The sequence below is a fragment of the Euprymna scolopes genome, chromosome 19, assembly GCF_053919585.1.
Source record: "Euprymna scolopes isolate OS-2025 chromosome 19, ASM5391958v1, whole genome shotgun sequence".
Classification (NCBI taxonomy): domain Eukaryota; kingdom Metazoa; phylum Mollusca; class Cephalopoda; order Sepiida; family Sepiolidae; genus Euprymna; species Euprymna scolopes.
Genome location: NC_136500.1, coordinates 120,268,092 through 120,340,180, shown reverse-complemented (window position 1 = coordinate 120,340,180; position 72,089 = coordinate 120,268,092). Strand labels below are relative to the sequence as shown.

At 37.2% G+C, this 72,089-nt stretch overlaps 1 long non-coding RNA gene across 1 annotated transcript; it reads left to right on the top strand.

Moving 5' to 3' along the window:
- Positions 1–57,376: 57,376 nt before the first annotated feature.
- LOC145239923 (uncharacterized) lies at positions 57,377–70,588 on the top strand. Its single transcript, XR_013862412.1, has 2 exons — positions 57,377–57,643; positions 70,348–70,588. It is a non-coding gene; the product is annotated as an uncharacterized LOC145239923 (long non-coding RNA).
- The last annotated feature ends 1,501 nt before the right edge of the window (positions 70,589–72,089 follow it).

Genomic DNA, 72,089 nt, shown 5'->3' with positions numbered 1-72,089 from the left:
ATATGTACATGTGTGGACGTGCGCGCGTATGTTTGTGTGCGCGCATGTATATGACAAGTAATATAGCTTGAAATGTGAACGCATGCTTTTGTGTGAGACTAGGAAAGGCTCCCACACTGCTCTTATCTTGGATGTTATGATTTTTAAAGCTTCATATATTTTATTTTTAAATAAATGGAATACGAAATAAAAATTTACAATAGAAGTACCCAGAAAGGCTTAAGAATTGATAAATATAATCTAAACTTGATAGGAAAACAATTCGACTCATTTAAGTAACCCACCAGCCATTTTTACACAAGGAACAAAATAATGATTTCACCGTGTTACGATGACCTTACGTCCTTTGATCTCTAGCAGTTAGTTCTTTCTTTAAATAATTTCACGTTTAAATCGTGTTTTTCATTTTTTTTCATTTTTATTCTTTTATATTTTAATATATTTTATTTATTCATTAATTTGACACACAAAACAAAAGTTGTATCAATTTACTATAGAAATCATAACAAACAAAACAAAGTTTCTGTTTTGAACACAAATGAAAAAAAAAAAAAAAAAAAAAAAAAAAACGACACTTTTCTCGTAAGTTAATTCCCTGACTGACAGGTACGTTTCTTTTTTAAACACTTTTAAAACCTATCATTCAGCAACTTAAAAATAATCTTTAATATTAAAATAAGTTTATTTTTATCGTAATTCCAAAATGATAGGCACCGCCACAAATGGCCGAAAAATCAAGTTGTTGTTGTTTTTTAAAACGAAATTACATTTATTAAAATCCATTATTTCTGAGTAACTTTTTTTTTCCAGAAAGATAAAACCCTGAATTTTACCATATAGAAAACAGAATAATGTAAAACTTTTTCTACTACTTTTAATAAATTTTGAATTTTCCCAAAAAATTAACAATTGACATTTTTTGTCTTGCACAAAAAACGTACATAAATATTTAAAAAAAAGAGGTTTTTGAACTAATTAATTTATTTATTTGTTGTCTAACTAAGATTTAGGAATATTTTCTAAGAGAATATGCAAAAATATTATAATATAAGTACCTGGATTTCAAATAATTCCACTTTAGCAGCATCAGAATTTTCAGCCGAGTCGCCATAAGAAACAGTTGTTTGAATAGATACCTATCTGTCTATCAGATTATAACAATATGAAAACGTAATTTAAACCCGTAAATTTTATTTCAATAAAACGAACAAAGACCAAATTTTAATATCATAAAAGCTTTAATAGAGAAATAAACAATTTTATTTATTTTTCCTTGGATTTCTTCATTTAACATTTCACGGAATGTCGAACAAAACACTAGTTGAATCTTACGATATATTTTTTAAATGGCAAAATATATAACTTACCTGGTTAATTAGTAAGATATGCTTTCTTTTAATCTTCCTGTATGAGAATTTATTCATATTTATGTATTATAATCCATGTATTTTTTAAATGGAAGGATTTTTCCAACACATATCGCGACAACGCGTGTCTTTCAAGAAAGTTTTAAGAAACCGGATGTTAAGATTGTCACTTTATTATCTACGGAAGCCTATAAGTGTAAAAAAAAACACTAATTCAGAAACGTTAGTAATCTCGATATGGGATTATATTCCTTCAAATTTTCCACTTTTAAAGGTTTTCGGAGGCGCTGAAAACGGAAATAACCATTTATATATACGGCAAACGAAACTAGTAGTTTCCAAGATACCAAATTTTACAAATGGTCACAAAGTGGGGGGTCACTTTTCTATAATGATGTGACGTCAAATGGGCATCCACTTTATGGCCACATTGCAATGAACAGATTTGGCCGTAATTTTAAAGGAATTTTCGATACCAAAGGGAGATAACTTATCGTCCTTTTTTTTAATGTTGGCGCGTTTACGCTATCGTACATGAAAACTGGGATCTTTTATTTTTGGATTTACACGGATTACGGAATGACGTGGATATGAAATGTAAATTTTTTTTTTAATATCTTAAAGAAATACCTGAATTTTTTATTTATTATACTATAAATCTGCATTATATGATATCGTCTTTTTTTATATTGAAAAAAAGGAAACCAGGAATTAAATATAAAAATATACACTGACCGAAAAATATTGACCAGAAAATTCTAAACAAAAATTAAGCTTCCACATAAAAAAAAAAAAAAACACGTGGTTATCGAATAAAGAAGGATTTACATTTTGGACTTTACCGGTAAATTTACAGATAAGTGATATTTTTTTGTTGTTTTAAATTTGAGTATTTTATTTATTGATGTTTTATCTTCAATTTGTGATATAGAAAACGTGTCAACCAAAATTAATTATTAAAATTCTCATAGACATTTCAAAATGGGGGGGTGAATTTATAAAACAACGTTTGTCTAAAATATTATATTCAGTTTATCGGAAAGAGCATAAAGTTTTACATTCACCCTGAAAAAAACGTAACAATTGAACGAATAGGAAAATTTTGATAGATTTTTAAAGTTTAAAAATTGAAAAATATTCATCTCATAAAAATCAATTGATTTCACTACATAACAAAATAGCTGCCTGAGCGCACGCACGCACTTTGTAAACACTGTTTTTTTTTAAAATGAAAAATAATATTTCTATTATTTTTTAAACAACTTAAATAGTTTATTTTGGAAGTATATTCTATAAAGAAAATAAATAACCCACTTTAGAAAGAGAAATTACGAGTTTTCTATATTTTATTCGCAGTTTTCTGTTAGGGGTGTCAAAAATTCCCCCAAAATTCTGATACACCTAGGCAACCAGTTACTTCGCGTCGATCTAGAGTCTAGATCGACACTGTTTACGTTTGCATTTGATAAAAAGCAAACTATGGAAGACCAAACAGGCCAAAAAAAAACTTACTTTTCAGTGACGAAAATTTCAATGTATTATTAAGCTGAGGCTGGCCAGTACCAGATGGGTGACCATTTGTATGAGTTTGGTTTTTAATGTGTATGTGTGGGGGGGCCAGGCTCCCCAAAATGGGGGGGGACAATTTTAAGTAGAATAAAAAAAAAATATTTCAGAGCGTTTGGTCCACCGTAGTCGAAAGGCGGCAAACTTGATCAAAAAAAATGATGCTATTTTTAACACAAAGGGCACAATATTTATCGAATTTTTTTTTGTATCGATTCTTCAAAACATGCCCTGTTTAATAATGGTCATGCATTATTCGGCTCGCTAAAAAAAAATTGTTAATTTATTTATCAAAGATTTTAAAATGGCTTTTTTCGTATAAATATTTAAAAAAAAATTTTTTGTTTTGCTTAACGTAAATTAATTATTTTACTTAACATATTCACCGAATTTCACACTTCAAAACTCAAAAGCGGGATAATTAAACACAATCGAAGTTCTGATATTCAGACGTCAAAATAAGGTATGCAAACATTTTTTTTTTTAATCTATAATTCTGTCCCTTACAACAACACAATATGTTGTGTTCAGTTTCAGATGATTATTTCAAGCATATTTGTTTCCACTTCAAAACATGGGGGTTTTGTAAGCAAAAAAATATATATATAAATATCGTTTATGAAAATAAGTACACTGTTATGAAGTTCATTCTTCTCTTAATAATGGCTGAAAATTTCGTATTGATCGGATAATTACCTGATTTTTGGTAGATTTTTAAAAAGACGGTCCGTCAAAAAGTACTGACCTGCCCCCCCCCAGTTTTGGCGGTACCTAAAATGAAAGGTTAGTTCTTTTTACGATTTAAAAATCCAATTGAATAACTTTTAAAACAATCTGAAACAGAAAAACAGTTCGTTTTTTGCATCTCAAAAATAGTGATTATTTAAAAAAACATCTTAAATATTAAAAAAAAAAGAAAAAAGTTTATTTTTATTGCAATCCAAATTTTTTTTTGGTTCCGTCATGCTTTATAATGTGGCGAATATTCCTTGTGCTGTGCTGGGGCTGGGCTTGAGACAGAGAGAAAGTTGCAACATTGGCTTTTATAAAGAATGGTGCATCTTCTCCAAGTGATGTTATTTGAGTTAACAACACAAAGCTCAATACTTCATCTGGAGGCACTAATGTGCGTACAAGCCCGAATGCCAGTGCCCAATAAACAACAACACCCCTATGCGGTATTCTGTCGTTTTAAATACGAAGCAGGAGGAGAGGGGCATAACGTGAAATCACGTTCACACGTGATTCACGCGTGCCCAAGAATTAGAAGATGGCACAGCAGACGCCCAGAGAGGCAGACGCTTACATAATTTCTCACACATTCCCGTCTCAAGACACACCTTTACTAAAGTTATAGTTTTCAGTAGTAAATAAAAACCGCAAGAATTTATTTTTGCTATTTTATATAAATAAAGCATCGTAATTTGTAACAATAATAATAATAATAATAAAAATACAGGAACATTACAAACAAGCCCCTAAAGTCCATATTAATGAATTCGTTATAACTCGAAGAAAAATGAATTTCACGAACTAATTTCTGAATAAAGCATTGTTTATTTAATATTTTCACATACAAAAAATTTATAATAGCAAAAATATTTCTACTTTTTTTTTAAATTACAGATTTCACATAATTTTTATATGCAAGATTTTTAAAATTTCCTTGCTCGCAAGAATGTAAAACTTTCGGCATAACATAATTTTTATATAATCTCGAACAATAATTAAAAACAAAAAAAAAATTAAAAACAGGAACATAAAAAATAATTAAATTAAAAAATGAGAAAAATTGATACAAACGTTCAGGATAGGAATGTATGGATGCACGTTTGGGGGGGGATCTGACACCCCTACCTCCTTTTACTATCGTGACTGGCTGAAATTTTCGGCCTCCACATAATCGTATTTGCATTTTTTTTTTTTTTTTTTTTTAGCGTGTTGCGTTTTTGGTGAACGGTGAATTATTTGCTTTTTGAGGTCTAATTAATTATTTTTTTTATTTTTTGCACAAAAAAGGTGTTTCTTCTTTTTATTATTTGATTCAATATCTTAGAACTTTATTTTAAATTATCTTTGAAATAGACCCAGAAAACTAATATTTATACTTTGAAAGATTTTTACAGTGAATTTATTTAACTTCAAAATTGTGCTGAATTGATTAGCTCGCCGTAAAAACATTTTTTTTTTTTCAGGTGTACAAATATTTTTTTCTTTAGGAAATTAACTTTAGTCTCTAATCTTTTAAATACAATCAAAAGTAGTCAGAAATCTACACAAAACTTATGATAAATTGTCTTTTAAAACTAGGTCCCCTATATTTGCCCGGCCATTTTTTTGCCCGTACCTAGCAATATAATTTTTTATGTTTCAAAGCGGTGACCTAAATTCATCGTTTTTTTAACAGTTAATTTTCTATTTAAATAATTTCACGTTTAAATTATTAAGAATGAACAAAGATAATATAAACTTATAGGAAAACAATTCGACATGCTTCAATAATGAACCAACGTTTTTACACGAGGAACGAAATACTGATTACACCGTGTTAAGATGATCTAAATGCATTGTTCTTAAGCAGTTGATTTTCTCTTTAAATAGTTTCACTTTTAAATCGTGTTTTTTCATGGTTTGATGTTGATTCTTTTATATTTTTATATATTTCATTTCTTAATGAATTCGACACACGGTAAATTTACTAAAGAAATCTTAACAAACAAAACAAATTTTCTGTTTTTAACACAAGAAAAAACACGAATTCATCTTGATTTTTTCCCCCCGTAGTGAACTCCTGGAATGAAAGGTTAGTTTTTTCATATTTTTTACGCTTACAAAACTACACAATCACTAACTTTTAAATTATTCTTAAAAATTTAGATAAGTGTATTGATTCCATCATACTTTATAACTAACGTGAATAAAAAAAAAATGGATCCTTAATTAAAAAAGAAAATCACCTTAAATATATTATTTAATCTGATAAATAGGCTCATTTAGTAATAAAAAAAAATATTAAAATTATGTGACTTCTGACAAAATAATGATGTTTACCATAATGACAATAATTTATTTGGGTTTGTATTACTGTACACATAGATTCGAAAAAGTTGTCAAAACAAATATATAACAAATAAATGTTATCAAAGGCAAGATAAGTTACTTTTCTACCAAACTGGATATAATTTTTGTGTTTTTATTCAATTTAACATGTTTATTCAGCTCAAAAAGCATACAGTGTTTACCGATGTATTGGAAAAATCAAAATGGCGGCCGACTCTCTCTTTAACACGGTAAGTTCGGGAAAAGGTGTTATAAATAATAAACTAGACAAAATACTATTAAAAAACCACCGAATATATGTCAAGTTATGTCACGGTAACATATATTGAGCAAATGTCTAACAGTATTTTGTCTAGCTTATTATTTATTACACCTTTTTCCGAACTTACCGTGTTAAAGAGAGAGTCGGCCGCCATTTTAAATTTTCCAATACATCGGTAACCACTGTATGCTTTTCGAGCTGAATAAACATCTTAAATTGAATAAAAACACGAAAATTATATCCAGTTTGGTAGAAAAGTAATTTATCTTGCCTTTGATAACATTTATTTGTTATATATTTGTTTTTTGACAACTGTTTCGAATCTATGTGTGCAGTAATACAAACCCATTTATTTCAAAGTTTGTCAAATTGTTAAACAACTGAACACAAAACTGGGTTTTTTGATATTTAATTGTTTTAAAATTTAATTTTTTTTTATCGTTTTATTGTCTGTCTTGCCTATTTTGTCGCTCGAGAATTTTGTTAGCTATTTGAATGTTCATCAGTTTCTTTTATAAAGTTTACATAAAATGAGCACCCATTTAATGACCATCATCAATTAGAAGAAACTTAAATGTAGAAAAAAATATTACCTCCTAAAAATTAAAATTTTTTTTTTTTAATATTGCCTTTAAAAAATATTCGTAAAGAAGAAACTGTAGAAAAAAAATGGAGGCTACTTACGGATGGGTGTCGCTGTCCGTCGGGGGGGAATTAACCATGCTCTAGTCCAGCACCTTACAGATGCTAAACTTCTGACCGACCATCAATATGAATTTAGACAAGCCCGTTCCACGGCAGACATCCTCACTGTAATCTCTGAACGCATATACCATTCACTGGACAAAGTGGGAGAGGGCAGAGCGGTAGCTTTAGATATATCTAAGGCTTTTGACAGGGTATGGCATGAGGGTCTCCCCAGGAAGATTAGATCTTACGGTATCACTGGTAGAATACTTAACATAATTAAATCCTTCTTAGATAAGAGAAAAATCCAGGTTGTCCTCGACGGTCGTACATCTAAACAATATGATATAAATGTGGGAGTGCCCCAGGGATCTATCCTTGGACCTCTGCTGTTCCTGATATTCATAAATGACCTCCCCGACAAAATTGCCTCTGAGATGGTTATATATGCTGATGACACCACACTCTATAGCAGGCACGACAGGAAACAAATGAACATATATCTAAAGTAATGGCAGAAACACTAGAGGATGACCTCCAATCAGCAGTGGAATGGGGACAAAAATGGATGGTAACGTTCAATGCCACCAAGACAAAACTGGTTTCATTCAATAATTACAAGAAACCTTCTCTACCACCTATAGCAATGGCCAACAACTCTTTATCTGAGAGTACGTCTCTCAAGCTCCTTGGCCTAACGTTCACAGGAAACATGAGTTGGAACAATTACATCGAGGGCATTGCCAGGGCCGCTGCGAGGAAGGTGGGCTCTCTCTACCGTGCTAGAAAACTTCTAACACCCGAAAGTATCCTGTACCTCTATAAGGCCACTATTCGCCCATGTATGGAGTATTGCTGTCATATTTGGGCCGGTGCATCGGCTACTAACCTCTCGCTCCTTGACAGGGTTCAAAAGAGAGTCGCAAATCTGATAGGCCCTAAACTGGCATCTAAACTTCAGCCTCTGTCCCATCGTCGAAACGTTGCATCCCTCTGCCTGTTCTACAAGTATTATAATGGTGAATGCTCTGAAGAACTGCAAGCACTTGTGAACACGACGTGAACACCCTCGACAGACCCGACAAGCTGCAAAATCCCACCCCCACACTGTAGAGATCCCTAGATGTAAAAGATCTTTCTACTCCAGTAGTTTCTTCCCCAGAACTGCTAGACTTTGGAATTCCATTCCAGGTCACTGCTTCCCCAACTGTACTGACATGCATAAGTTCAGATGCAACGTGAACCAACATCTTGCTGCCCTAATCCCTACATAGTACCCCAGTAGATGTTTCCCCTGATAGTAGCCCCCTACACCAAAGTGGCAATGTGCCTTGTTTGGGGTGAAAATGTAATTAAAAAAAAAAATTTAAAAAATGAGCAGATCTGTCTCACCGCCTTAATAGACTAAGGGAGTGGTGGAAGGCTTGTTCCTATTGGTTATAAAAGGCAACCTACAACCATTCCCATAAATTCTTCTTCTTCTTCTCTTGTCACTTCGCTGAGTAAGTTTACGCGAGCGAGGCTAGAGTTTTGATTCCTTTTTCTTTTGATCTGTTACTTGTCCCCATTGGTTAGGGGCGCAGAGAGCATTCTTTGCAACCCCTGACAACAGTGAACTACCGGATCCTGGACTTTTTTCAACATCTTGCAAAGAATGTCCAATAACCCTTTCCTCCCCATTGACACAATGGATGCCACTAGGGATAAGATATTATCAGAAAAGGAAAATTTGTCACACAGGATTCTGCGTCGCATATCTGCCTGTTCTGGACGCATGGGCTCTCTGGCATACTCCACCTTTAGGGGGCAAATTCTGGCTGATGTCGAGGAGTTGGAGGTATGCGTGGGTCAGTTGGACCGCCTGGATGGAAGGACCCCTGATGAGAGCGAGGACGATTGGTTGAGGCAGAAGGTGGAATACCTTAATGCCGTGGAGGATCTAGACAATTTCCACAAGTCATCTCTGCCTGGTCCCAGTGATGGATCTGTTCCCCAGTTGTTTGGAGCATCTTCTGCGTTGGGTAGGACTGCCGCCTCCTTCGTTATCAAGCCTCCTCAGCTCCAAATCACGGGGCCCACCTTCAGTGGGCAGGAGGTGGCAGCTGATCCCCTAAGCTTTTGGAATTTTCTTACTCGTTTTGAGAACTGTGTATTTGATATGGCGAGCGATGCAGACAAACTCAACTTTCTGAAATGTTGTCTCTCTAGCGAGGCCCTACGGCTTGTCAAACATTTCAGCTGCACTAACTCGAATTATACTCGAGCCTTATCTATTCTTAAGCGTGAATATTTGGATCTCGACAGTACCGTGGACCATATCTTTGAGGACATCCTGAACTTCTCACCAAAAAGGAATGCTCCCCTCTCGGAATTGGTGGATTTTATCTCCAGGACAGCTTCCATGCTTGAGGAATTGGAAAACTTTTTTTCTTGTGATTTTTCTGTGGACACTTCTAGCGGGGCTAGGCTCATGAGCAAAATACTCTTCAGAAAGTTCCCTGATGACCTGAAGGGGGAATTGATGGCACTCGCAGATAGAAGAGTACCACCTCTATTAGCTCTATTTGGGCTCACTGGTGAAGCTATTAAGCAGATGCAAATCAAGGGGCGTTCTAATTCATCGCTGCCACCACCAAATGTTACAGGCCACTGTGCGACACAGAAACCCAATCAATGGATTTCTGCTACTTCATCATTTGGGGCGGATGTTATAGGCGCTGATTCAGCCGGTTACTCTGGCTCCCTTCCACCCATCTTGTCTGTTACCTTCTCGTACTGAGGGAGTGAAGTTTCTGTGAATTGCGTTTTGGATACAGGCAGTGGGCGGACATATCTGTCTTCTCGTATACTGGGATATCTGTGTCCGGATGAGCCCGTTGGAGCCCAGTGTCAACTTAAGCTGTCTACCTTTCTTGGGGAGTGTCTACAACAATTTACGGAGGTAGTATTGGAGACCGACTTGGGCGCAGGAGACATGGTGAGGTGTCCAGTTTTGGTGTCTGGCACTCTCGATTTATCAATTCGGTTGCGGAATTTATCATCGATGTTGCGCACCTTCAGAAACATGGGCTGTTCACTGGCCAGCCAGTTCGAGGAGGGAACCGATTTAATAACTATCGAGGGTGTGATTGGCCTGGACCTGATTCAGCACCTAGACCCCTTTAAACTGGTTCTGTGTTTGGGGGGTTAGGCCTTCTCAGTCCCGTCTGGATTAGTCCCGTTCGGAGATTTCGACTCCTTCATTTCGGATAATATACCCTCTCGTGATACGACTCATCTGTCCTTTAATACTATAATGGAGCATACTCCGCAGGTCGAGGCCTCCCATCTGTGTTTTGTGTTGGAGGCTCGACCTACCTACTTTGACCCCTTTGAGGATTGCTTTCCTGACATTGCTGTCCAAAGAGGACTGGAACAGATAGTGAGCCTGGAGTCCTTAGGAATACCTGACCAAGAGGGGTTCTCTGAATATGATCATGAATTAATACAACGGTTTGAGGAGACTGTGGAACTACGCGATGGTAAATACTATGTGGAGCTCCCCTGGCATCCGGATAGATTAGAAAAGGTGCCCTCCAACCACGCAGCATCATTGCGCATCCTGGACCGAGTAGCCTCGAACTTAACAAAGAAAAACCGATATGCCGAATATTTGGAGGTATTCAGGCAACTGTAGAGAGAGGGTATCATTGAGGAAATTTTTGTCTCCCCTCAGGAGTTTGATCAATACATTTGGATACCGCATAGACCTGTTTTTAAGACGGATCCAACGACGACAACTAAAATTAGACCAGTTTTCAACTGCAGTTTGAAGACTGGAGGCAGACTGTCACTAAACGAAGCGACTTATTTGGGTGTCAACCTCACTGGGAACATTTTAAAACTGCTGTTGGCCTTTAGAACAAACCATTACATTCTGTTAGCAGACATCCGTTTTGCATTTCTGACGATTCATCTTAAATCGGAGGCTGACAAGAACCAGTTTTGCTTCTTTCTGAAGGAAGGAAGTTTCCTGCGTTGTTTCCGGTATACCACCCTTATTTTTGGTTTTACCTCCAGCCCGTTTATATTGGGATGTATCTTGAAGTTGCACGCGGCCAAATACCCACTGGATGCCTGCCGCCAGATGATGGCGGAAAAGTTTTATGTGGACAATCTTGTCGCTTCTGTGGCTGACCGGAATGATCTGTTTTCATTGTACTCCCTTGTTCGGGAACGCTTACAGGAGGGAGGTTTCATCATTCAGTCTTGCAATACCAATTGCGAGACCCTCCGTGCCAGAATGGAGAAGGACAGCACGTTGAGCACCTATGGAGGGGCATGGGAAAGGTGTATTCGAACTATAAAAAACTGCCTGTATAAAGTTGTTGGAAGAGAAAATTTGAACTATTTCTCTTTACTTACCATCATTTCCGGCATACAGAGGTCGGTCAACAACCGACCTCTTACTTACATATCGTCGGCTGACAAGGATGTGACTGCTATTACGCCCAATATGTTCCTCAGACCTAATAAGTGCCCTGGATTATTATTCAGGTTGGATGAAGAGGCTCCTTCGGTTCCTCTCGGCCGATCCGAGCTGATACGTACTCTGCAGCTTAGAGACCAATGCCTGAGTAGATTCAACGAACTCTGGTACAAGGAATACCTTCTGGAGTTGGGAAGAAAGGCCCCTGTGCCATCTCGCCCCCCAATCGGGAGATCGGGTTCGGAAGGATGATGTCGTTCTCATAAAAAGCCCTCTGAAGCCCAGGCGCTTTTGGGCGTTAGGTGCTGCTACCGAGCTCGTCCAAGGCAACGACAACGTCGTTAGAGCGGCTCGAGTCAAAAGGACTAATGGTCTGGTAGAAGTACATTCTCTAAAACACCTGTATCCCCTCGAAATCTCCTTGAACTCCCGCTGTCCTGTTGATGCTTCTCTGGAGGAAGAGCCTGATTCGCCATTGGTAGCTGAGGCTGAAACCTGGTTGTGCCCTAGCTGCAATCATCCTCAACAGAACCTAGCCATGATCGCCTGTGATGCGTGCGACAGGTGGTAACACTTCAGATGTGTGGGAATCGACAAAGAACCTCCAGAAAGACAAAAGTGGTACTGCCCTGAGTGTGAGCCCCAGAGAAGGCGTAGAGGCAGGCCGAGTCTGCTTCCTGCATAATGAATCATGCCTTGGACCCCATTTTCCCCCCTTTTTTTTCTTTTTCTTTTTTTTTTCCTTTTGTTGGGAGTGTGTAGAAAAAAAATGGAGGCTACTTACGGATGGGTGTCGCTGTCCGTCGGGGGGAATGAACCAGCATGAGCAGATCTGTCTCACCGCCTAAATAGACTAAGGGAGTGGTGGGAGGCTTGTTCCTATTGGTTATAAAAGACAACCTACAACCATTCCCATTACTACTTCTTCTTCTTCTCTTGTCACTTCGCTGAGTGAGTTTACGCGAGCGAGGCTAGAGTTTTGATTCCTTTTTCTTTTGATCTGTTACTTGTCCCCATTGGTTAGGGGCGCAGAGAGCATTCTTTGCAACCCCTGACGACAGTGAACTATCAGATCCTGGACTTTTTCTAAACAAAAAATATGTAAAGATTTTAGAATGGGAGATTACATTCCTATATAAATTTAACGTACAATGAAGATTCGCTTCATGGTCAGTTACCGGTCAATGAGACATGTTATCAATGTTCGCAGCTTCACATTTTTGGGCGGTGGTACGAGGTGGATCATTTTGATTTTTTTTTTTTATTATGCTTTTGTGGTAGGGGTTGGAGTCCATGTGCTGTTAACTATTCTGTACTTTCACCTAACAATTTAATAAATGAAAGATACCATAAAAATATAATTGGGCATAACAAAACTTTGCAAAAAGTGTCACCATGACATATATTAGATTTATTTCTGTGAGTATTTGATTTAATTTTCGATTCATGAGCGATTATCAGAACTCCTAAAATGACTAACTCGTCAGCCAATTCTTCTTTTTCTAACGGTATAGTCAGCAGTATTTTTCAAAGTAAATAAAAACGTCAATATAAGTTTAAACAAAAGAAAAACTTATCTAGGTTGGAAGAAATTAATTTATATTGCTCTCATACTTATAAAGCTGTTTAAGCATTTTCTTAAGGAGAATTGCTTCCCAACACCCTGCAAAAACTCACCAGTATGCCTTGTATTTAAGAATTCAGGTGATCGGTCATCTTCCTCTTAGGACAGACCTATAAGTCTCCTGTGCGTCTGGAGTAAGTTGCTGAAATCTGTGTTAAATAGAGAAGTAGTCAACCACCTCAGTAAGAATAAACTTCTTAATAACATACAATATGGTTTTCGTTCTGCTAGATTTACATCAGATGTGCTAATGGTTATATCTCATAGGATTAGCAAATCTCTTGATCGAGACTTCCTTTCTAGGGCAGCTGTTCTTGACATAGCAAAGGCATTTGAGAGAGTATGGCATAATGGTCTATGTCACAAGATCTCCAGTTACAGTATTGCTAGAAATGTTTTCTTAATTATTAAATCATTTCTCTCTGATGAGTTCATCAGAGTAGTGGTTGATGGGCAGAAATCAGAAGCTCATAATTTTAATCCTGGAGGCTCTCCGGGGTTCATTCTGGGCCAAACACTTTTCCTAATCTACGTCAATTATCTTCCAAATGATATCCTTAGATCATTCATAGAAATTTATGCTGATGACACTATCATCTATGGCAGTACATCAAAGACCGTAAACGACCAAGTTCTCTCTGATTCTCTCTCCTCTGATCTTGAGCATGTGGTACAATGGGGGAAGAGTTGGCTGGTTACTTTTAATGAATCTAAAACCAAGCCTTTTATCTTTACATCATCAACGCTCTGATCCCCATCTGGCATCAATTAAAATGAATGGCTCTCATCTTTGGAAGGCCCCATGTTTTGACAAGTTCCTTGAGCTTGCCCATTACTCCTGATCTTAAATGGAACACATACATCAAATCTATTGCCAAGGTCGCTGCGAAAATGGTGAGATCCTTCTATCGATCGAGTAGATACCTCACTGCTGATGCAATTCTTTACCTATCTAAGAGCCACGTAATCCAAGGATGGAGTAATGTTGCCACATCTAGGAAGGAGCTGCTAGAAAACACCTTATTCTGTCTTGATGGAGTTCAAAATAGACTTTGTAGTCTAGTGGGGGATGCCCTTTTCTCTTCCTCGCAACCGCTTTCTCACAGAAGAGACATTGCGACCTTTTCTCTGTTTTATCTTTATTTTCATGGCAAGTACTCGTCTGAGCTCCAATCTGGAGTCCTACCTCGCTAAACTTCCATAAGAAACACTCGTCTAACTGAAAACACTATCAATAATTTCCCCCACTCTATCTGTACCTAAACCGAAATGTAGAGTCCATGAACAAAGCTTTTTTTCTTACAACTGCACACCTGTGAAACTCTCTTCCATTTGCTTGCTTTCTGGCTGACTATAATATGGTCATTTTCAAGTCCAATGTAAACAAATTCTTGATGATGCGTAACTTTAAGTAATCCAATTTACCAAATTTCCACCAACATTGACTATGACATTGTCCCATTGACCACTGTATGCTTATTAACCCTTATCCTTGATTGACATCTAGGCCTTGATAAAGAGTGATTTCTTTGTAAAAAAAACATTAGTCAAACATCTGTATATAAAATTTCAAATGTAAAATTTTCACTGACTTCAAATAATATAATTTCAAACTTTTCTTAAACTTGAAAAAATATATTAACTATTGTGTAAAAACAACTTTAAAAAAATAGCAACTGTTACAGAACTGGGTCACAAATTTAAATCCAACATGTTTCAGCACTTTGTAAGAACATATTCTAGGGAACTTATAAAAGTCTATAAAGTTTCTCCTGTGAACAACTTGTGCTCTAGTTCTGATTAAATAACTTCATACCTCTTAATCTGCTCTTTATAAACCACACACAAAATTGATACTGCAAGCTCAGAAATGTTAGGTAAGCCTATCTAATCCAATGCTTATCTAACAGGGTTGGTTGGTTGTTTTTGTTTTACGGCATATCAACCCTTTTTGGGTTATTTAATGCTGAATCCAAAGATTTTGAAGAAAAAATGTTTTAATAGAATATATTTGTTGTTTTCACGTCGATTTCTATTTAACCCATAGTTGGGACCCTAACAGGTACTACAACTCTGGGTCAGAGTAGACCTGGGAGCAATGGTAAGTAAAGGGTGGCTCCACACTTCCCAAAGCCCACAAGCTGGGGCCTCACCACTGGATATAGTTTAAGGTCATATCCGGGACCCCCATTGAGGGACTTTTACCCTCTGAGGGGAGGCAGTCGGCGTATTCTAATGCCTCTACCGACAGGGCCTATCTAACAGGGAAGTACAACTGCGCAATATATATTGTCTGATTATTCCGTGAAGATGAATTAGTATTGATACAACACATAAACATTTTAAGGGTCAATCGATTTGGCAGGTGAGTTGTTACACACTCCTTACACATAATATAACTCATCCAAGGTACTATTGGTCTATTTTCTAAACAACGCTTACATCATTACCAATTTTATGACGTCATACCATCTTGTCTGAACATCATAAACCACATGCAAAATGGATAGTGGCAGCTGAAAATGAGAACTAGGCTTTGTCAACCAGCACATTAGCTAACTTTTCCGTCACCGACATCTGGTATTTTAAATGTAACATTATATCAATTTATAACTTCATTTCAATTTGCACATTTTTTCTATTATTCTGTAAAAGAGCTCTTAAAAACTCAAAACTAATTTTATGACGTCATAGCATCTGGCCTGAACACCATAAACCACATGCAAAATGGATAGTGGTAGCTGAAAAATAAAAACAAAGTTTTGCCAATCTGCACAATAGCTAATTTTATTGCAACCGACGTATGGTCCCTCATATATGACTTCTTTGCAATTTTCGCAATTTTTTACTATTCTGTAAAACATAACTTTTAAAAATGCTTAAAATTTGTGATTCAAGTTTAATTCCAACAAATTTCATCATTTCATTAAGACATGAGTTGTTAAACACATACAGTTCTTATTTACATAACCTCAATTTAATGGCCGGGTAAAGTTTGCTATAGAAACAGTAAAGTGGATAATTAAGTTCAATATGGATACTCAGTGTTCGTTGAATTAGCATATCTTTTAATATGGCACTTACTCATCCTCTGCTAATTTTATTACTTAATATCATCTCAGCACTATATAATCAATATGCAGAATTGATTGCGGCAGATAAAACATTGGGTGAAAAAAACAGCAAAACCTTCGACGGTAAAGTGAGCAACCCTTTATATTAGTTAAGCTGGTTGTAAGAACAAATTCACTACAATCAGCAGTGCCTGCCGCTCTGTCTACACAAACCATGGTCGACAATTGATGCACATTAAATATCGGCGAGATACAGAAACAAAGATTTTGTGCTCGATTGACTTGTTGATCTAGTGTTAATCTTCATTACTTCACTGTTCAGGTACTTCGTTATAATACATCATCATATTCCAGTACCTTTCTATTCAAAGCTGTAGACTTGCATGAGTTTTTTGCTTGTCTTTTCTAATTTTTACTTAACAATGAAAGAAAGAAGTAGTTCATGAAGAAAACATTTGTAATTCTCTCCTTGTTACCTGTTCTCCTTACTATATAAACATGAAAAATTAAATGTTATGTAAACAAACATATCACATCACAACTCACAGGAAATCCCTCTGCTGATATGGCCTATAATCAATAGTATCTCGTTATGTTTCAGTTGCAATGTGTGTTGTTTTTGAACGCCAATCAGTATCTTTTGTTTATTAAATTTTTACATGAAATTATAGAATAGTTAAGGATACTTACCTCTTATTCTCTCTCAAGAAAACTAAAACAGATACAACCCCGCCTCTCTGCCACAATAAATTGTAACCATATTGTTTATCATGTTAAATGCATAAAATTTAAACGACATGCAAAATTGATAAATAAAGCAGATAAAGCATTGGGTGTACCAACCCTCAAAACCGTCGACGGTAAAGGGAGCAACTCTTTGAAGTCGTTAAAAAGATGATTGTAAAGACAATGTCAACACACTCAGCAGTGTATGCTGATCTGTCTACACAAATTACAGCTTACAACTGATGCACATTAATTTTTGGCAAGAAGACAAAAACGAAGAGTTTTAGCTCATTTTACTGATTAATGTTGCTCTTCATCAATTCACTGTTCAGGTACCTCATTATAATACATCATCATGTTCCAGTACCTTTCTCTTTAAAGCTGTCAAAGTGGAGCCCTATTTTGTCTTTTTTTTTTATTACTTATAACTATTCACTATAAAATCTCTAAAACTATATTCCTTAAAAACCGAAAAAAATAATTAACTTTCTAAATATAATACTATTTTTAGAGATTTATGATTAAATGTGTTGATCTTACATGTGATTAAGTTTTAAAAAATATATATGTTAAGCTTAATTAGAGATAAACAGATATTTTTCTTCATTGGCTTGGAATAATAGGATTGACACATTGAGAAATACACAAGAATAAATAGAAAATGTAATTGTCCCAAGCAAAGAAAATATCAATCTATATGTAGTGGTTGTATTGTTATAAAATGTTTAGTTAAAAATCAAAATATTATAATCAGGTTAAATGTTTGTTATATGTCAATAATAATTTCAATATTTTGTCTTACTAATTGTAGTGAACTAGAAAAAAAAAGAAATTTAAAAAAAGATATATAGGACACGGCTGTTCCTTCCAACAGGTCGAGCTCTTCAACGTCCAAAAATAATTCACTGTCACAAAAAGAATTCACCGTCACAAAAAGAATTCACCGTCACTTCTTCCAACCGTCGTTTCACTCTCTGCGCTCTTCACCCCGCTTAAAAAAGTACCGTTTATATGCTGCCCATTTCTCCACTTATGCAAATTGACTATCAACCAGAGCCATCTAGTTTTCCATTTCTCCAAACAGCCAATTTGCAAAGGGGGACAACTCAAACCACACAGAGCCATCTAGTTTTCCATTTCTCCAAACAGCCAATTTGCAAAGGGGGACAACTCAAACCACACAGAGCCATCTAGTTTTCCATTTCTCCAAACAGCCAATTTGCAAAGGGAGACAACTCAAACCACACTAATATTTAAATGTAAAACATTAAACACGCTTATAAGTTAAACATCTATGATTACAAATAATTTCAACGTTTGGCTGAATTATGAGTGAACAAAGGTTTTAAGATGAAACATTCAATTTTTTAATTTTTTGCCTTACAAGCATCAACAGATGTGAATAATTGGATTTTGATGTTTGTTAAACTGATCAGGAGTATGTAGGTTGAGAGGGTACAATATATTTCTATCATTAAAACAATGATAAATATTACATTAAGATTTTCACACACACACATATACAACGTTCAGTTCGATTACACCAGGAAACATCAAGATTCTCCCAAAATCTTATTCTTCATTCTCACGATGGCGATGGTAGCGACAGCCAGGGTAGGGGTGGTATCTCTTGGTTAGTTTTTCTCTGATGGTGGTCTGGATTAATCTGCTCAATTCGGCCCGGGTATTCACTCTTATACTAAGGTAACGGGTGGGTCTGGTGCTCTGCTAAACCAATCAGGGTTTGATACGCTCCTGGGAAATCCCCAGATCCATTTTGCATAAATCGTCAGTAATTTATGAATCTGAGACAAAAATTAAATCTTCCTCACATGCCCTGAAGGTGACCCCTTATCACGTCTGAGCAGGTGTCCCCCAGGCCAACAAGTGCATGATCTCGATTCTACATTATTCGGACATTTCCTGTCATTGTTTTAAACAATAAAAATATATGTCTGTTTTTTTTTACAAAGCACAATAAACTCGTCTCTTTTTATAGGTCATCTGCCGCTATCCAGGATTCAATTAATGTTTAACGGACAATCTCAGCATATCAACCTGGCCTTACTCAGGGTTTTAGGGATTTTTAACCTCTCTAATGGGGAGCAGTATCGCTCCTCAAGACAGTCACGTCATAAGCTAATGGTTAATGAACATTTTACATGTAAATTTGCCCATATCTGTATGCGATATACATGCATGTAAGCAAAGATATTATTCACTATGAACAACCCTTGGTGCATGAATATTATTTCCTAAGAATGTCAGTGCTATGTGACAAGTAGTTTAAGAGTTTACCTGTTAGATATTTACACACACACATACGTCTACTGTTTTATTTATATAGAAGTGCTCATCTTACATGTGATTAAGTTTTAAAAATATGTTAAGCTGAATTAGAGATGGACAGATATTTTTCTTCATTGGTTTGGAATAATAGGATTGACACATTGAGAAAAAACACGAGAATAAATAGAAAATGTAATCGTCCCAAGCAAAGAAAATATCAATCTATATGTGGTAGTTGTATTGTTATAAAATGTTTAGTTAAAAACCAAAATAATATAATTAGGTTAAATGTTTGTTATATGCTAATAATAATTTAAATATTTTGTCTTACTAATATTTAAATGTAAAACATAAAACTCGCTTATAAGTTAAATGTCTATGATTACAAATAATTTTAACGTTTGGATGAATTAACAATGAACAAATATTTTAAGATAAAACATTCCAACCCTAATTTTAATTTTTTTTTTGCCTCAAACCATAAAAGCATCAACAGAGGAGAATAATTGGATTTTTATGTTTGTCTGATTGATCGGGCATATGTACATTCAGAGGATGCAATATATTTCTCTCATTAAAACAATGATAAATATTACATTAAGATTTTCAAACACACACACGCACGCGCGTGCATGTGAACATTTTCCTTAAAACAGAATACGTTTATAATGTATATATTCAATAAGTATGTCTTAAAATTGCAACGCTTTATTAAACTCAATGAAAATAATTGAATGAAATAATTTGTTGAATGCTAGTAATAATACTTATTTTAGTCAAAATAAAAATACCTACTAACAATATTAATTCTGTAATGTTAGATAAGGAACCAAATTCACAGATTTCGAGAGCTTTTTTTGGTATACAAATATGTATTATCAGACATTAATTAAAAAAAACAATATTGCGATAATCGATTATTAAAATTGCTGATATCATTTGGATAATAAAATATGGGAATTATAATGATGCATTCAAAAGCGTTGGATGAAATAATTTGTTGAACGAAAAAACTGTCGATTTCTAAAAATAAAAGTAAATAAATAAGAACCTTATTCTGTTGCATTAAATTCGCTATTATTATTATATGTAATGTGTTGTGAGTTTAGAGCGCTAGTGCGCATGCGCACCAGATGTTTACAAATAGAACGAAATTGGCGCCTTTTCCCAGCTTAGTCGTTCGTTACCGACCATGTTGTTGTACCTGCTGAATTTTATGTTGAATAAAACCTTTCTAATATCTTAAAAGGTCTTTATTTTTCATTACAATTTATTCAACATAAAATTAAAAATTAACAGCAACAATGGATGCTATACTGAGACCTGGTAAATTCGAAGGATCGTCAGATACAACCGCTGACGAATGGAATCATTGGTATCGTACCCTCATCAACTGCATCGACTTTCTCACAGTCGCTCATCCTCAAAATCCTCCGAATAAGTTAAGTATTCTGATTAATTTCATCTCACCGAAGGTTTATTCTCTTATATCTCACTGTTCAACATTCGAGAGGGCTATTATTAGCATCCTTCAAGCAACCTATGTAAAACCGGTAAATTCTGTGTTTGCTCGTCACCTTTTCGCCACTAGGAAACAAAATCAAGGTGAATCTATTGATCAGTTTCTCCTAAAACTAAAGTATCTTTCTAAGGATTGTAAATTTGAAGATGTTACTGCCTCTCAACATGCGGAGCTAGCGATACGTGACGCATTTATCACAGGTCTCACTTCCTCAACTATTAAGCAGAGATTACTTGAAAGCTTTGAAATTAACCTAGATCATGCCGTAGCAACTGCACGAAGTCTAGAAATGGCCCAACATAATGCAGCAGCTTATGACACATCAATTGTAGCAAAGGCATCTATTCATGCAGATTAATCTGAAAATAACTCTAGTTTGGAACTAACTAATGAATGTGCTGCTGTTTCCAGAAATAATCAGGCGACTCACTTCGCCAGATGGCAATTCTGTGGACGAGAAAATCATTCTCGAAATATTTGCCCAGCTCGGAATGCTGACTGCCTTAAATGTGGAAAGAGGGGCCACTTCTCTAAAGTCTGCCGATCTAAAATAAAACAAACAACTTATAATACCAGGACTAGTTCTGCATATATTGCCCTCACTGCGTCATCCCAATGCACTCCATGCACACAATATTCTGTAGTAAATGCAACAATTAATAGTACCTGTTTGAAAGCTATGGTAGACAGTGGAAGCACTCATAACTTTATACGAATGAACATCGTGAGATCACTCGGCCTTAGTATATTACCTTCTAATGATACGGTAAGCATGGCTTCCTCGAATCTCACGAGCAAAACCTTAGGACACTGCGTTGCGTCCATTGCTGTTAATGGACAAATTTACACTAATATGCGTCTATCTATCCTTCCCAACTTGTGTGCTCCAATTATACTAGGACAAGAGTTTATGCAATTGCATAACCAGATGGAATTCCGTTATAACAGAAAGATACCATCTTTACAGATTTGTAACGTCACTCAGATGAAAATCGAGCCACCGTCTCTTTTTGATAATTTAGCAACCCATCGCAACAAAAAGCAGAAACTACTCAGCATCGGACTGCGAATTTATCTAGAATGAGATACAAAAATTATTAAAAGAAGTTATCATAATCAAATCGAATTCCCCATGGAGAGCCCAAGTACTAGTAACTAGAAATGAAAGACATAAGCGCCGCATGGTCGTTAACTATTCTGCAACTATAAATCGGTTTATACTTTTGGATGCTTTTCCGCTTCCCAAAATTTCGGATATCATACGCCAACTATCACAGTACAAAATTTTTAATAAGTTGGACCTGAAGTCTGCATATTATCAATGTCCTATACGTAGAGACGAGAGAATTTACACAACATTTGAAGCTGACGGAGGACTATACGAGTTTTCTAGCTTACCTTTTGGGCTAACGAACTCAGTAGCTGTGTTTCAACATATTATGCATAATCTGATTCAAGAACCTGAACTCCAAGGTACATTTGCCTACATTGATGACATTGTCATCGGAGGAAAAACTAATAAAGAATTAAACAAAAATATGAAAGCTTTTAGAAAGGTTATCAACCGTCTTAACTTGCAACTAAACCCTGTAAAATGTGAATATGGTATAACCAAACTAAAGTTTCGAGGGCACTTATTGGAAAATGGAACAATCAGTCCTGATCCAGACAGACTTACACCACTAAAAAAATTACCGATTCCGAACTGCAGTAAGTCACTCAGGCGGGCTCTAGGTCTCTTCTCATACTATTCACCATGGATAGAGAATTTCTCAGATCGGATTTCACCTTTATTAAACATTACGTCCTTTCCTATCACTGAGAAACTCAAAAATCAATTTCAAGCCATGAAAGATGAAATTTGCAAGGCTTCGGTTGCATCCATTGAGGATGAAGTTCCTTTTACGATAGAAACTGATGCATCTGCGACAGCATTAGCAGCCTGTCTTTCCCAGAATGGACGTCCAGTAGCATATTTTTCCAGAACCCTAACGCAGTCAGAGCGTCAACATTCAGCAGTGGAACGTGAATCGGCAGCCATTGTAGAATCTGTGTGTAAATGGCGTGACCTCTTACTCGGTCGACACTTTACCATCATTACTGACCAACATCCTCAATGGCTGCAACCGAAGCCTTGCAAATTTCATCTTTCATGGCTTGAAATTGATTTTTGAGTTTCTCAGTGATAGGAAAGGACGTAATGTTTAATAAAGGTGAAATCCGATCTGAGAAATTCTCCATCCATAGTGATCGAGGAAGTCAGTTTATTTCATGTGAACTAAAAGAGTTTCTCTGGCAACATGGAGTTGTGATTACCCACTCAACTCCATACCACCCAATCGGCAATGGACAATGCGAGAGAGTAAATGGCACAATTTGGAAAACGATCAAACTTGCACTCAAAACCAGGCAATTGGACGAACGTCACTGGCATGAAGTACTCGACATAGCTTTGCACTCTATTCGATCGCTACTTTGTACAGCAACTAACTCAACCCCACACAAGAGAATGTTTAATTTTTCCAGAAGGTCGGGCACCGGATATACCTTACCCGAGTGGCTGGAAGGAGGACCGGCCCTCCTTAGTTAGTTTGTCCGCCAACACAAGTCAGATGCCCTAGTGGAACCAGTAGATATAATATCTGCAACTCCCAATTTTGCAAGAATTCGTTTCCCTGACAGCCGTCAGTCAACAATCTCAACAGAAGATCTAGCCCCCACTTCTGTCACTGACCCCTCCTCTACAAACTTGAAATCTCCTGTCTCCCCTGATCATGGTACGTCACCAGATTCTACTACTCCATCAAACATCCGCGAACCAGAGTTGATTGATCAACTTGAGACCCCAAAGAATAATACCTCACCAAATGGAGAATCTTTCTCTTCAGTCGACAAAACAAAGTGTTTAGAAATAGAAGAGCAGCAGCAACAGTCTGACTCAAAGAACGGCGTTTTCAAATTTCTTCCAGAAGCAACAAAAAGGGGAAGGAAGATCACCTGCAACCCAAAATATAAATAAAATGTGGTGGAGAGTGTTGTGAGTTTAGAGCGCTAGTGCGCATGCGCACCAGATGTTTACAAATAAAACGAAATTGGCGCCTTTTCCCAGCTTAGTCGTTCGTTACCGACCATGTACCTGCTGAATTTTATGTTGAATAAAACCTTTCTAATATCTTAAAAGGTCTTTATTTTTCATTACATAATATTATGAAAATATCCGTTTTAATATCAAATACATTATCAATAAGCGGCTATATTTCCACACATATGACTTAAAACGAAAGCTATTTTAAAAGACCATATTAGTATCCATTGCTAAGTAACTAGATTATATATTGATGTGTATTATTAACTTTAATTTACTGAGTATGTAAATTCACTTTTCCTGTATTATAAACTTATATTTCTATTGTTAGCAATATATTTTTATTAATTTCGGTAGCAACTATGGTAGTTGTATGCTTATTGTTCCTACAAATTCTTAATATATTATTTCACTTTATTAATTTCATAATTCCATTATCTATTACAAAATACTATGAATATTATTTAACATTTAAACAATATGAATGTGAATTAAGTGTTTATTTCTGTGATTTTGAAATGTTTTATAAAGTTATGTTTCTTGTTTTGTTGGTACAATTAAAATTAACAATGATATTAAAATATTACATTTCATTTTTATTTGTTTGCAGATGTTCCTGCTTGAATGTTTTTAATGAATATTAAGGCTCAATCCTTCTCCTTTTTTTTCCTTGTGTGGCAAACAACAAAAACGGCAGCACACAACTTTATTAGACATATATGTGTGAAGAGATATTTTATCTGGAAAATAGTGATAAGAACATCACACATATTTAAATTTGTAAATTTTTGTTTAATGTTTTTATAAATCATAAGATATCGAATTTAACATTTCAGAAAATCTGCTAATTTACAAAAGAGAATATTTTAACTTTTACACTACGAAATATCTCTTATCAAATAAAGAAAAAGTGATAAACAATTGAAATTTATTAAGCATACAATCTAACTTCCATCAACAACTCCAGATTAAAACTGAACAAGTCAGGACAAAATGTCATATTGTTTATAACCTGGTAGTGATAATCTTGCGCCAAGAGCAATGTGATTTAAATATGAATAAACATATGAGCGAAAAGCCATATTCTTGTGAAGTGTGTGGATATTCTTGTTTAAAAAAATCAAAATTAGTGATACATATGAGAACTCACACTGGGAAAAAGACACAATCTTGTGAAGTGTGTGGATATTCTTTTTCTGAAAAATCCACATTGGTGACACATATGAGAACTCACACTGGGGAAAAGCCACATACTTGTGAAGTGTGTGGATATTCTTGTTCTCAAAAGTCAAACTTAGTTAGACATAGAAGAATTCACACAAGGGAAAAGCCACATTCTTGTGAAGAGTGTGGATATTCTTTTACTGAAAAATCAAACTTAGTGAGACATAGGAGAATTCACACTTGGGAAAAACCACATTCTTGTGAAGTATGTGCATATTCTTGTTCTCAAAAGTCAAATTTATTGACACATATGAGATCTCACACTGGGGAAAAGCCACATTCTTGTGAAGTGTGTGGATATTCTTGTTCTCAAAAATCAAATTTCCTGACACATATGAGAACTCACACTGGGGAAAAGCCACATACTTGTGAAGTGTGTGGATATTCTTGTTCTCAAAAAGCACATTTAGTGGTACATATGAGAACTCACACTGGGGAAAAGCCACATTCTTGTGAAGTGTGTGGATATTCTTGTTCTACAAAATCCACATTAGTGACACATATGAGAACTCACACTGGGGAAAAGCCATATTTTTGTGAAGTGTGCGGACATTCTTTTTCTGATAAATCCACATTAGTGACACATATGAGAACTCACACTGGGGAAAAGCCGCATTTTTGTGAAATGTGCGGACATTCTTTTTCTAGAAAATCAACATTAGTGAGACATATGAGAACTCACACTGGGGAAAGAGCCCTCGAATATAAAGTTAAATCATAATCAAGTGTTATCTCCAGGATTAGTAACATGAGAATTCACACTCAAACGCTTCATGAAATAATATATAGAAATCAGTGTCTACCAAGACTATATTTGCCCAGGGGAGAAGGAGATCTGGGACTCTCCAATCTCAATCATCAACATAGGGCAACTATTGTGAGCACCGGTCAGTATCTGAGAAGCTCCCAGAATCACACTCTCTCAATAGTATATGAACACCAATAGACAAGAGCCAGAAGAACAACATCAGTCACCCAGCTGGCCAAGCACTTTGGTCAGGGCTGTCTCTCAGATGAGGATGAAACACCAACCAAGTGTGCCACAGAAATAGCAAGAAAGAGCCGGCAGAAATATACTGAGACCTTCCAAAGGATAAATCTTAAAGAATGGGACCAACGTCAGCATTATTTTGGGGGCGGGGAACTCTCTCAGGAATACATAGATAGAGAAGGTTCCTTGGACTGGCTCAAAAAGGGAGTCTTCCACCTCGATCAGGAAAGGGTCATAATGGTTGCTCCAGACCAGGGATTGATGACCAATGCATTAAACAAGATGGCATGTATCAGTAATGACAATAAATGAAGGTTCTGCCATACAGAATTGGAAAGTGTTAGTCATCTGATATCAAGTTGCCAAGTTCTTTTAGGGGATGGCTACTATACAGTGAGATATGATGGAGTATGTAAGTCCCTCCAGTGGACCATCTGTAAAAAATTAAACATCCAGTGTAGCAGCATGTCCTGGGAACATCAACCTGAAAGAACAGTTGGAAATGACCTATATACCATACATTACAACCATGTAATCTTTAAAGCCACTTACCTTGAAAATGCTGCTGTGAAATCTGACATAGTTACATGGAATACGTCAGAGAGTGTTTCAACCTTGATTGAAGTGAGTGTTCCTAATGATGGCGGACTGAACAGAGCTGAAAGAGAGAAACAGAACAAATACCAAGGTCTCATGTTGATATGAAAAGAAACTTGAATCTTAAAGAGATATCAATCATACCAGTTATCATAGGTGCCACAGGGCTTATGAAGAAGAACCTGAAGTCCAACCTACCTAATATTCCTGGTGAACCAAATGCAAAAGATATCCAGACAATTGCACTTAAGGGAACAAAAGGATACTAAAAAGAGCTCTCGGTTGGTTTCAATAAAATGCAGGACAATGTTGACAGCTGGTTTGGCTGCCCATTACAATCTTCAATGAACGAAAATTAATAATAGAGGAAAACCCACATTATTGTGAGTAGTGCTGATATTCTTGTTCTCAAAAATTAAAATTAGTGATACATATGAGAACTCACATTGGGGAAAAGCCACATTCTTGCCTAGTGTGTAGATATTCTTGTTCTCAAAAATCACATTTAGTGACACATATGAGAAATCACTCGGACACTATCCTCGAGTCTCTAAGGTCTTTCTGTAAAGGGGTGTTCCAGAACAACCTGATATGAGAATACTTTTCCCTAAAGTAAACCCTGACCAAATATTCAAATTCACATAGTATTCGCTGCCCAAGGATGATCTCCTCACTATGGCTAACCAACATTAGCTTTTACTAGGAATGGTACACCTTCTCCAAGTGATGTTAACTCAAGTAACTGCACAAAGCTTGGTACTTGTCCTGGAATCCAGTAAGACAAAAGAACCAAAACAAAAGATATACTACAACGTATGAAAATGGTTAATTGGGGAGAGGAAAAGTATGTTTCCAATTTCTTAACTCAGTGTTTCAGAGATAAAGAAGTTTATTCGAACATTCGAATATCTATACATCTCATATAAAGTTGAAGTGTTAGCCCCAGGTAGTAGGCCCCGTATTTCTGAGAACTTTGGCTGAAGTAAGACAAAAAATGGAGAAAAGCCACATACTTGTGAAGTGTGTGGATATTCTGGTTCTGAAAAATTAACGTTAGTAATACATGTGAGAGAACTTGAATGCCTACTAGACACTGTCCTCGAGTGTCTAAGGTCTCTCTGTACAGCGGTTTATCAGAAAAACCTGGCATGAGGATACTTTTTTCATAGAAGTAAACCCTGACCAAATATTCAAAATCACATAGTATTCGCAGCCCAAATAAGCTCTCCTCACTACCACTACCCCACAGCTTTTCCGAGGAATGGTGCACCTTCTCCAAGTGATATTACCTCAAGTGATACCATGGAACTGGATACTCCACCAGACAAGAAATTCTTGTCCTGGAATCCAGTAAGACCAAGAGACCAACATGAAAGATATACAACGTATAAAACTGGTTAATTAGGGAGAGGAAAATTATGTTCTCAATTTCTTTACTAACTCAGTGCTTGAGAGATAAAGAACTTAAATGGAACATTCGAATATTTATGTATCTCATATAGACTTCAAGTGATAGCCCCAGGTCGTGGGCCCCTTGATTTCTGAGAACTTCAACTGAAGTAAAATAAAACAAAAAAAAGGGAAAAGCTAAATTCTTTTGAGGTGAGCGGCTATTCAACATCAAAAATCAGGCTTAGTCACCCATATGAGAACTCACACTGGGGAAAATTCTTGTCCTGGAATCCGGTAAGACCAAGAGACTTAAATGAAAGATAACGTATAAAAACGGTTAACTGGGGAGAGGAAAATTATGTTCTCAATTTCTTTACTAACTCAGTGCTTTAATGGAACATTCGAATATCTATGTATCTCATATAGACTTCAAGTGTTAGCCCCAGGTCCTGGGCCCCTTGATTTCTAAGAACTTCGACTGAAGTAAAATAAAAAAAGTGAAAAGTCACATTGTTGCAAAGTGTGTAATTATTCTGGTTCTGACAAATCTAATTTACTGAAACACATGAGAACCCACTCAGTTAAACCAGATATAGTGATTTGGGACAGAGCAAACAAAAAAGCGACCGTAATAGAGGTCAGTGTACCCAATGATACAGGGCTTAACAGAGCTGAGAGGGAAAAGATAAAGTATCAAGGACTTATGTATGATATGCAACGAAATTGGAAATTAAAAGACGTTTCAATTATACCAGTCATCATAGGAGCAACTGGGCTTATGAAAAAGAACTTTAAAAAGTACATAGCAAGCATACCCGGTGAACCAAGTGCAAGTGAAATACAAACGATTGCACTGAAAGGGACGGCTAGAATCCTGAAAAGATCTCTTGGTTGGACTCACTAAAATAGGGGTAAATGTCAGACATCTGGTTGGATGTCCCATCCCCTAGAAGAAAAAGTTTAAGAAAAATGAAAAAAAAAAAAGTGAGACAACACACACAACAATTGCTGGTTCTGCCACACAAATGTAGAGAGTTTGAACCACCTGACATCCAGTTGTAAAGTCCTGTTGGCTACTATACAATGGAGTGTGTAAATAATTCCACTGAAAAATTTGTAAAACCTTGAATATCAAATGTAGTTGCAAGGGTTGGGAACATGTACCAGAAGGAACAGTTGGAGATATATCATATATTATCCACTATGACTACGAAATATATCTGCATACCTAGAAAACGAGGATATTTAGCCAGACATATCGATATGGGATAAAAGGAAGAAAGTAGCAACCCAAGTTGGAATACGTGTCTCGTATAATACTGGCGTTAACAGAGCTGAGAGAAAGAAAATAACAAAATACCAAGAAGTTTTGTCCGACATAAAAGAAATTGAAATCTTAAGACGATCTCAAGCATTCCAGTCATTATAGAAACAACCAGGCTACTGAACAGGAATTTCAAAAAACTATCTGGCGAATATATCTGGTGAGAAATACAAACAATTGCACTTTAAGGGACGGTTAGAATCTTTAAAAGATCTCACAGTTGGAGTTACTAAACTAATGGGAGAATGTTTGGCATCTGGTAGAAGGCTCCACTTCCAACAGAAACAATGTGATAAGAAAATTAGATAAAAAAAACACATCCTTGTGAAATGTGTGCCTATTATTTTTTTCTAAATAATGAAATGTTAGTGAGACATATGAGAACTTAACACTGGAAAATTCATAGTTTAGAACAATTTGTGAATATTCTTCTATTTTTAAGTCATTGATGCACATGAAAAAAACACAAAATTAGTAAAAATATATTGTTGCAAAATATGCTTATCGTCTTATTCTAAGAATTTGCATTTATTTATATGAGAACTTCAAACTAGACAACATTACATTGAACACACTTGAAAGGACTCATGCTTGATGCAACAATTCCAAATGAATATGGTCATAATAAAGAGAAAAAGAGAATAATATAATATTAGTAAATAAATAATCACAAACACTATAATTGGGTGCAACTGAGAGAAAAGTCTCAGACATGAAATAAAGCTATATAATAATATATATTTGTGTTATAGTGTTTCTATTCAGAAAAAAATGTATTTCTTGTAAGGTAAAAACCACCAAGAGAGCAAAGGTCAATGGGATAAGGTATGTTTCCCTTTTGTGTGATGTGCAATGCAAAGATGTCTGTTCGTCATGTTAAAAGAACTGTCTTGCATACGGTATTTGTTACGGTTGTAAACAGTGTTGATATGTGTATCCACCCGCACATGGAAAACCACAGAGGCTGTATACTAACAAAACAGAAAAGAAAACATTATACATACATTAATAGATAAATTTACATGAACATCGTTACATAGAGGCAATACAACCTGACACGTACATATGCACGTTATGTATATGTATATATATGCAGCAGTATACTACAACGCATGCTCTTACCTGTCACATTAGAGAGCACTTTTCTTAGATGAAATTGAAATGAGAACAAGGGAAGTGATTCAGGTTGCTTCAAACATTATTTCAGATATTAATAACTGAAATAATGATTAATGAATTCTATCTACATATGTTAACGTCAAGATGTTTAAAGTAAAATTATTTCTTTAATTAATATTAATATGTGGTGGTTAAATATATTTTCATTTTTATTTCAATATAATACATAAACGAACTAATCAATTGTGAATTGTCTCCCCTGACTTTTTGCATGATAAACTTGTTTGCAAATATAAAAAAAAATATTTGAATAGACAATGAACCCAGTTACATAGACGCTGTATACTAACAAAACAGAAAAGAAGACATTATACATACATTGAGAGATAAATTTACATGAACATCGTTACATAGAGGCAATACAACCTGACACATAGATATGCACGTTATGTATATATGCAACAGTATACTACAGCGCATGCTCTTAGCTGTCCCATGGCCTACTAATATGTACAGTCGAACATGTCACATTAGAGACCACCTTTCTTGGAGGTCATTGAAATAAGAACAAGACAGAAGATTAGGGTCACTTTAAGCATTATTTCAGATATAATAACTGGAATAATGCTTAATTCTGTGAAACCATATCCAGTTCCACTAAACAACCATGTTACTTTATATTATGCCTATAGCAACAATGCGAAATTCTGGCAAACCTAATCCAGTTCAACTACACAAAAATATAACTTTATATTAAGCATATAAAAACAAGGACACATTCTCTGAAGCCTAATCCACTTCCACTACACAAGCATACAGCAACAATGCCACATTCTGTGAAACCATATCCAGTTCCACTAAACAAAAATGTGACTTCATATTATGCATATAGCAACAATACGAATGTTCTGTGAAGCCTAATCCAGTTCCACTACACAAACATGTGACTTTATATTAAGCATATAGCAGTATTGTCACATTCTGTGAAACCTAATTCAGTTCTGCTACTCAGCAATATGAGTTTATATTAAGAATATACCAAAAATGCAACATTCTGTAAAACCTACTCAAATTCCACTACACAACATAATTACTTTATATTAAGCAAATAGCACCAATGCCACATTCTATGAAGCCTAATCAAGTTCCACTACACAACAACGTTGGTTTATATTAAATATATAGCAACGATGCCACCTTCTGTTAAACCTAATCTAGTTCCACTGCACAAAAATGTGACTTTATATTAAGCATATAGCAAGAATGACACAGTCTGTGAAGAATAATCTATTTCCACTGCACAACCACGTTACTTTTTATTAAGCATATAGCAAGAATGACACAGTCTTTGAAACCAAATCCACTTCCACTACACAAGCATGTGACTTCATAATAAGCATATAGCAATAATGCCACAATATGTAAAGCCTAATCCAGTTCCTCTACACAACCAGGTGACTTTATATTAAGTATATAGCAACAATGACACATTTTTTGAAACCTAATCCACTTCCACTACACAAACATTTAACTTTATAATAAGCATATAGCAACAATGTCATATATGAAGCCTAATCCATTCGTGTACACAAACATGTGACTTTCTATTGAGAAAATAGCAACAATGCCACATGCTGTAAAACCTAATCCAGTTCAAATACACATCCATGTGACTTTATATTAAGCATAAAGCAACAATGCCACATTATGTGAAGAATAATCTATTTCCACTACACAACCACATGACTTTTTATTAAGCATATAGCAAAAATGCCACATTCTTTCAAACCTTATCGATTCCACTACACAGTAATGTGATTTTATATGAATCAAATAACAATGCCACATTTTGTGCAACCTAATCCAATTCAACTACACAACCACTTAACTTTATATTAAGCAAATAGCAATAATGACACATTCTGAGAAACCAAATCCAGTACCACTACACAAAAATGTGACATTATATTAAGCATATAGCAACAATGCCTCATTCTATGAAGACCAATCCAGTTTCACTACACAACCACGTGACTTTATATATATATAGCAGATAGCAAAAATGCAACATTCTGTTAAACCTAATCAAGTTTCACTAAACAAAAATGTGACTTTTTATTAAGCATATAGCAAAAATGCAACATTCTGTTAAACCTAATCAAGTTTCACTAAACAAAAATGTGACTTTTTATTAAGCATATAGAAACAATGCCACATTCTGTGAAGCCTAATCCACTTCCAATACACAACAAAGTGACTGTATATAAAGTATATAGTACTAAAGCCATATTCTATTAAGCCTTATCCAATTCAACTACAAAACTCTGTGGCACCTTATCCAGTACCACTACGGAAAAATGTGACTTTGTATTAAACATAAAATAATGATGCCACAATCAATTACACTATTATACAAACATAGCAACAATGCTACATTCTGTGACACCTTATCCAGTTCCACTACACTACCTCGTGACTTTATATTAAGCATAAAGCAATAATACAACATTGTTTTGAGCCTATATCAGTTCCTCTGCACAAGAATGTGACCTTATATTAAGCATATAGAAACGGGGCAACATTCTGTAAAACCTAATACAGTTCCACAACACAACCATGTGACTATATAATAAGCATATAGCAACAATGACACATTGTTTGAAACCTAATCCAGTTCCACAACACACCCATGTTACTTTTTATCAAGCATATAGCAACAATGCCACATTCTGTGAAACCTAATCCACTACACAACCACCTGACTTTATAAAAAGCACATAATGCTACATTTTGTGAAGCTTAATCTAGTTCGACTAGACAACCATGTGACATATTATCAAGCACATAACAACAATACGACAATCTAGGAAGCTTAATCCAGTTCAACTACACAACCCTGTGACATTATATTAAGCATATAGCAACAATGCCACACTCTGTGAAACCTAATCCAGTTCAACTACTCAACTATGTGACTTTATATTAATTATATAATAACAATGCCCCATTCTATGAAGCCTAATCCAGTTGCAGTACACCAGGTTTCTTAATATAAACTTACAAAGACCCTAAACAGATGGTGCAGAGATTTTGAAATATTCGATATAGTGTTACAACATTGTAATTCTATTTCATTTAGATTTTATTTCAACAAATATAAAACTCGTATTAAGATTTCTGATTAATATCATCGATATTTAAACTATTTATTGACAATTATTGTATTGTAATTTTATTGCATTTTATGTCAATAACTACCACACATAAATTGCATTTTATGTCAATAATTACCACACATAAATTGAAGTTTATATCAATAAATGGCACACATAAATAGCATTTTATGCCAATAAATACCACACATAAACTGAAGTTTCTGGTTAATATTAAATATTCTGAAAATACATTTCTACAATTTTTTATTTAATAAGTTCCTCATATAGGTATGTTATTATATTCATCGCAATTAAAAGATGGTTGAATTTTTTTCATATTTCAATGCCAAATTCTATGAAGCCTAATACAGTTCCACTACACAACCATGTGATTTTATATATTATCATATAGCAACGATGACACATTCTGTGCAACTTAATCTAGTTCCACTACACAAACATGTGACTTTATATTAGGTGTATAGCAACATTGCCACGTTCTTTATTTTACATGAGGGTCACCACTTATCAAGGCTTGTAAGCAACTCGAGGATAAGGGCATTGCATGTACAGTAATCAATGAGATAGTATCGTAGTAACCATTAGTATTGTATATTTGATACGGTGTCTTACATAAGGGGGGCGGTTCATCAAGAATTTGTTTATGTTGGACTTGAAGACAACCAAGTTGTAGTCAGCTGGGAAGCAGGCAAATGGAAGAGAGTTCCACAGTCGTGCACTTCTAAGAAAGAAGCTCTGCTCATGGAATCTACCTTTGGATTTAGGCACGGATAAAGTGTGGGGAAAACTAATGACAGTAGTTTCAGCTAGACGTGTTTTTTGTGAAAGATTGGCAAGGGGGGGACGAGAGATTACAGCTCAGACGAACAGTTACCATGGAAATAACGATAAAACAAAGACATGCTCGCAACGTCTCTTCTGTGGGAGAAAGGCTGCAGGGAAGAGAAAAGTGCATGCTCAACTAAGCCACAAAGTCTATTTTGTACTTTGTCAAGGCAGGATAGGCGACTTTTAGCAGCTCCTGCCCAGATGTTGCAGCAGTACTCCATCCTTGGACGTACTTGGCTTTTATACAGATAGAGAATTGTATCAGTAGTGAGATATCTTCTGGAGCGGTAGAAGGATCCCAACATTTTCCCAGCGTCCTTGGCAACAGATCTGATGTACGTGTTCCATTTCAGATCAGGAGTAAAGGTCAAACCCAGAAGCTTGTCAAAACATGGAGCCTCCGCAAGTTGAGAACCATCCATTTCAATTGATGCCAGATGGGGATCAGAGCGTTGATGATGTAAAGATAGAAGCTTGGTTTTGGATGCATTATAAGTAACCAGCCACCTCTTCCCCCACTGTATCACACACTCAAGATCAGAGGAGAGAGCATCAGAGAGAACTTTGTCATTTACAGCCTTTGATTTGTTGGCATAGATGGTCGTGTCATCAGCATAGATGTCAACGAATGATTTAAGTATATGTTTTGGGAGATCGTTGATGTAGATCAGGAAAAGAGTTGGGCCCAGAATGGAACCCTGAGGGGTCCAGCATTAATATTGTGGGCCTCTGATTTCTGCCCAACAATCACTACTCTTATGAACCTATCGAAGAGAAATGATTTAATAATTGAGAAAACATTTCCAGTGATACCGTAGCTGGAAATCTTGTGAAGTAGGTCCTTATGCCATACCTTATCAAAGGCCTTCGCCCTGGAAAGGAAGCCTTTGTCAAGAGATTCACTAATCCTATGAAATATAACCGTTAGCACATCTGCTGTAGATCTAGCAGAGTGGAAACCATATTGCATATCACTAAGAAGGTTGTTTCTGCTGAGTTGGTTGACTACTTCTTTATTTAATATGGATTCCAGCAACTTGCTCATGACATACAGGAGACTTATTGGTCTGTACTGAGAGGGAGATGACTTGTCGCCTGAATTCTTAAATACAGGGCATACTGATGAGGTTTTTCAGGGTGTTGGAAAGCACTTCTCCTGAAGGCAATGCTTAAACAGTTTTGTAAGTATGGGAGCAAGTTCTGGTTGAAGCTTTTTCAACACTATAATTGGAATGCCGTCAGGGCCAGTTGCTTTACTGGAAACAAGGTTCTTGATGAGCTTGGCGACCTCATGCTCAGATATTTGTATGTTGCATAGCGTGCTGTCTGTTATAGGACGAAATACAGGAAGTTGATGGTCTTCGTCGCTTAGGGTACAATTAGCTGCAAAGTTCTTGGCAAATAGTTTGGCCTTGTCTGATGCTGACCAGATGACCTCTGGTCCATTGATGATGGTTGGGATAGAACGCATGCTTCTGTTCAGGATCCTATTTGCTATTTGCCAGAACTGGTGGAAACCAAACTGCTGCTCAGCTACTTTGGATTTAATGAACTGAGCATATAGCTCTCTTGCATTTTTTATTACTCTTTTACAATGGTTGCTGGCAGTCCGGAAAGCAGCTTTTGTCTCAGTACATCTATTACGTTGGTTGTAGTGTTTCTCACTGAGAACGCAAACGCCGAGTTTGTTTTAAGACTTTATTCAGCCGAGAGCCGACCGCAAGTATCTACATGCTGTCTCCTTTTGTGCACTGCCCGTTTGCCGGTGTTCCCCCTGTTATCGTTCCCTGTGTACCTACGTACATTACATCTCCCCCCCCCCCAAAAAAAAAGAAAGGTCCATTTATCATGGAAAAAGGTCAGGGTAGACTGCCCTTGTGACCCTTTTGTGGTCGAGGATTATTCTGTCTCAGTATGTGACCATTGAAATCCCCCCCCCTTTTTTTTAAGTTAAGAAAAAATAAAAGGTAATTGTTCAATCTTTAGTAAATCCGGACTAAAACGATTCGGTGGTCTTATTGTATAGCCCGATCGTCGTGGCAGGGCTAGTGGGGTATGCTCACTCACTTCTCTATCTGGCTGCTCATAATCGGGCGAATTCTCACGTGTCAATGGAGTCTGTGGATGTGTGTTATTTTCTGTTGCCATATCTGGAGGCATGTTTAGTTCCGTGAAAAGGCGTTCTGGATTGTTTTCACTTGGGGATTGAGGTGCTGGCTTGGTGATACAACGGCGAGACCTGATGTGATCCTGATGACGATGAACCAACCGGCCATCCTGCAATCTGATTAAAAAGGATAAAGGAGATACTCTTTCCAGAATGTGACCAGCCAACCACATGGATACGGAACCAAAGTTCTGTGCAAATACTGCTTGGTCTTCATCAAATGAACGCATCTGGGCAGATTTGTCATGGTGAAACTTTTGACATTCTTGGTTGTTATATACAACACTTGAGGTGGCAGGCTTCATACGATCCAGATTGGTGCGCAATCTTCGCTTCATCAACAACTCTGCCAGGGTAGATCCCGTTGTTGTGTGAGGCGTTGTCCGGTATGTAAGCAGAAAATGGGATATCTTTGTTTCCACAGTTCCTCCCGACATTTTTTAATACCGTTTTTAACCAGCCCAACTGATGATGTGGACTGACAAATTTGTGTCTGATACATTCCGTTTCATGAACTCTGCAAATTCTGAACTGGTGAAGCATGGGCCATTATCACTGACAACAATGTGCGAGAGACAATTAGTAGCAAAACAGCGCCTCAACCTTTCAATTGTAGTGGCTGAAGTAGCTGCACTTGTGGTATAGACATCAACCCATTTTGAGTGTGCATCCATAATGACAAGCAGGTATTGGCCATTGTAATCGGCATAATCAACGTGAACCCGCTGCCAAGGTTCAGCTGGCCATTCCCAGGGGTGTAGTGGTGCCTTAGCAGGTAGGCTTCTGGTGTACTGACAAGGGTAACAGTTGTTCACCTTTTTTTCGATGTCAGCATCTATCCCAGGCCACCATACATAGGTCCGGGCGAGGGCTTTCATCTTGACTATGCCAGGGTGGCATTGGTGAAGCTCGTCCAACACTCTCTGCCTGAGATGGTGGGGAATTACCACTCGTGAACCCCACAGCAGGCACCCCCTTTCAACACTTAGTTCATTTTTACGAGAGAGAAATGGTAAATACGGAGGATCATGTGGGAGATTGCACCCTCCATGCTGTGTGGCTTGAACAACCTTAGAGAGGATGGGGTCTTTGCGTGTATGAGAACAAATGTCAGTCGAGTCAACGGTGGAATTGTCCAGGTGGTCCATGAGATGTATAATGCAGCCTGGTGTTGGGACATCTAACGCTTTTTGCAGGGGGAGACAACTCATTGCGTCGGCAGTGACGATGTGTGAACCAGGCCTATATTCTATCCTGTAATCGTAAGCACTCATCAACAGTGACCAACGTATTATTTCTTGGTGGCAGGGTGTCCAATGTTGGCTTTGCTGGGCTAAAGAGGCTGATAAGTGGCTTATGATCCGTAATGATACGGAATGCCCGTCCAAATAAGTAGTGATGAAACTTTTTAACCTCAAAGATAATACTCAGTCCCTCCTTGTCCAACTGACTATAATTTTTCTCAGCCGGTGACATTGTTCTCGAAGCAAAAGCAACAGATTTTTCTGAACCGTCGGCAAAGATGTGCGAGAAAACAGCTCCGACACCATATTGACTGGCGTCACAGGTCAGTACCAGTTCCTTCTTCGGGTTATAGTGAACCAGGACATTTGTGGTCTGCAATGCATCTTTGGCTCGCTGAAAAGCTGTTAATTTGGGGGTGCCCCACGTCCAAGAGACATCTTTCCGCAGTAGATAATAGAGGGGGCCCAATTTATCTGCGACGTTGGGGACGTACCTAGCGTAGAACTGGAATAAGCCCAAGAAAGCCTTAAGTTCGGTCACATTGCATGGGGCTGGTGCATCCCGGATGGCACGGATCTTTTCTGCTGTTTATTTACTGCACCCATCTGAACAAGAGAAAAACATGATTTAAATGAGTATGCCTAAATAACTACGGATGAATATCTAATATGGCCGACCAGATGGGTGATCAAAAAGTCAGATCGAGCTTACCGGAAACGAAATGAAATTGACGCCTTCTAAACAAAAATGAGTACCTTTTATTTTCTTGCATAAAAAAAAAACTTACTCGACGAGAACACGACTGTTTTTGCTTTAATAATTATTTTTTATTCAATCGTAACAAATAAAAATTTCAATTTGGCTTGAACTTTGCGGTTTTCAGATTATTTTTTATTTTTATTGTTTTTTAGCCGGATTTAACTAATAAACAAAACAAAACCAATTTTGGTACTTATGCACTTATGTTACCGTTATTTTTTATGGTTTAAGTGCCTTCTCAAATGTTTGAAGTGTTTCTAATGTTTAACCTATAACTATAATCTCTGCCCCCCCCCAAAAAAAAACGGCCCCAAAAATATCCAATTAAGAAAATAACACATAACCAAATAATCCGAAAAGGGCAAAGTTCAAGCGAAAAAAAAAAAAAAAAAAAAAAAAAAGGGCAGGTGTTAATTAGGTCTCATTGCGTTTTCCGATACGCTCGATCTGACTTTTTGATCACCCGTCTGGTCGGCCATATTAGATATTCATCGTTAGTTATTTAGACGAGACATACACATTTAAATCATGATTTTCTCTAGTTCAAATGGGTGCAGTAAATAAACGTTTAACTCGAAATGACCCGTAATGTACTAATGTATAACATAAGACACAGAAAAGAAATATTTATAATGCGTACACAGCTTTATTTTCTCATATAATCACCGTACGCACTCAATGGATTTTACCTGTAAATGTTACCTTACGCTACAACACGACCACTCTAATTTATTTTTTTATAAGTATTTGAGGTCACCGACAACGAATCTGAATAAAACCCGCCGCAAATTTACCGTTTGCATGGTATGAGCCCCTGCCCTGGGCCTTGGGGCTATTTTGTGCCATTTTACCACCTTCAGTAGTGTTTTTTTTTTTTTTTTTACATGATACGACTGATACGTTCGTGTGTAAACGGGCGTAAAAAAAGAGGGGGGTCATTTTTTTTTCATCTTTCGTAGCTTTTAAAGCTTTTTAATTGATAAAAAAGTAAAGTTTTCATGAGCGGTTTCCAAAAACATAAGCACCAAACATATTTTTATGCTTTTCGTTCTTTTTTTTTGGGGGGGGGGGGGTATTCCATTAACAGGTGCTTCTCTCTGTAGGTTAATCAACCGTTTTTCCGTAAGTAACGCGCAGACATTTACCATTTCACATAAATTCTGTTTGCACAGACAAAACTTCTTGAAAATTAAACCTAATCCCTTTTTTTAGTCGGGAATATTTGACCGTCATTTGACAGCGACGGTAACAAATCGGCGGTTCAATGTCGTAGAACCTTATAATTGAAAACTGATCCCAATGATAAAAGTTATAAAAAATATTTATTTTCAACTTTTTTTTTAATCTGAAAGTTAAATTTGTAATCTATGTTTTTTTTGTTTTTTTTTTAAGTATTCACAACTTACCAAGGCCCAGAAGCCACTTAAGGATAAGGGGTAATGAGTGTACAGTGGTTAAGGGGGGCATGTCGTAATAATCGTTAGTAGTGGAAATTTGTCAAATTGGATTACTTAAGGGGAGGGCTCATAAGAATTTGTTTATGTTGGACTTAAAGACAAACATATTGTAGCCCATTGGAAAGCAGGAAAACGGAACAGAGTTCCATAGTAATGCAGTTCTGAGAAAGAAGCTTTGTTCATAGAATCTATGTTTAGGTTAGGACAGATGAAGAGTTGGGGAAATTATTGACAGTGGTTTTAGCTAGACGAGTGTTTTTCATGAACCGTCAGGCCAAGGGGATCATAGATTTGAGCTAAGACGACCACTTTCCATGAAAATAACGATAAAGCAAAAATAGGGTCTGTACGAGCCCTTTATAGTCTCGCACAAAAACATGCGTTCACATCTCAAGCCATTTTTTCTTTTTATACACATACACGCACGTAGATATATTCAAGTTCACGTGCACACACACACACGCTAATGTATGCACATGTACACACACGTACGCACACATGGGCAACGTAACTTCCCATTTGAAGGAAATCCACACATGCGCAAAAGACCACCGGAAACAACTATAAAAGCAAGAGAGCTGAGTTGTTTTTCTCCCTTTTTGATTCAGCTTCCGACTTAAGCGATCGACGGACCAACCGTGCGCGTCTACTTTCTGTGGGGCCAGAGTCAACAGACAGTACGTACACCTTACACACTTTCTATCTCCGTAACCTGGATTGACTTTCGCTGTCACCAGTTAACAGCGAGAGACGCACGCCAAACTAAACACGTGCTGTACCCTTTTCTATCATTAGTTTCTTCATAAAATAAATTCTAGTTCGTTTTTTCAATAAACGCGTTGTTCGTTCCTTCCTCGAAGCAATTCATTTTTCCTTTTTCAATTCAATTCATTTTACCTATTTTGCATGACTGGGGGATATATATAATATATCCACCAATCAGCTACAAATTGGTGACCCCCAACATGATATGAACATGCATTTCCTTCTATACCACAAGTCCCGCAACAAACTGGCGACTGACTGACGTGAAACAAACATGCATGGTGACCCTATTTTTTTTAAATTAATTGTTTTGAGCGAGACGCATGTTTTATTTGATAAATAAAAAAATGAACATTTCAACAAAGAAAAACAAGTGAACTACTACAGAGAAGAATTTCAATTAAATACAATGACGAAACCCTTCGTTAGACTCGGCAGAAAAATGAAGACGGAGCTGTCGACTTCGTACTGAATATAAAGAAAAATTCGACCTCGACAAACATTTTTCACAGCTTCCTGACATTACCCTGCAAGAAACGCGAGGAGTATAATAACATAGGCCTATGTACGTTCTCTCCTGCACAGCAGATGCAACAACAAAGAAGCAATTACAGGACATCCCTATCAACACATAGGAAGAAGTTGAATCAACAATATGAGTTGAGATGCACCACACACATAACTGGAAGTTTTGTTAACAGCCGGCAACTGGACACCCACCGTTCAACATGAATTAATGTGCAACTAGCGCTCGTACAGACAATGTACACACACTACCGCGGACTCACTTGCGAAGACAATGTCAACTGGACACACCACGTCAACACGAACAAATATTTTCCTTCCAAACGAACAATTCACTTCACTATCCAAGCAACTCGTTGCACATGTCAGCACAGAAAAAATAAAAATAAAAACAAACAAACAAATGTCAGCCTAAAAAAGAGTAAACGCTTTTTCCACGCGTAAGTAAATACTTTTTTTACGAACACACTCCATTTTTGACGGTTTTTAAACAACCACACCAACAGCAAACAAAAACAGGAGGAAAAGCCAATTGCCCAAAACATTTCTTTAAAAAAAATATATACATTGCATATTTTTTTTTCCTGGAAAGGGGAGCATTGTACGAGCCATTTATAGTCTCGCACAAAAACATGCGTTCACATCTCAAGCCATTTTTCTTTTCATACACATACGCGCACACATACACACACATAGATATATTCACGTTCACGTACATATACCCACATTCATGTGCATACACACACATGTATGCACATGCATGCACACATGGGCAACATAACTTCCCATTTGAAGGAAATCTACACATGTGCAAAAGACCACCGGAAACAACTATAAAAGCAAGAGACCTGAGCTGTTTCCTCCCTTTTTGATTCGGCTTCCGACCTAAGTGGTCGATGGACCTACCACTGCCTTTCGAGGCGTGCGCGCGCCCACATGCATCATGTCCTCTGCTATAAGTGGGGCAAGAGTCAACAGACAGTACGTACACCTTACATGCTTTCTATCTCCATAACCTGGATTGACTTTCTCTCTATCTATATGCAATGATAGACTTTCCCTCTCACCAGTTAACAGCGAGAGACACACGCCAAACTAAACACGTACTGTACCTTTTCTTTCATTTGTTTCCTCATGAAATAAATTCTAGTTCGTTTATTTCAATAAACACATTCGTTCCTTCCTCAAAGCAATTCATTTATCTTTTTTCAATTCAATTCATTTTACCTATTTTGTATGACTGGGGGATATATATAATATATATCCACCAGTTTGCTACAGTTCACAACATCTCTTCTCTGGGAACGAGATTGCAGGGAAGAGAAAAGCGCACCCCCCCCCCCCGACTATGCTAAAAGTCTATTTTGAACTGTCAAGGCAGGATAAGCTACTTTTAGTAGCTCCTGCCCAACTGTGGCAACAGTACTTCATCCTTGGACGATCTTGGCTTTTATACAGGTAGAGAATTTTATCAGCAGTGAGATATCTACTGGAGCGGTGAAATGATTCAACCATTTTCCCAGGAGCATTGGCAACAGATTTGATGCACGTGTTCCATTTCATATCAGTACTTAAGGTAAGACCTAGCAGTTTGTCAAAACATGGAGCCACTCTAAGACGAGAGCCATTCATTTCAATTGATGACAGATGGAGATCAGAGCGTTGATGATGTAATGATTGAAGCTTGGTTTTAGATGCATTAAAATTAACCAGCCGCCTCCTTCTCCATTGTACCACGTAATCAAAATCAGAGGAGAGGAGAGAGAATGAGAAAGAACTTGGTCGTTTACGGCCTTTGAAAGGTTGCCATTGATGGCAGTGTCCTCAGCATAAATGTCTACAAATGATCTTAGGATGTGATTTGGGAGATCATTTGTGTAGATCAGGAATAGAATTTGGCCCAGGATGGACCCAGGAGCATTAATACTGTGAGCTTCTGATTTCTTCCAATCAACCAACCACTACTCTTATGAATCTATCAGAGAGAAATTATTTACTAATTGAAAAGACATTTCCAGTTATACCGTAACTGGAGATTTTGTGGTGTAGAGTTTATATCATATCCAATCAAAGGCCTTTAATATGTCACGGCAGTTGCCCTGGAAAGGAAGCCTTTCTCAAGAGATTCATTCACTAAACGTGAAAGAAGAAAACGTGCAAATTGTGGAATTTATCGGCGAGAGGGGGCAATCTCTTAAATACCCAGCAAAAATTTATTTCGAATGTTACAATTGAAATTAATATAATTTAGCTTATTCCTACTAAAAAAAAAAAACAATAATGTTTACCATCAAAATTAATTGGAAATTTAAATTGAATATGATATTTCAAACAATGTAGATATACATTTTCTTCTGCATTTATCCGCAACCTTTTTAAAACAAACAAGTCACAAGATTTTTTAAATTTTATAGACTGCTAAAAAATAGAAAATTAAAAAAAAAAGCTATATAACTTTAGTTAGATGTGGCTGTTATTAATTTGCTTAGCAATGCTTAGCCGACACTCTTTCAAAGGAGGTAGTACTGCCTGTGATGATGACTGAGTAAAACTATATCTCATTCCAACAAACGAAGCCCTTAACGTGCTAAAATAATAAGACAACATATAACATGTACGCTCACACAAACCAGCAATCTGAACGTGCATCCAGGAGATAAGCGCCCGCGTGTTTGCGTGTTGTGTGGGTACGTGGGAGAGACGGATGAGGGGAAAAAGACTTACCTCAAGACCAGCTCAGCGTTACCGACCAAAAATAGAAAAGAAAGACCAAGATGGCGGCCGCCGTCTTTTGTAAATTATGATGTCTTGCAAAGTCACATGAATTCTCGGAATATGCAAATTTAGCCGGCCTAGAATGACGATAAAAGCGGGTGAGGGGAAAGACGTGAGGAGCGACGATTGAGTTGGCTGGGGAATCGTGTGGCTGTTGCTTCTTGTGCCGTGTGAGGATATTTTACCGTTGTTGGAATCCGTGCAGAACCGGTGTAAAAAGATTATTGAATTGCTGCAACATTTATAACATCTTTTCCTGAACTTACCGTGTTAAAGAGAGAGTCAGGCGCCATCTTGAATTTTTCCTTACACATTTCTGTTATAAGCTATCTCGGCCATTTGGCCTCTAGGACTATGACCGAGTCGAAATTTGACTTAAAGCTCATACCCGAGTTTGACGGGTCCACATCCATCGTCGACTGGGTTGAAAGGGTCGAGCTGACGTGCGACCTTTGTGAGGTGAAAAGGGTACACACTGTGATTCCCCTGAGATTGGCTGGGGGTGCCTTGAGTGTATATCAGCAACTCAGTGCTGCCGAAAAGGGAGATGTCACCGCAATTAAAGCTGCGCTGTACAAGGCATTTGCCATGGATCCTTGTACGGCTTGTGAAAAATTTGCTTCCCGAAAACTTCTACCAGAGGAAAGCGTGGACGTTTTCTTCGCTGAGTTAAAGAAACTCGCAGTTCTGTTCGGTGCAGGGGTGTCGGAGCGGACGCTCGCGTACGCATTTGTGGCGGGCCTTCCCACTCGGGTGAAGCAGCTACTGAGAGCCTCAACCAGCGTTTCAACAACGACCATGGAACACTTGATGGAACGTGCTCGAGCCATCATCAAAGATGAGGAGGACCTGGGGGAACCAGTTGTGATGGCGACATAGACAGGCCAGATTGGCGCTCGGGAGATTCCGAATCAGAACCCTGCAAGCAATGGGAAATGTTTTCGCGGCGGCCGACGCGGACATTTTGCAAGGAATTGCACCAACAGGGGGCGTGTGCGCTGTTTTAAGTGTGGCGGTTTGGGGCATCTAGTCCAAAACTGTGCGGGAAACGTATCAGGGGAGAGGACGTCAGCGCCGCCCTGCTCCCCGAGCAAAATTTGAACAAGGCGCAACCAGTGATGACCGTCTACGTAAAAGATTCTCAGCATATCAACCTGGCAGAGCTGGACGCTGTTGTAAAGGGGGTAAATCTGGCCCTGCAGTGGCAGTCTAAGAAGTTGACCTTGTACACAGATTCTCTCTGTGTCTACCACTGGGTGTCTGACACACTTTCAGGACGGACACGAATCCGTACCAAGGCAGCAAGCGAAATGTTAATACGGAGAAGGCTAGACACGCTAAAAAACCTGGTATCTGAGTATGGGCTATCACTGAGCGTCACTCTGGTGCCATCACATTGTAATCGTGCTGACCAACTGACCCGTGTACCTCACAAATGGTATGAAGCCGCGAAGATGAGAATGGAGATTACTGCTCAATCTTGTGCAGTTGCAATCGACCCATGTCAAATACAAAAAATTCATGCACAGAGCGGACATCCGGGTATCAAGAGGACCCTTTATTTTGTGAGGCGCGCATACCCAGCAGTGACCAAGATGGATGTCAGACAGATCGTCAGAAATTGTGAGGCTTGCTAGTCTATTGATCCTGCACCAGAGCGATGGCAGAAGGGTCGCTTGGAAGTTGAGAGTGTGTGGCAGCGGCTGGCCATGGATATTACCCATTACAGTGGCAAGCCCTTTCTAACTGTCATTGATTGCGGGCCTACAAGATTTGCGGTGTGGTGGCAGATGACCAGACAGGATTCAGCAAATGTTGTTCGCCACCTATCATCCATTTTTTTTGAGCTAGGTGCGCCGGAAGAGCTCCTGACTGACAATGATGCAGCATTTTGTAGCCAACAAGTTCGGCAGTTGTTAGATGAGTGGGGCGTCCGACTACGGTTGCGATGTGTGCATGTGCCGTCAGGAAATGGCATTGCTGAAAGAAGTCATCGCAGCATCAAGAGAATTGCTGCCAGGAAGCGATGTACTATTGCGGAGGCCACATATTGGTACAACATTACGCCAAAGGACGGGACGTCCCCTTCAACCGCACCTGCAAATGCTATTTACACGTACCGAGTCGGAGTGAAGGGAATCAATATTACGCAGCCAACCAACAAGGGAACATATAGCAGATATGTAGTGGGAGATCCAGTGTGGGTGCGGCCCCCAGGAAATCGGTGCACTGACAAGTTTAAGCGAGGACAAATATCTGGAGTGATTAGCCAGCAGTCTGTTTTGGTCGATGGAACCCCACGACATGTGCGTGATCTTCGCCCAGCTACCGAGGTGCGTCACAAAACTACAGAAGAAAGCAGTGAAGCGTCTAGCGATGAGCTGCCGATGCACGGATTCAGTGAGCCCCCTCCAGAGACTGATAGCGATACTTCATCTGATGAGGCGGAACCAGATCCAGAGCCCGAATCTGAAACAGTGAATGTACCTCTTCGCAGAAGCACACGCACTAAAAGGCCCCCCCCCAGTGCTCTCTATGTGATCATCAGATCAGGGGGGAGTGTAACGTGCATCCAGGAGATAAGCGCCCGCGTGTTTGCATGTTGTGTGGGTACGTGGGAGAGACGGATGAGGGGAACAAGACTTACCTCAAGACCAGCTCAGCGTTACCGACCAAAAATAGAAAAGAAAGACCAAGATGGCGGCCGCCGTCTTTTGTAAATTATGATGTCTCGCAAAGTCACACGAATTCTCGCAATATGCAAATTTAGCCGGCCTAGAACGACGATAAAAGCGGGTGAGGGGAAAGACGTGGGGAGGGACGATTGAGTTGGCTGGGGAATCGTGTGGCTGTTGCTTCTTGTGCCGTGTGAGGATATTTTACCGTTGTTGGAATCCGTGCAGAACCGGTGTAAAAAGATTATTGAATTGCTGCAACATTTATAACATCTTTTCCTGAACTTACCGTGTTAAAGAGAGAGTCAGGCGCCATCTTGAATTTTTCCTTACACATTTCTGTTATAAGCTATCTCGGCCATTTGGCCTCTAGGACTATGACCGAGTCGAAATTTGACTTAAAGCTCATACCCGAGTTTGACGGGTCCACATCCATCGTCGACTGGGTTGAAAGGGTCGAGCTGACGTGCGACCTTTGTGAGGTGAAAAGGGTACACACTGTGATTCCCCTGAGATTGGCTGGGGGTGCCTTGAGTGTATATCAGCAACTCAGTGCTGCCGAAAAGGGAGATGTCACCGCAATTAAAGCTGCGCTGTACAAGGCATTTGCCATGGATCCTTGTACGGCTTGTGAAAAATTTGCTTCCCGAAAACTTCTACCAGAGGAAAGCGTGGACGTTTTCTTCGCTGAGTTAAAGAAACTCGCAGTTCTGTTCGGTGCAGGGGTGTCGGAGCGGACGCTCGCGTACGCATTTGTGGCGGGCCTTCCCACTCGGGTGAAGCAGCTACTGAGAGCCTCAACCAGCGTTTCAACAACGACCATGGAACACTTGATGGAACGTGCTCGAGCCATCATCAAAGATGAGGAGGACCTGGGGGAACCAGTTGTGATGGCGACATAGACAGGCCAGATTGGCGCTCGGGAGATTCCGAATCAGAACCCTGCAAGCAATGGGAAATGTTTTCGCGGCGGCCGACGCGGACATTTTGCAAGGAATTGCACCAACAGGGGGCGTGTGCGCTGTTTTAAGTGTGGCGGTTTGGGGCATCTAGTCCAAAACTGTGCGGGAAACGTATCAGGGGAGAGGACGTCAGCGCCGCCCTGCTCCCCGAGCAAAATTTGAACAAGGCGCAACCAGTGATGACCGTCTACGTAAAAGATTCTCAGCATATCAACCTGGCAGAGCTGGACGCTGTTGTAAAGGGGGTAAATCTGGCCCTGCAGTGGCAGTCTAAGAAGTTGACCTTGTACACAGATTCTCTCTGTGTCTACCACTGGGTGTCTGACACACTTTCAGGACGGACACGAATCCGTACCAAGGCAGCAAGCGAAATGTTAATACGGAGAAGGCTAGACACGCTAAAAAACCTGGTATCTGAGTATGGGCTATCACTGAGCGTCACTCTGGTGCCATCACATTGTAATCGTGCTGACCAACTGACCCGTGTACCTCACAAATGGTATGAAGCCGCGAAGATGAGAATGGAGATTACTGCTCAATCTTGTGCAGTTGCAATCGACCCATGTCAAATACAAAAAATTCATGCACAGAGCGGACATCCGGGTATCAAGAGGACCCTTTATTTTGTGAGGCGCGCATACCCAGCAGTGACCAAGATGGATGTCAGACAGATCGTCAGAAATTGTGAGGCTTGCTAGTCTATTGATCCTGCACCAGAGCGATGGCAGAAGGGTCGCTTGGAAGTTGAGAGTGTGTGGCAGCGGCTGGCCATGGATATTACCCATTACAGTGGCAAGCCCTTTCTAACTGTCATTGATTGCGGGCCTACAAGATTTGCGGTGTGGTGGCAGATGACCAGACAGGATTCAGCAAATGTTGTTCGCCACCTATCATCCATTTTTTTTGAGCTAGGTGCGCCGGAAGAGCTCCTGACTGACAATGATGCAGCATTTTGTAGCCAACAAGTTCGGCAGTTGTTAGATGAGTGGGGCGTCCGACTACGGTTGCGATGTGTGCATGTGCCGTCAGGAAATGGCATTGCTGAAAGAAGTCATCGCAGCATCAAGAGAATTGCTGCCAGGAAGCGATGTACTATTGCGGAGGCCACATATTGGTACAACATTACGCCAAAGGACGGGACGTCCCCTTCAACCGCACCTGCAAATGCTATTTACACGTACCGAGTCGGAGTGAAGGGAATCAATATTACGCAGCCAACCAACAAGGGAACATATAGCAGATATGTAGTGGGAGATCCAGTGTGGGTGCGGCCCCCAGGAAATCGGTGCACTGACAAGTTTAAGCGAGGACAAATATCTGGAGTGATTAGCCAGCAGTCTGTTTTGGTCGATGGAACCCCACGACATGTGCGTGATCTTCGCCCAGCTACCGAGGTGCGTCACAAAACTACAGAAGAAAGCAGTGAAGCGTCTAGCGATGAGCTGCCGATGCACGGATTCAGTGAGCCCCCTCCAGAGACTGATAGCGATACTTCATCTGATGAGGCGGAACCAGATCCAGAGCCCGAATCTGAAACAGTGAATGTACCTCTTCGCAGAAGCACACGCACTAAAAGGCCCCCCCCCAGTGCTCTCTATGTGATCATCAGATCAGGGGGGAGTGTAACGTGCATCCAGGAGATAAGCGCCCGCGTGTTTGCATGTTGTGTGGGTACGTGGGAGAGACGGATGAGGGGAACAAGACTTACCTCAAGACCAGCTCAGCGTTACCGACCAAAAATAGAAAAGAAAGACCAAGATGGCGGCCGCCGTCTTTTGTAAATTATGATGTCTCGCAAAGTCACACGAATTCTCGCAATATGCAAATTTAGCCGGCCTAGAACGACGATAAAAGCGGGTGAGGGGAAAGACGTGGGGAGGGACGATTGAGTTGGCTGGGGAATCGTGTGGCTGTTGCTTCTTGTGCCGTGTGAGGATATTTTACCATTGTTGGATTCCGTGCAGAACCGGTGTAAAAAGATTATTGAATTGCTGCAACATTTATAACATCTTTTCCTGAACTTACCGTGTTAAAGAGAGAGTCGGGCGCCATCTTGAATTTTTCCTTACACATTTCTGTTACAGAACAGATACTACATTTCATTTAATTCTACTGTCTCTGGAATTCTGGATGTGTGTATATAAGTCATAAAACGTATGTAAACTTCGATAGTCAGAATAAACTAATTTCAAAACAATCAAAGCACTAAAGCATACTTTATTTTAACCCTAACCAGACTATAGCATAGTTTATTCATATTATACAACTAAAAAAGAACGTGTTTTTAGTGGACGATATAGCTAGTGTGTTCGATATTTCAGGTTACGTTGAAGGTCGGAGGTCGCCGTTAGCATGTGTTTCTTGGGTTTTTTGGCCTTCGGGACAAGATCAAAGTGTAGTATCTGTTCCGACAGATACTGCAAGTAAAGACCATATGTGGGAGCAATCCCACATATAAGACCTTGGTCAATGTAGGGGCAAACCTTCATACCAATTGTCACTATCCAGCTCCCCTACTCCTTGGGGAGTTGGTCCCCATTTCCCCTTCACTCCTCACATTAAAAATCGGCCTTGTGCCTAATTTGCTCGGTGGGGGAGCAAATAAATACCATCTGTTCCGACAGATGCTGCAAGCAAAGACCAGCACAGACCGTATGTGGGGGTAACCCCACATATCTGACCTTGGTCAATGTAGGGGCAACCCTTCATACCAACAGTGCTTATCCAGCTCTCATTTCCCACCTCTCGGGAGCTGGTCCCCCTTTTCCCTCCTCCCTCCCTCTCTCTCTCTCTCTCTCCACATTAAAAAAAAACGGCCTTGTGCCTATTTTGCTCAGTGGGGAAGCAAATAAATAAAATCTGTTCTTCAGATTGCTGCACTTCAATTTCTTGTTCTCTGTCAGTGGAGGAGAAATCCTTCACGACTGAGACAATTTTTATTTTTGTTCCTTTTCTCCACGTTAAAAAACGACCGTGGTGTCTAACTCTGTCCCGTGGGGAGGCATTGTAAATAGGAACAATATATATATATATGTGTGTGGGCCTTCTTGCACCTTAAGTAAACAAAAATATGAAGATAAAAAAGAAACACGAGTCGTGTGACACCGGTTGAAAGAATGCAATTTGATTGGATAGAGTAATTATACTATTATTATTATTACTATGAAATATTGATAAAATTTAAAGATTGAAATTGTTGAAAAAGACTTGGAAAAGAATTTAATAACTAAGTATTTAATAATTAATAGTATTTTTAGAATTTTTTAATTTTTTAAAGTTAAGATAGAATTTAAGAATTGAAAGTATCGTAAAAGAATTTAATAAGTATTTAATAATCTATATTTGTTGGAATTTATGTGGCGGTGAAGGAAATCGACGCAAATATTTCCGCGTATAATAATATGTATCAGAGAACAATATTAGTTCTAATTATCTTTGTTTGGTTGGCAAAAAAAAAAAAAAAATATATGTTTTTACTAAAAAGAAAAGAAAAAAAAATACTTCACGTGAAATGTGGACCCATCGTAAACAGTTTTTTTTAAAAATGGTTGCTCAACTTGCTCCCTGAAATGCGCAAAAAGTTTTTTTTTTTATCATGCATGTATTTATTTATTTCTAAAACAATCATTTATTAACAAAAATCTGTTTTCTAATATTGTCAATTTCATTATTTCATTTTATTTATAAAATGACCGCAGCAGCGCAGCAGCGGCGCAGCAGCGGCGCAGCAGGGCGCAGAGTCCATGTTTCCCATGAGGTACAAAAAAAATTCTGTTTTCTAATATTGTCAATTTCAATATCGTTTCTTTTTATCATTTCTAATTAATTAAAATTACGCTTAAAAAATTGTTTTAAAAAAATCCTGCATTAATAAAAATCATCTATTAAAAAAAATTCTGTTTTTGTAGAGTTAAATGTAATAATCAAAAAGGAGAGCGCCTCCTCCTGTGTGTCGTGCGCCGTGCGCGTGCGGTATGCAACTTACCTTCGGATGCGATCTTAGAGAAAGAGAAATTAAAGATGGCAGCCATGGATTTATAAGGTGTAGTCTCGTGGAATCTCACGAGATCTTATCTTCCACTGCACATGTATGCAAATGGAATGGGGTCAGTTTTCTGATAAAATGTCTGTTGGCAGAGGCAGTGGGGAGAGACGTGCTGGAAGTTGAGAGAGAAAGTTGTCAGTGACGAATTCTAGCTGAACTTTTGCGTATTGTATTTATTTTATTTTGTTTTGCTGTTTACCAGCCCATTAAACGTCAAGTTATTTCAGCATAATGGGGGACAAATTCGACCTTAAATTAATACCGGAATTCGACGGCTCGACCCCGGTACTTGACTGTGTGGAGAAGGTGGAACTGCCTGTTGTCTAGTGTGAAGAACAGTGAACATGTGGTTCCTCTACATCTGTCCAGCAGGACTTTTGCAGTATATTAACAGCTTAGTTGTGAGGAAAAACAGGATCATGAAAGGATCAAGGCGGCATTATACAAGGCGTTCGCTATCAACGCCGCCACTGCTTGGAAGCAATTTGAGGCAAGAACTTTGCATCCAGGTGAAACTGTTGACGTTTATTTGGCCGAACTGACGAAATTGACGGTGTTGTATGTGGGCTGCCAGAACGGGCCTTGGCATGCAAATTTTTGGCAGGGCTCCCAACCGGAGCAAAGCAACTCCTTCGGGCTAGCTCAAGCATAGCTTCATTGTCTCTTAACAACCTGGTAGACCGGGCCTGGCCCATGATGAAGAATACTTATAAGATTGGGGAACCGGTAGTCGCTGCTGCACACCGTGCATTAAATGAGGATAGATCGTCCCAGGGGCCCGTCCAGCGTGGTGAAATCATGTGTTATAGGTGCAATGACCAGGGTCACATTGTGAGGAACTGCCGGCGGCAACTGACAGCGATTCGCTGCTACCAATGTAATAAGACTGGTCATATGGCCCGGGATTGTTCGGGAAACAGGGTCGGGGACAAGGTGCCAGTGACCTCTTACCCAAACAGAAATTAGACGAAGCGCTTCTGACCATTCAGGTCTATGTCAATGAGACATTGAGCTCAGCACTCTTCGACTCTGGGTGCTTTCGCACCGTAGTGAGTGCGGCCCTCTGTCACACTTGGAAGAAGAAGACTACTAGATTAACCACCCTCAGTGGAGCGACGCGGACATGTTGCGGGGTGGGCACTGTGCACATTCATGGAAATTCAGCTAACGTCGAAGCGCTGGTAGTACTCGAGAAACCGCTCAGCTTTGACCTGCTCCTAGGCTATGATGCCATCAGAGTCCTAGGTGGTGCTCACATAACGCAGACGGGGGCGATACAGTTTCAGGAGAAGGTTCCAGTGTGTGCTGCTTTGAAGATTGATCAGCCAGACTTTATTGTCGAGTTTGACCAGCAGCAGAAGGCTTGGACAGCCAACAAGTGGTCGGAAAGCCAGGAACCAGCCAAACTGCAAAATAAGGGAACAGAGTAACATGTGCCCGACCAAATGAGTCCTGCATATGAAGAGGAACTTTGTGATTGGATCAAGGATGGCTGGTTGATTGCCTACCCCTATGAGAAACTTGGATCTCCTAAAGGCCTGATTCCGCTGATAGTGGTTGCTTAGCACAACAAAGCAAAGGTGATGGACTATCGCGAACTGAACGCACATGTTGATACGTTTATGCCAGATGCTGATGTTTGTGCCTGCAAGTTATGAGAGTGGCGCCAGCAGGGTTCCAATGTGTCCCTGCTGGATCTAAGAAAAGCATACCTGCAGGTCTGAATCAGTGAAACAATGTGACCATTTCAGATGGTAGTGTTTGCTGGCAGGAGGTACTGCCTTACCAAACTAGGCTTTGGGCTGAACGTGGCACCCCAAGAGACAATAAAAATGGGACATCGGCGTACCTTGATGACATATATGTGAACGAAGACATTGTGTCATCATCACGTGTGAGGGACAAACTGGCTGAGTTTGGTTTGACGTGCAAGGATCCAAAACGTTTGGTGAATGGCGTTCATGTCTTGGGCCTGAACGTTCGACAGGAGCGAGGAACTTTGAAATGGAGGTGCGGAACTGCAGTTCCTGAAGTACCCGATGTCTTCACAAGGTGAGCAGTATTCTCCCTGTGTGGAAAACTTGTGGGGCACCTACCAGTGTGTGGATGGACTTGCGTGGCAACAGGCATCATAAAAAGGAGGGCAAGCGCAGTCACCAAAGGCTGGGATGATGAAACAGCCGACGATCTGTTGGTTTGCATGGTGAAGGAGACCATCGCAAGGGTAAAGCAGGATGACCCTACCAAAGGAGACTAGTGCGTGCAGGGAGACAAAATGAATGTGTGGGTGGATGCAAGCTCTCTGGCAGGTGGTGTGTTGTTGGAGAAGAATGGTGCTGCGATTGAGGATGCTTGCTAGTTGTGACCGGCGAGTGACACTGCTCATATCTACCTGGCAGAGCTCGATGTGGTGGAAAAATGTATCAACCTTGCACTCCAGTGGAAAATCAGGAAATTACACATACACACAGATTCACTATGCATTTACCACTGGATATCAGACATACTGACAGGCAAGACTAGGGTGCGTACTAAGGCAGCCAGCGAGATGCTGATCAGACGGAGCTTGGAGACCTTAAAAAAGCTGGTAAAAGAGTACAACATGTCTCTGGATGAGGTACTGGTTACTTCAAATTGCAACCTTGCTGATAGGATCACTCGGGTGCCACAGAGATGGGATGACACCATGAAGAAGAAAGCCAAGCCAGCACCATTATGTGCTGCCTCTATTGAGGTGGCGGATGAAATCAGGAAGATACACCACCTCAGTGGACACTCTGGAGTGAGACGGACATGTTATTTTGTGGAGTTGTCCAATCCGTCGGTGTCCAAAAGTGCAGTGAAAGCGGTAGTCAGGGAATGCCAAACATGTCAGTCAATTGACCCCGCCCCGGCCAGATAGCGGAAAGGTCAACTGGGAGTAAGAGTGACATGGAGCCGACTGGGTATGGACAGAACCCACTATGGCAGCCAGCACTTCCTCACCCTGATCGATTGTGGACCGACAAGGTTTACAATCTGGCGCCTGTTAATAAGACAGGATTCCTCCAGTGTAATCCGTGAATTGGAGTCCATATTTTATGAAAGGAGGCCACCTGAAGAGATCCTCACAAACAATGACATGGCCTTCTGCAGTAGGGGAATTCAGACGTTTCGTAGATGAGTGGGGGATCCAGTTCAGACACAGATGTGCGTATGTACCAAGTGGCAACAATATAGCAGAGCAGTGCCATCGAAGTGTGAAGAGGATCGCAGCAAGAAAACAATGCACGATCACAGAGGCTGTCTATAGATATAATGCAACTCCAAAGGATGGTATGACTGCTGCAAGCGCATCGATCAATGCGATCCATTGCTATTGAGTGTGCATCAAGGACATTGACGCCCGTCGGCCTGATCGGCAGAAAACCCGAGGACCGTATGAGTTAGGGGACACTGTTTCGTTGAAGCCTCCCAATAATCGATGCACCAGCAGCTTTCAAAGAGGGCGAATCACTGGCATCATCAGTGAGCAAGCCGTGCTAGTCAATGGTACTCCACGCCATGTGAAGGATATCCGGCCTGCCTGGAATACGAACCAGTTAGCGAGTAGCAGTGATGGTAAATCGTCCAACGATGACCTGTGGATCTGTCCTATTCCCCACGATGGTACAACTGTGAACCCCAACGCTGACGCTGATAGTTCCAGCACCCCTTCTGAGAATTCCGATGAAGATGAAGAAGTCCAGCCTGATAATATGACTGTACGCCCTAACGCTGATGCAAATGATTCTGACACATCTTCTGAGAGCTTCAATGAAGATGAAGTAATTCAGCCAATCCCCCTTCGTAGGAGTGCTTGCAACAAACGACCGCGTCCACCATGCCAAATGTGTGGTCTAGAGACCAGGAGGGAGTGTAGAGTTGAATGTAATAATCAAAGAGGAAAGCGCCCCCATGTATGCGTGTGTGTGTCGTGCGGTCATATAACTTACCTTCAGATGGGATCTGTGATAAAGAGAAATTAAAGATGGCAGCCATGGATTTTTAAGGTGTAGTCTCGCGGAATCTCACGAGATCTCATCTTCCACTGCACATGTATACAAATGCAATGTGGTCAGTGTTCTGATAAAATGTCTGTTGGCAGAGGCAGTGGGGAGAGACGTGCTGGAAGTTGAGAGAGAAAGTTGTCAGTGACGAATTCCAGCTGGACTTTTGCGTATTGTATTTGGTTTATTTTGTTTTAGCTGTTTACCGGCCCATTTAACGTCAGTTTTCTACTATTGTCAATTTCATTATTCCATTTTCTTTATAAAATGACGTCATAATTTCTCTATCCAATAAATGATATTTTTTTCACCCGGTGTAAGACGACTGCTGTTCTGTTTTTATCTTCCTAATTTTCGTTTACGTGTAAAAGGGCCGTGTGTGGAATGTTCGTTGTGTGTATATATTCTTTGTTCATAGCTGTGTCAGAAGTTCATTAGAAGTATACGTTGAATGACCATAGTATATGCGAGAGTTCATTACGGTAAACACGTGTGTTCTTTCTTAACTTGAAAGAGGAACGGCGTTTGTTAAGATGTGTCTGTCTCACTACATGCACTGTTCAAAACAAAGAAAGAAAGAAAGAAAAAAAGTAGAACATGAACTAAAGGAACGCTACCTGCTTGCTTAATCAGAACTCATGACGAGAGCAGATAACCGGTGCGTAATTGAGCACGTTGTGTGTGTGTTGTGTGTGTGTGTGTGTGTGTGTGTGTGTGTGTGCGGGTGTAATAGCCTAGTAGCTTGAAAAGCATCTGGCCATATGTTGTTTTTTATTATTATTAATTTACAATTTTGCAAAGATTTAGCAAAAGGCCATTTTACGCAGATAAAACCTACTTAGACGAAGAAAGGGGCACGCTTATCCGTGACCTGAAAAAATGGCCTTATGTGCACACGGCACACCACAGCAGGCACAGCACCAGTATCGGTACTCCAGCTATTGGCTACTCTCCTATCACAAGATATATCAATGTCCGCAACTCGTAACAAGTAAAGCCTGATGATGATGGCGCGAAACATAGCTGAAATGTCACACAAATCAGGAACAGGTACTACACATTAATTGTTGTATTGTATGTCTTTCACACAGGTAATTAGCAAATTTAAGTCTGTAATCATCAGGGGCGATTATCGTAAGTTTAACCGGATCAGATTTGATAACAATAAATTGCAATTTTCCAAATGTAATTATGTGTTTAGAGTTTACATTTTTAGTCCAAATCTATTTTTTGTGATTTGAGCAAGTTCTTCCTCTTATTTAAGTTGTTTATGTGAAATATTCAGTTTCGCATTTCTTTAATGAAGATTATTTAGATTGTTTGGACTTGTGGTCTCAGCTTAGATGTAATTCGACTAATCCAAATAATAATGACATATTCAGTCTTAAAAAATAAACATGACTTTTATATCTTCATATATTGAATTTTTTTTAATGTACTCAACTCACAAAAGAGAAATTTAGAAAAGAAAATCCCACCAATTCTTAATCATTGACAAATATAATCTTAACTTGATAGGAAAATAATTCGGTACACTTAAGTAATTCACGGAGATTTTTACACGAGGAACGAAATGATAATGACACCGTGTTACGGTGACCTAAATTCATTGTTCTGTAGCAGGCAGTTGATTTTCTTTTTAAATAATTTCACGTTTAAATTGTGTTTTTCATCTGTTAATTTTGATTCTTTTATATTTTCATATATTTTATTTCTTAATGAATTGGACACACAAACCAAAAGTTGTATCAATTTACTAAAGAAATCCTAACAAACAAAAGAAATTTTCTGTTTTGAACACAAAAGAAAAAACGAATTCATCCCGATTTTTTTTCCGTATTAAAATTCTGAAATGAAAGGTAAGTTTTGTTTTTCTTTTTACACTAAAAAGAATCTATTAAATATGTTCTAAAACAACGGTACTCATGCAGAGAGTGGTCCATGCTGAAATAATAACGTTATTATTTAAAAAGCCATTCTTAACATGGGGAGGGGAGGGTGTTTTGTACCTATTCTGTACTTTAACCTTACAATTGAATAAAAAAAAACATATCATAAAACTTTAATTAAACGTGGAAAATACGATTTAAAAAATAGCGCGGATCACTCTCTGCATTAGCACCAAAACAACCTTTTTAAAGTTTATTTTTATTGAAATCTAATAAATATTGCTTGTGCCATGTACGAAAGACGCGAATCAAAAAGTATCAATCTCCAATTAAAAAAGAATTAATTAAAAAATCTCTTTAAAATATATTATTCAATCTTACATTAAGATTTTTGTCAAAAATGTGTTTATTTAAGTAAAACTTATGTGATTTCTGAGAAAATAATAATGTTTACCATAAACACAATTATTTAATTCAAAGTTAGTCGAATTGTTAGACAACTGACTGCTAGTGCTATGCTTTAGGTGTATCAGAATTTGGGGGGAATTTTTGACTCCCCTAACAGAAAACTGCGAATAAAATATAAAAAAAACTCGTAATTTCTCTTTTATTTTCTGTATGGAATATACTCTCAAAATAAACTATTAAAGTGGTTTAAAAAATAATAGAATTTTTTTTTTTTTAAACAGTGTTTACAAAGTGCCGGTGCGCGTTCAACCAGCCATTTCTTTTTTTTTACATATGAAATCAATTGAATTTTACGAGTGAATTTTTTTCAATTTTTTAACTTTAAAAATCTATCGAAATTTTTCTATTGATTAAATTTTTAAGATATTTTCAGGGTCAATGTGAAATTTTATGCTCTTTCCAATAAAACGAATATAATATTTTAGACAAACGTTATTTTTTAAATTCACCCCCCCCCATTTTGAAATGTTTATTAAAAATTAAATAATTAATTTATGTACCAAAGTTTTATATATCACAAATTGAAGATAAAGATCAATAAATAAAATATTCTAATTTAAAACAAAAAAAAGAAGTATTTTTTGAAAATTTACCTGTAAAGTTCTAGTATTGAAATTAAAGTTTTCCTTTTAACTGCCGAATACCGTTAAATGTTCATGCAAAAAAAAGAGGTTTTTCTTCTTCAGCTTGCAACACTCTCAGCACATACAAAAAGAAAACGACAATCCTTTTTCTCTTCCAGTTTCAACGTTCATAGAAAATCTGTCTTTCTTTCTTCCCACTGACACGCAAATTAACCGTATGTTCGAACGACCTCGAGTGAACAATTTTCCCAGCTTTTGTATCCTATCTAGAAAAAAAAAAAGGAAGAGACAGGAAAAAAAATAGCTTCTCCCATCATGCCCAGCCCTCCCAAGATGCCCTTAGTGTGTATAAATGAGCTAGCCATTCTTTCCTTCTTCTTTCCCAAAGAGGAATGCAGATACGCCCGGTACATCTTTTTTTCTTTCTTGCCATATACCCCACACGCCCCCCTGATCTTCGAGATCAATGAGACACTTCATAATCCTTCATCCAAACAGGCCTCCTCCTCTCACGTTGAGGCCTTTGGGGGACAACTTCTTGGGGGTTGACGTTTTCAGGTTCACTACAGACATTCTCATCCGGTTGTAAAGAACCACAATGTGGGCCTACGTCGAATTGGGGTGCATCGTTAGCTTCTTGGCGGATCTCGACTTCCTCCTCTTCACTGCCATCAGTGCGCACCGGCAGGGAACGCAATTCACCATCATGTTGTTCTGCGACTGCATTCCTGTTACGACCCCCTCCCCCAGCAAGTGGTACATTTTGCATTGGGGGGCTTTACCCACACCTCCTCGCCCACTTTAATGGTAGCTTCTTCACCCTCAATTCCTACCGTTTTGTTGCACGGATGCCGAAACTTATATGTGAAGATGGCTCTATGATGCACAGTTGTCTGATGTTCGGTGAGATGTTGTACAAAAACACCGCCTCCATGGGTGAAATGTTGCTTTTTTTTTCCGCAGCAGCTTGATGGTGCAATGATTCGTCTCCACTATCCCATTGCCACTTGGCCGATACACTGCCCTAAAAAATTGCCTTACTCCCCACTTATCACACCCCTCTTCAAAGGCTTCTGATCGGAAAGCAGGGCCATTGTCCATTAACAGTTCCTCAACCGGCCCTCTCTCCAAAAATATTTCTTTGATGACCCCTCCGATCACCCATGCAGCTTCTGCCCTGATCTCTCTCCATATGGCAAACTTCCCCATTCCACAGTCGACCATCGACAGATACAGCTTATGGCGATAATGGGTCACATCAATGGCCAATCGCTACCAGTCCTCCGCAATGTGCAACTCTCCTGCTTTATGTCTGGATTGATTGGCACTCCTGGCAGTGCTCCACTACCTCCCTGACCTCCATCTCGGTGGTTTCCAGGTAAACCTCTCTTGCCAGGAATAACGTCCGTTCTCGACCAAAGTGGTGCATTTCATGTAACTTTTTAACTTCCTCCCCTGCACAGCATATTGAGGAAACCTCCTTTCTCTCTTGCAGCCAGGCCTTTGTTACCCGTGTCATCGAATCCGCCTTGTTCTTTTCTGATGGGACCAGCACTACAGATACCGTCAACTGGAATTCCGCTATCCAATCTGCAAGTGCTCCAAGCCTGCGCTTGATCAGCATTTCTGCAGCACCTCTGGTCCTAATTCTCTTATCGCCAGTCACTGCCAACCTGATCCAAGAAACTACCGTTGCCGAATCAGATTTGATTTCATTCATTTTCAATCCCCACTTCTGGGCCAGATTGGTTCCTTTCATAGCGGTCTCCAGTTTAGCTATGTTGATATGAGAATAGTCGTTTTTTCTTTCTTAGCCACACCGCATCTTCCACAGTTACCCCCCCCCTCCCATCTCTAATACAATGCCCAATGCCAGACTACTGGCATCGCACCAAATCACCCCTGCATCTCCACCGCTGACATACTATTCCCCCTTTACTGGGTCTTCTTTCGTCACTCTCACGATGATTTCTTGTAGCATGTTCGTGACCTCCTTCGTCACACGGCCCTCCCAGCCATCAGTGCCTGTTTGTCATTTAATAAAGCTGCACACTATCGTGAGCCAGCCGGCGATTGGATAGTCCCACGAGTCTCCTGCAGACCGAGAAGAGTTCTCGTTTTGTCAGGTTGGTTCCGATTTTAGATATTGCATTCTCTCGTCTAAAGACAAGGCTTCCTTTGCCATCTTGGCATAGTTTCAACCCCAATGCTGCTCCTCCATCCAGGGACTCCGCCGGTTTTGTAGTCAACCCATACCTCGAGACATGGCCTTTCACTTTCTCCGCTGTTACCTCTGCTTCCTCCACGAGAATGTCGTCAATGTACAAACTAGTGGCCTTTCCACTGTACAGTTTTTACGCAGCACCATCTTCAGCACGGCAGTCATAATTTTGGGGACTGAGCTCAGCCCAAAGCCTAACCTCGTCAGGCAGTACATCTTCCCCTTGTACTGGACCAATTCATGTTTCCAGAATTTTTCATTTACATGGATCTGGAGATAAGCCGACTTCAGGTCAACAATCTTAGTGGGCTGCTCCATCCTCCTCCATTTCCTCATAACCTCTTCGCATACGTCAATCCCCTATCCAGTTTGACAGGCTACGTATCTGTTTAATTCTCTGAAATCCAGTATCGGTCTAACTTTGTTCTTTGTGGGTTGAACAACTGCCAGTAATGGTAGCACTCCTTTTTCTTCCCCTGTCCACGGTTTCAGAATTCTCTCCTCTATCCACCTCTCAACTTCTTCCTCAAATCCTTTTCTTATGTCTCCTTGCAGTGTTTTCTCGTAACAGCTTACTTTGTTTGATAGTCCTGGGGGCCCGGAGATCCATTTCCATTCCACTGTCTATCTCTCACCATCGAACTCCACCAGGAAATCCTCGTCATTGATGCAGCAAGCCTCCGGTTTTTGCGTTCTGATATTTCTATCACCTTCCACTCCTGCCATTCCTCCGAAAGTTACTTGGCCCCCTCTCAACATAGTGCCCCCCAGTTGGTTGATTGCATTTACACCTAAAACCACATTAACATCACCAACCAGACGATCCAACACCAGGGCTCATAGTCAAATAGGCACACCTTGCACCAGTAGTTCCGCTGTTGTCTCTCCTAGGCATTTCATCTCCCTGCCATCCACGGTCTTAATACTCCTGGCTCCGCTCCATGATTTAGCGACATTCTTCGTTACCAAGGTTGTGGTGCAGCCTGAGTCAACAAGGGCCATGGCTCTCTTCCCATTGACTACTACCGGTAACTGAGGCAATGTTTCGTTGTGCACCATTTCCACATAAAAGGGGGAACCACTGGCGCAATGGCTCCCCTTTACTCGTTTCTCTTGTACTGTGTAGCAACGCAATAGCGGCTAATGTGCCCCACTAGTCCACATCGGTACAGGTGACCCCTGGTCTCGGCTCTTTGCAGTCCTTGAGCAGATGGGGACCCTGGCTCCGGAAGCACTTGATGGCAGGCCTCCCCTCCTGACGCCTCGCTGCCTGTCTCTCGTCATTCAAGTGGAACGTCATGCACTTTTTTCTACTCACAGCTGAAGCCACGATTGGGCCCTTGACATTCTTGACTAGGACTCAGGCATGGACCAAGAGATTGTCCACTTCCATCATATTGATCTCAGTGATTCTCTGCATGTTCGTGGAGATTTCTTCTTGGAAGCCGTTCACTAGGTATAGCTTTATCTTCATCTCCAGGCTCCTCCCCACGTAACCAGCCAATCCTGCCAGTCTCTTGATCTCCATAGCAAAAACGTCAACAGACTCGCCAGTCCACCTCAAACTTGCAAGCTTGCTGAGTGCTTCAAATGGACTTTCAGCGAAAGCCAACTTCAGTCTTTGCTCCACTGAGGCAAGGTCTCCCTTATCTTCATCACGCATCTGCTGGTAAATAGTGAGGGCTTCCCCCTCAAAATTGAGCGGCAGCAGGGTGACCACGTCTTCGATTTTTTAATTAGGTCACCCTCCCCAGTGAAGGGTCTCAACATCTGAGTTGAGAGTCTTCAGTCAGCCATGTTAACCTGTTTGATATGCCAGAATAGCTTCTAGTATTGAAATTAAAGTGTTCCTTTTAACTGCTAAATACCGTTAAATGTTCATGCAAAAAAAAAAGAGGTTTTTCTTCTTCAGCTTGCAACGCTCTCGGCACATACATAAAAAACGACAATCCTTTTTCTCTTCCAGTTTCGACACTCGTAGAAAATCTGTCTTTCTTTCTTCCCACTGACACGCAAATTAACCGTATGTTCGAATGACCTGGAGTGAACAATTTTCCCAGCTTTTATATCCTATCTAGAAAAAAAAGAATAGCTTCTCCCATCATGCCCTGCCTTCCCAAGATGCCCTTCGTGTATATAAATGAGCTAGCCATCCTTTCATTCTTCCTTCCCAAAGAGTGATGCAGATACACCCTTTTTTTTGTTTTTTTTATTCTAACCATATACCCCACAAAAGTCCAAAGTGTAAAACCTTTCTTTTTTTTAAAAACACATTGATTTATTTTTGTTTTTCAAATGAAAGCTCATGTTATGCTTATATCCTCAAGTAAATACCGGCAATTTTTTCTATTACATTCAATGTTTTCTTTTTTTAGATATTAAAAAAAAATCCAGTCGATAAAGCAGAAATAAGATATAATAATCAAAAACTCATGTATTTCATTAAGAGAATTAAAAAACAAAATCGGTTGACTGGATTTATTGTTTAACGGGAAAAACTTATAAGTGAATGTGTGTTTTCTTAACTATGGAGGATCAAAAATACTAATTTTGGTTAACAGCACACAATATGAAAGAGACATTAATTATGTCCCTTTGACGAATCCGTATTTGATAAATTCCAAATTAGCAGTAGCAGCCTTTAAGTTTATGGCGCAAAACGCATTACAAAAATGCTATTTTCTATGACCCTCGCTTTAAAACATCGTTTTATTTTAAAAAAATACATGGAATTTAAAATATAAATATTGATAAATTCTTGACAATGAAGAATTGAACTACCCATTTAATAGTATTTTTTATAGGTAAGTGATTTTTGGGCATCTATATATATATATATATATATATATATATATATATATTTATCAAAGCAAGTCCAAATATGTTGATTTTCTTTAAATCTTTTTTAAAGAAAACCGATTTTAAAAACAAATATTGCATAATTTGCTATTAAACCTGTTATTTTTTTTTTAAATTTGGTCTTTGCTCCTTGAATTGAAAAAAAAATTAGGGTTTGAATTATATTTTTCAAGTAGTTATAAGCTTCGAAAGATAGTAAGTTGAATTATTAAAGTTCTTATCATTTTCAATGGCCGCTTCTGATGCACCTAGCTATGCTTTACAAAAGACGTTGATAAAACGGTATGAATCTCCAATTAAAAAATTCTCCTAAAAATATATGAAAATGTGTTTATTGAAGTAAAACTTTTGTAGTTTCTGATAAAACAACACCGTTTACCATAAACACAATAATTTAATTCAAATTGGTTGACAACTGAACATAAAGACTGCTTTTTTTTCAGTATTTAATTGTTTTAACATTTTAAAAAAAAATTCCTGTCTACACTTACTTAATTTGGTTGCTTAAGAAATCCGTTCAAGTTTTTAAGGTTATATCCAATATTTTAAATTTAGAGTGGGGGATCACTTTCTTTTTTAATGTTTTACATAAAATGAGCATCCATTTATTGACCATCACCAATTAGCAATAAATTTATATAGAAAAAATATTGGTAAATCTTTACAATCAAACCCAGTGTTGTTTACCCCTCACCACCGAAAAAAATCAAAATCCATTTTTTTTGTGGTATTACGTTTCCAAATCCTTGAAATATATATTTACGAAAGTAGAGTGGTGTATCTTTTTCCTATATAAATTTAACTTGAAATAAGCAGTGACTACCTAACCACATAGCGATCAACGAGATATACAATCGTTTACCGTTTCCAATTTTGGGGGTAGGAAGGTTTCGTATTGGTTTTTGCCTTCGTAGAGGATTAGAGATCACGCATTTTAAAATATTTTGTACTTTCACCTAACAATTTAATAAATTCCAGATACAGTGAAAAATATTGTTGGATGTAATACAGCTTTACTGTGATATTTATTAATTTTCAATTTTGAGCGATTATGGAGACACCTCAGATTACTGTCTCATGTCCGCCATTTTTGGGGGGAAGGGGACTAATGTAAAAACCCAACATTATTTTTTTTGTGCGAACAATATTTTTATTGTATTTTCAAATACAAATTTTACGATGTATTTTTTATTGTTGTGAAAGTGCATAATAATTACAAAACATCCTTTGCTCCCTAGCTTTAGAATAGTTTTCTAAATAATGAATTAGTTCAGAACTACAGGTATGTAGAAAATGGTACTCATGCAGAGAGTGATCAGTGCTGAAATAATAACATTATTTAAAAAGCCATTCTTAACATGGGGAGGGGAAGGTGTGTTTTTTTTACCTATTCTGTACTTTAACCTTACAATTGAATAAAAAGATATATCATAAAACTTTAATTAAACATGGAAATACGATTTAAAAAATATATCATAAAACTTTAATTGAACATGGAAATATGATTAAAATATAGTGCGGATCACTCTATGCATTAGCACCGAAAATTGATTAATGACGTACAATTGTTCCGCTTACAAAACATCTTTCACTCTCCATGTTTAGAATAGCTTTCTGAATAATAACTTTATTCGTGATTCAGAAGTATGCTTGACCCAGACAAGTGTATGTAAAAAATTGATTAATGATATACAATTGCTCCGCTTACAAAACCCAAATTTTTATTTTAGTTAAACTTTGGTGGCAACTAAGTTTATGTGTTTTTTATTTATAAGGAAAAATATTTTTGCTCAGAAGAAATGTTGACATCTCACAAGAAAATAAAACAAATAAATAAATTATCAGATAAATCCCTTCGCTCAAATCCTCTATCCTTAAAAAAAATCTACATTACTAAGGTGATTACAGAAGACTTAGTCGAGAAATTTGGTAGAATTTTAAAATGGAGAATATTTTTTAATGTAAAATGAAGCTTCTATTTCTGACTCATTCTTGGATTTTAAGGCAGTTGAGCCAGGTTTTATTAACAAGTTCCTTGTATCGTTTGGAATCGATAAATATTTTATAAAGTAATATATGTTTATTGGTACAAAAGATTGAAACCACTGAAAAAAACGTTTTATTTCATTTTTATAAAATAATACAAAAAATATTCATTGTATTCTATTTTTAAAAATATTTCAAAAAATAAAAATAGTAAAAAAAATTGGATTTTATTTTTCGAAAAAGAATATAAAAATAAAAAATAACCTATTTAATTTTTTTGCAAAAATAATAGAAAAAATAAAACACATCATAGTACTTTATTTCCAAAAAATAATGCAAAATAACATTGTATTTTAATTTCTAAGAAAAATAAAACAAATATAAAAACAGTGTAATCTATTTGAAAAACAATAATAATACAAAAAGTTAAAAAAAACATTGTATTTTAATTTCTAAGAAAAATAACACAAAAATAAAGAAAACGTAATCCATTTGAAAAAATAATAATACAAATAGTTATAAAAATTGTATACTTTTAACAACAAAAAATAAAAATGTATTCCTTTTTTCTATTAAGTATAAAGAAATCAATCAATATTTATTAAAGTAATATATTATACTAAAACATATGTAAACAAAAACCATTGGATACTATCTTTTAAAACATATTATTTATTTGCGTACAATACATGTAAAGATATAAAATTATTTATTTTGTACAATATATATAAAAAGACATGAAATTATTTATTTTTCTACAATATACGTAAATATAAAATTATTTATTTTCGTACAATATAATTATTTATTTTTGTATAATATATGTAAAGATATAAAATTTATTTTTGTACAATATATGTAAAGATATGAAATTATTTATTTTTGAACAATAAAATTATTTATTTTTGTACAATATATGTAAAGATATACAATTATTCATTTTTGCACCATATATGTACGGATTTAAAATTATCAATTTTTGTACAATACATGTAAAGATATAAAATTATTCATTTTTGTACAATATATGTAAAGATATAAATTATCTATTTTTGTACAATATCTGTAAAGATATAAAATTATTTATTTTGTACAATATACGTAAAGATATAAAATTATTTATTTTTGTACAATATATGTAAAGATATACAATTATTTATTTTTGTTCGATATATGTAGAGATATAAAATTATTTATTTTTGTACAATATATGTAATGACATAAAATTATTCATTTTTGTACACTATATGTAAAGATATAAAATTATTTATTTTTGTACAATATACGTAAAGATATTAAATTATTTTTGTACAATATACGTAAAGATATAAAATTATTTATTTTGTACAATATATGTAAAGATCTAAAATTATTAATTTTTGTACAATATATGTAAAGATCTAAAATTATTAATTTTTGTACAATATATGTAGAGATAAAAAATTATTTATTTTTGTACAATATATGTAAAGATATAAAATTATTCATTTTTGTACAATATGTGTAAAGATAACAATGATTCCTTTTAAGTACAATAAATGTAAAGATATAAAATTATTCATTTTTGTACAATATATGTAAAGATATAAAAATTATCTATTTTTGTACAATATATGTAAAGATATAAAATTATTTATTTTTGTACAATATATGTAAAGATATAAAATTATTCATTTTTGTACAATATATGTAAAGATATAAAATTATTTGGTTTTGTACAATATAGGTAAAGATATAAAATTATTCATTTTTCTACAATATATGTAAAGATATAAAATTATTTATTTTTGCACAATATATGTAAAGATACAAAATTATTAATTTTTGTACAATATATGTAAAGATATAAAATTATTCCTTTTTAGTACAATATATGTATAGATATGAAATTATTCATTTTTGTACAATATATGTAAAGATATAAAATTATTCATTTTTCTACAATATATGTAAAGATATAAAATTATTCATTTTTGTACAATATATGTAAAGATAAAAAATTATGTATTGTACCATATACATAGGGGTATAAAATTATTTTGTACAATATATGTAAAGATATAAAATTATTCATTTTTGTACAATATATGTAGAGATATAAAATTATTTATTTTTGTATAATATATGTAAAAGTGTAAAATTATTTATTTTTGTACACTATATGTAGAGATATAAAATTATTTATTTTTGTACAATATATGTAAAGATATAAAATTATTTATTTTTGTACAATATATGTAAAGATATAAAATTATTTATTTTTGTACAATATATGTAAAGATATAAAATTATTTACTTTGGTACAATATATGTAAAGGTATAAAATTATTTACTTTGGTACAATATATGTAAAAATATATAATTATTCATTTTTGTACAATATATGTAAAGGTATAAAATTATTTATTTTGTTCAATATATGTAAAGATATAAAATTATTCCTTTTTCTACCATATATGTAAAGATATAAAATTATTCATCTTTGTACATTATATGTAAAGATATAAAATAAATCATTTTTGTTCAATATATGTAAAGATATACAATTTTTTTTGTACAATATATGTAAGGATATAAAATTGTTTTTGTACAATATATGTAAAGATATATAATTATTCATTTTATTACAATATATATAAAGATATAAAATCATTTATCTTTGCATACTATATGTAAAGATATAAAATTATTTATTTTTGTACAATATATGTAAAGATATGAAATTATTTATTTTTGTACACTATATGTAAAGATATAAAATTATTTATTTTTGTACACTATATGTAAAGATATAAAATTATTTATTTTTGTACAATATATGTAAAGGTATAAAATTATTTATTTTTGTACACTATATGTAAAGATATAAAATTATTTATTTTTGTACAATATATGTAAAGATATAAAATTTTTCATTTTTGTAAAGATATAAAATTATGTAGGAAAGTTTTACAGTTTCTTTCATGCTAAGTTGGTTATATATTTTACAATAAAATTGAAAGTATGATTTGGTAACTGTGAGATTTTTTCATCGAATAAAGTTTTTCATCTGATACCAGTATTGTCAAAGTTAGGGTCGCTCATATTTCTGAATCGCCACATTATTATATGAATGTGGTAGAATAAGCTCACAAGTAGCACTTTTTCAAAGATCAAAGTCTTGAAAATTCTTTTTTATTTGTTTCATGCATATTTTCTTCTTTTCTTATCGTATTTTATTCCATTAATTTCATGTTGTAAATAAATTTCTGTGTATTTTTTATTCCATGTTGTTTATTCCTCTCTTTCCATTTTATTGTGACTTATTGAAGAAAGGAATAACGCAGTTAATTTAATTCTCTCTCTAGTTTTTCTGACTCTATGAACATTAAAATCATTGTAATAATAGAATTGATGGATTGAGGAATATATGAGAAGCAATACAAAATGTACCCAGCAAAGAAAATAATCAATCCATATGCATTTGTGATTATAAATAATTTTAACCTAGATATGAATTAAGGTTTGTTCGAAAACATGTTTAGATATTTGGCAAAGTGATCATTAGAAGCATGCATTGTGTTCTAAAAGATAATGGTCATCATTTTTAGCTTGTATAATTTTTCTTGTTTTGCAGATTGTAAAGTAGATTAAAAAATTACATATTCGATACCTCTTCTGTTTGCCTTAAATCGATTAAGTCAAAAAGTGAGTGAAGCGATCAAGCATATTTGTTCCGTATATGGAGAAAACGCTATAGCTGAGAGAACTGTTCAAGATTGGTTTACCAGATTAAAACACATTAACTTTTACCTCAAGGATATTCGTTCTGAAAGACCAATCAAGATAGATAAAGACCAACTCACGGTTCTTCTGCAGAAAAATAGCAATCAGAAGTTTAGAGAATTGGGTGAAAAGATGATTTTATGGCAATTTCACACAATTTTCCCTTGATGGGAGTCACACAAAAACTAGGAAATTGAGTCCCACACTAACTTTTGCTGTAAAAATTCTTTCATTTTCTCTTAAAAAAAAACGACCGGGAACTTCTGCAACAACCTAATATTTGTGCTGCATTGGGTTGCTGTGAAAGAACTGAAAAATAATCAGGGATTCTATATGGTGTATGTAGACCTGGAAAGGCTTTATACCCTGCAAAGAACAGTTTTTTTTAGAGGGTCATGAAGAAAGTCCAATTTATTGATATGTTAAATGTCATCTCTATCTTTGTTGAAGGCATTAAAGCTTAAGTTTTTTCAGATTGTGACTTATCGGATTCTTGGAGCGAAGCAACATGCAGTTGTGCATTGCATTTGTGAAATCTTTCTCCTTGTTGATTGAAATAAACAAATATGTGAAATCGTTTATGTGAATGATAAGATTACTAATCGAATTGCAAAGGAAGACGAAGAATTTTATATTTTTAATGTTTTGTGTTCAATACAATAATATTCTAAACAACAAACAAAGAATTTTATATTAATCAAGATGTTTCGAATTTATATCAATAATATTCTAAACAACTAAGAGAATAATAAAAAAAAAAATATTGAATTTTATTTATTTTTTATTTACAGACGTTCCAGCTTGAATGCTTTTATGGAAATTACTGGATCATCATTTTTAAGCATAATTCTATGCAATTATTCTAATACTACTTTAGAACAAATTCTCGGAAATTTCTCGGTATGCTACATAAACACGGATAAAGAAACTGAATAACACATTACAGAAAAGAATTTAGCTTTTGAAAAGAAAATATTTGTGTTGTACAAAGAAAACTCTTACAGACACATATGAATGATCACACTTGGGGGGGGAGCCATATTGTGAAGTGTGTGAATACTCTTTTTAGCAAAAAGAAATACCATATAAAGACGTAACACTAGATAAATTGTATATTCTTGTAAGAGACATTTTTCATATTTGTGTAAACATCTGCACATTTAGACATAAATTGCTAGTATAAAATACTATATTTAAAAATATATCAGTAAACTTATTCGGAGTCGATTTTATTAAACATGGAGATACATAGCAAAAAAAAGCCACATTCTTGTGAAGTGTGTGGATATTCTTGTTCTGTAAAATCATCTTTAGTGAAACACATAAGAATTCACACTGGGGAAAAGCCATATTCTTGTGAAGTCTGTGGATTTTCTTTTTCTCAAAAATCAACGCTAGTGACTCATTTACGAACGCACACCGGGGAAAAGCCACATTCTTGTGAACATTGTAAATATTCTTGTTCTGAAAAATCAAGTTTACTAACACATATAAGAGCTCATACTGGGGAAAAGCCACATTCTTGTGAAGTGTGTGGAGATGCCTTTTCTCATAAATCAAAGTTAGTGAGACACCTGAGATCGCACACTGGGGAAAAGCCACATTCTTGTGAATTATGTGGATATTCTTGTTCTGTAAAATCGTCTTTAGTGAGACACATGAGATCTCACACTGGGGAAAAGCCACATTCTTGTGAAGTATGTGCCTATTCTTGTACTCAAAAATCAGATTTAATTAGACATATGTATAAGCACACTGGGGAAAAGCCACACTGTTGTGAAGTGTGTGGATATTCATGTTCTGAAAAATCAAATTTAATAAAGCATATGAGAATACACACTGGAGAAAAGCCATATACTTGTGGAGTGTGTGGATATTCTTGTGTTCAAAAATCAAATTTAATAAAACATATGAGAACTCACACTGAATACCATTAAGCCAGACATTGTAATATGAAACAAGCAGTAACAACCGTTGGGACACGAAGTTGGATCAAAATACGGATAATAAATGGAACAACATCCGTAAAATAGATCAATCAAATATAAATCCAAATCCTAATAAAAAAAAGTGTTAACTCCAAGAGAAGGTCACTTAAAACCAGCTGAAATATTCATTTACAAGCAGAAAATGTGCATCCTTGGTAAGTGTCTGAATATGTTTTCTGGATAATCTAGTTTATTAAAATATATGAGAATTCACACTTACGACATGGTCTCTTAAAGAAAAGAACATAATGTTTATAATTGGAGCAACTGGTAAAATAAAAAAAAATTAATAAATTCTTGGAAACAATCGGTGTGAGTAAATACAGTAAAAACCATTAATGGAATAATGCCTATCGTTCAAAGAGCCCTGGGCTATATCGAAATCATAAGGAAATCAAATGTTAGCTCCAGGAGAGAGACCCTTGATGTATTAAACAAATAAGGATAAATTATGTAAAAATGGAAAAGCCATATTCTTGTTACATGTGTAGATATTTACTGGCTGATATTAGAACTCATATGGAAAATGCAATATTCTTACACAG